Below are 71,695 nucleotides of genomic sequence, written 5' to 3'. Positions count from 1 at the left end.
GGGCACCCCCGGCCCCTCTGCCCACTCTTGCTCGTGAGACTCACCCTTGTCATTCGTGCCCTGGAGGACCCTCTGGACAGGATCTCAGAGCAGCTTCCCCCGCTCACCTGATCTCTGCAGCCCATTTTTCTAGGAGGACTGCCTTGCTTCACCAGACTCAGGCTTCCAGGGCCCTGGCCCTTTCTTTGTAATTGAAGTGTAGTTGATTTACAGTATCATGTTAGTTTCAGGTATACAGCGCAGCGCTTCAGTTATATGTTTGAAAGTGTTAGTCACTCGGTCGTGCCCAACTCTTTGCCACCCTATGGACTATAGCCCACCAGGCTCTTCTGTCCATGGGATTCTCCAGGCAAGAATACTGGAGTCGGTTGCCATGCCCTTCTCCAGGGGATCTTCCTGACCCAGGGATTGAACCAGGGTCTCCTGCACTACAGGCAGATTCTTTACAGTCTGAGCCACCACGGAAGCCCAGTTATCTGTATACACGTGTCTACTGTTTTTCAAATTCTTTTCCCATTTATGCTATTACAGAGCATTAAGCAGAGTTCCCTGTGCTCTACAGGAGGTCCTTGTTGGTTATCTGTCTCTGCACATAATATTTAAAACAATGCTAACTCCAGCTTGATTACCACCAAAAAGATCATCTCTAAAACTCAGTGACATCAAGGGTCTAGTCTGGACTTCTTAAACCAGAAACCAGAGTTAACTGGAATAGGAATAAGCATTTTTGGTTTGCAGAAGGTGAAAAAAATAAATAAATAACTTCTAGAACATGTTTCTTCACAAGATGGGGATAGGCTTCATGGGGCTCATGAAACCTAAGGGGAAGAAGAGGTTGACATCCTGATTTCAGAGCCCACAAGAGAGAGGGGAGGCCGTGTGTTCCCAGGGCAGTGACCAGGGGCCAGCCCCAAGCTGGGCTCTCGGAGGGCACGTACCTCACCGGCTCACCCAAGAGACAGGCGCCGCGGTCTCAGCCCCGCTCCACAGATGAGAGGCTCGGGGCCCAGAAGACTCCCGTCTTACGCTGAAGGCGCCACAGCTCCCAGCGGAAGAAGCAGCACGGACCCCAGGTGGACGTGCACGCACGCACTGTTTGTAAAGCAGGACGGGGCTTTGTGAAAGCTGTCCCACCCACCGTGGGGAGCTCCAACCCCAGAAAGACGTCCACACCCCTCTCCTGCCGTGCACTGCAGCCCCTGTTCATACCCGCGCTTTCCTTCTCTCCTGTCTTCTAGAAGGCTGAAGCCGACCTCCCCTCTGGGTTTGGGTATCCCGGCCTCATTCTCTTCTTGGTGACCTCCACCCTCCAAGGACACGGTGTGGCCCTCCGAGAATCTGCGTGTGCTCGCCGACCCTTCCCGGGATGCTCAGGGCTCCTCTCGGATTTTGACATTTGACAGAAAATCATGAATAAAACACACATGTAAACTTGGTCTCCGTCATCAGTGACTATACAGTTATTACTCAAAACCTTGAGCACTCAGGACTCAGCGTGATGACGAACGACACCAGCGTAATGACCACAGTGATTCACGTCCTGTTTAAAGGTATTATTTAGCAAAGCCAAGGTTAATGCCATGTCTCGGAATGAATTAAAGGGGTCCGCAAGACTTGGCACCCACCTCAACCCAGCTGCGCTGTGTCTCATACGCATCTCAAATTTTAAAATATTTTTTTTCTTTGTAACAGCCTCAATCGCAAAGAGTAAGACACGACTGAGTGACTGAACTGAACAGCCTCAAAATACTTCAGAAGAGAGTGTCAGAGCCCTCTTGAAAACTTTTTTCCGAACTGCTAGCCAATATCATCTTTTTAAAATATATTTTAAGTAATTTATGTGTCTGCAGTGGCACTGGGTCTTTCTCCAGTTGCAGCAAGGGGGGCTACTCTCTCATTGCAGGGTGCAGGGTTCCCAAGCAGCAGCTTCTCTCGTTGCCCGACTCTAGGGCGCGGGATCAGTCGCTGTGTGCATAGCTTTAGCTGCCCCGCGACACGTGGGATCCTCCCAAACCAGGGACCAAACCGTGTCCCATACTTTGGCAGGCAGATTCCTACCCGATACACCACCAGGGAAGTGCTAGCCAAAATAATCTTTTACTTTTTAAACTTACTTTCAAAACCCCTGACTATAGAGTATACTGAAGATTAGGAGAACAGGATTGCTTTTTTCATAACTGACAGCAGAGTCCCAGGAGGGTCTGGCTAGCATTATTAGCCCGATGCTGCCATGTGTGGGTAATTCACATCCATTAGGGGGGAAAGCCAACTTGGATTTTTTTTGCAAAGAAGCCCTACTTAGATGGCTCGCAGACACAAGCCTTGCCCTGAAGGAGGGCCTCTGAGCAGAAGAGAAGGCACGCGTGTGCAGACTCTCATCCCGAGGAGGCGGGGGCGCGGCTTACGCTGCCCCCTCCCAGTAACCGCCCGCGCCTGGAACGAAGGGCGAGCGGGCACCGCGGGTTTCACCTGTGGTGACGCCAGCTGTTTGCAGACCCCTGGGGGGGGGTCAGTGTCTTCAGCCCACACCCGCTGCTGACCATCCGTGCCACGGACCAGCAGCGATTTCGCCTCAATTAATGTATAACCACGGGGGTGAAAGGAGCCATTTCACAATCTGCAGGTGCCCCGAGTTTCAGATTCCTCCAGGTCAAAAGCAATCACCCGCCCGGCTTTCTCCCCACCCAGACATATTTATTCTTCCTCTTCAGATTCAAACCGTTCCCGAAGGCAAACAAAAAATACAGCGAACCCGGCCCGCTTGTCTACAGGATTTACATGCATTACATACCCTAAAAATATGTAGCTTATTAATGACTGATTTTCCAACCTCTTCAATAGCCTTTTTATTAGCGTGACACTCCTTCACTTACAAGTGTCAGACCATCTCTGCCCGTGCGAGCTCCCTTTCTGGTATTTAATGTAAAGACAGAACAGTATTTATATCCCTCACAATAGGAGAACGGATTGTTTTCAGGTTATACAGCCGCGGTGTGATAAAGAAAGAAGGAACCTTACAAAATGATAAATATTTTCATTAAAAAACTTTAAAACTAAAAGTTCAAAGATATGTTCTCCTCTCTTATTTCTTGTCAAAACATGACTTAAGACCCAAAACTAATCTACTTTCAATTTTATTCCATATTTCAGCGCTGTCATAGTACTCAGCAGAGAGTATTGGAATACGATCATTTTTTATTTTGTTGATGTTACCGACAGCTTTATTTCACAAAGCAATCTTATACCACGTCTACCAGTGGCAGGGCACAGAGGTCAGATAGTCTATCCTCACAGGTAGAGAGCTTATTAAATGGCACATCTATTAAACCCGATGGACAACATAAAGAAACATTCCTGCAAAATACTTTAAGCATAGTTCAATGAAGATATGGCTCCAAAGGGTAGTAAATAATTTAAACGGAGACCAATAAGGAATTTGTTATATTTTTTACTAGCATCTTCAAAATTATATTTCAAACAAAGTGGTTAGAATAGAGAGAACCACAAAAGCTTCAGTTAACAGGCCAGGTTCAATGGCAAATGTTCCGGAACGTGGCTACTTCAAGGCAAATCCCAACATTAATGAATCAACAGCTCCATTGCCAAGTTCGTTTTAAGAAATCCAGGCATAAATATTACATAATCATGAGCTGAGACAACCGCTTTTAAAAAATCATCTTCCTGACTGTCATTCTGATTTTTGTTTTGGAAAATAGCTAATTTTTAAATTTGGTGTAAGATAACATTTACTCATGACAAAACTTCGCTTCTAAGAGAAAAAACTGCCGAAGAGTAGCACCAAAATAATGTGGAAAACATTTGCTTAATTGTTACATATTAAAGTATCACATAATATTCTACACACACATGAAGTAGTGTATAATACCCGGTAGGGAAAATCTAAGTGTGATTACCAAGAATTAGAAAAAATTTTTGATAGTGCAGGGTTTTTTTTTCCCTGGTATCTCTGGTAACTCTTCGAAGATCAAAAAATTGAATCTTATCATCCTTTAAACCACAGTGTCTCCCCATGTATTTTATTAGCCACATTTACAAAAAAAGAAAAAAGGGAACCCATGAAAGAGAACTCAATTTCTTATCCTTGTATGCAAGCTGTGGGTTTTCTACCGAAATGACAAACTGAATCAGTACCTTTTAATAAGTTTATCATAAGTAAGAGTATTTATAATATAAATAAGAGGCAGGGTCTCTTCACCTTGATGTTGGCTACCTGGTCTCTGACCCTGGCAGTTCGGTCTGTGGCCTCTTACCAAGCATATAGACACCTTGATCAAGGATCATTAACAGATTGGCCTGGTGGGATAATTAATTAGATTGAGAAGCACGAAGCCTGAGTTGTTAGAGTGGACAATTACCTTCTCTCCCAGCATTGCTCCAAAGGCAGTGTCCTTACCTTCGGCACCCAGTAAATCATCTACCTAAATGTATTTGCACCCAATCATTTTTTAAAGTCACAATCTTTGTAGTGTCAACTTGTCAAGGGTCAAAGGGAAGAGCAGGCAAGATTCCCAAATCAATCTGCTTGTAGAAACTGTCTCATTTCATTTCAAATTACCTGCTGTGGTTGAAGCCAGCGATGGACAAACCGCCTTCCTCCATAAACCATGACAGCCCGGGTCGAACGTGGCCCATCACTCATCAGGGTTTAGTCAGGCCGCTTCTGTCATTAACTACTTTTAAACGGCTGTGTGGGGTTAAGTGATCTTGCGGGGCAGTCGCAGATATAAATACTGTTTGGACAGTTTAATGTCAAGAGACAATTCCTCTGAGATGAAAACTGTGTAACCCAACAGAACAGTTGTCGATACAAGGATTAAGGTGCCTGTGCTGCTCCTTGGAGCCCTGCCTTGACGTGGGTTTTGTGTAAGTCGCCCCAGAGGAGACTGAACGTGGGCCAGCTGCCTGACACAGCTCCTAGACAGTGTTCTGAGAAAACCCAAGACGCATTTGGAGGACCACCCCGGGGTAGGCGCTCTTAGAGTGTTTATGTGTGTCCTTGAGAAGCTGAGCGGAAAATGAGGGCGCCCGGCCGGTGTGGGCAGACTCCTGCCAGGACCTCCAGAGCCTCAAGGTCAATTGGAATCGCAAAGGTCTACAGTCGACCGTAAAACCAGGGCGGGCGGTACAGCACCTTGTGCACGGAAGAGTCACGAGATGGAAGAAACCAGGCTGAAATGATGACCCCCTCGCCCTCACAGAGCTCTTTCCTGGAGCCAAACACTGTAATATCTAACGGTGACAATGATTAATATTCACCCAGCACTTAACATATATGGGGCATGCACTGAGTGCTTTGCATGCATGACCTCATTTAAGTCTCGCAACCCGACAAGAAATCTATTTTTAGTTCCACTTTACAGGTGAGAAGGCTATGGACCAGAACTGGTAATAATTTGACCCGGTCGCACAGCTGGATGATGGACAAGCAAATAAACATTGTGTCTGGCTCCAGAACTAGTTACAATCCAGTACATGCTACAAGTACTGCACTGACCCCTTCTGCTCTACCGATGCCCCTGGCAAGACAGCCCGCTTGCTGGATTTATAAAGTATTTATAATACACGTTGGCTGACTGCCCTGTAGCGTGCTTTAGCATTGTGCAAAACCAGTCTGAATCATTGAAAGAACAGAGCTGTTAGGTTACTTGGTTCCTTAAATCCAACCAGTATGTAAACAGCACGAAGACTTTCCAGGAGGTGCGTGCGCATGAAAAGCCATTTCAAAATCCTCGGTGTCTGTATGTTTTCTTCCCAAAATTGGTCTAACTGCGTAAACATCATGCCCATTCTGTTTTTTTACCCTGTTCTCCACTGCGGTTCTCCAACCTTACTTCAAGAGGCACCCCTTCCACCCTGAGTCTTCCCTGGCCCCCAAGATGAGAATCTCTATGTCACCGAACACTATCGACCAGGTCCCTGAAGCTCCTCCCTGATTCGCCCGTGAAGAGACGCACTTCACCCAAGAGGTGTCTGTGCTTAAAACCCACCTATCGAATGTTGTAACGTATTTATGTCATTTGATCGCTTTCTAACACTACCTCAATACGGAAGGAAAATGTTAACCTTTAGAACCTTATAGTGTAGGAGTTAAAAACAAACTCAGTTTATGTGCAGAATTTTGTAGCAGAGAATTACATGACAACTAGTAAGGCTTTGGAAAGTAAGGCTGTTTCATCAGGATAAAGATCTGTGGGGATTAAGAATGGAAATACAGTTTCAGGGAGAAAAAGAAACAACATTACAGACAATGGTGATGTGCTTTTTGAGTGGATGCTGCTGAGCATAAACTCACCATGATATTCGTATTTCTTGGGGTGCATTCAAATCAGATGCTCAAATCTCAGCACTGTCGGGATTCTGCCCTGATAAGTCTTTCCTGCACGTTGCATTGTAGCATGCTGAGCAGCTTGCCTGGTCTACACACACACACACACACACACACAGACACACACGTACATGCTCTTTCACACTTGTTCAGTTCAGTTCAGTTCACTCGCTCAGTCGTGTCTGACTCTTTGCAACCCCATGAACTGCAGCACACAGAGAAGGCAATGGCAACCCACTCTAGTACTCTTGCCTGGAAAAATCCCATGGACGGAGGAGCCTGGTAGGCTGCAGTCCATGGGATCACTAAGAGTCGGGCGTGAGTGAGCGACTTTACTTTCACTTTTCACTTTCATGCATTGGAGAAGGAAATGGCAACCCACTCCAGTGTTCTTGCCTGGAGAATCCCAGGGACAGAGGAGCCTAGTGGGCTGCCGTCTATGGGGTGGCACAGAGTCGGACACGACTGAAGCGACTTAGCAGCAGCAGGCCTTCCTGTCCATCACCAACTCCCGGAGTTCACCCAAACTCTTGTCCATCGAGTCGGTGATGCCATCCAGCCATCTCAACTTCTGTCGTCCCCTTTTCCTCCTGCCCCCAATCCTTCCCAGCATCAGAGTCTTCCAATGAGTGAACTTTCACACGAGGTGGCCAGAGTACCGGAGTTTCAGCTTTAGCATCATTCCTTCCAAAGAACGCCCAGGGCTGGCCTCCTTCAGAATGGACTGGTTGGATTAGCATCATTCCTTCCAAAGAACACCCAAGGCTGGCCTCCTTCAGAATGGACTGGTTGGATTAGCATAATTCCTTCCAAAGAATGCCCAGGGCTGGCCTCCTTCAGAATGGACTGGTTGGATCTCCTCGCGTCCAAGGAGGACTTGTGTGATGTCACCTGTGTGACACCACAAATGCCTCCGGAAGTTGCCCAGATGCCTCTTGGGGGAAAACTGTCTCTGGTTGAGGCTCTTTTTTCAGAGGACCATTTCTCGTTCTGTGTTTTGGTCCCTTGGTCCCAAGGCATGCCAGGTCCTAGCTCCCCGCCCAGGGATCGCACCCATACCCCCTGCATTGGAAGGCGAAGTCATCATCACTGAACCGCCAGGGAAGTCCAGAGAATCCTTAGACAAGGAATATAACATTTCTTATAGATTTTTTCAATGTTTAATATTTAAATTTATAATGAAATATGTTAGATGTCCACTAGAAATTATGCAAGAGAGAACACGATTTTTTTTAAGAGGCACGTATGGGCAAACACATTCGAAGAACACTGAGTTCAATAGAAACATCGGTGGCCAATGAGGGGTGAGCAGAAAGAATGCCAGCCGAGCCTGGGACCCCGGGGGACCTCATGCGGGGCTTGTCCCTCTCAACCTTAACTGCTAGCTGACCCAGACCCAGAGAATTTAAAGGGTAGTTGGACCATCTAAAGGCAGGAGTGGTGTAATATTGGAATATGGCAACTTTGAATACTCAGCAGCTTAAAGAAGCATAACTAATAATGAATATGCACAATTCCTCAACAATTTTAAAGTGATATTTTTTTGAAGGATAAATTGAGCAGGTCAAGTTCAGGAGAATATGAAGGATTCCCTAGACATGTTAGGACCAAAAGGTCGTAGATGACGTGGGATTTCTTTTGACCCTGTTGTAGCCCGTGTGTCAGATTTAGCCGTGCTTACTGTGAACTTACTGATGCTGGGAAAGACTGAGGGCAGGAAAAGGGGACGACAGATGGTTAGATGGCATCGCTGACTCGATGAACATGAATTTCAGCAAGCTCCGGGAGATGCTGAAGGACAGGGAGGCCTGGCATGCTGCAGTCCATGGGGTTGCAAAGAGTGGGACACGACTGAGCAACTGAACACAAGCAAGAACTTGCACAATTGTGTCCCTGTAATTGTCTAGGTTCAAACTTGGGAGTCCAGACGGGCAGAGCCCAGAGGTCTGTAAGTCTGAGACACACACTAGAAGCCAGGCTGGAGAAGGAACCAAACCACCTATCAGATGTGGCAGGAAAACCACAGCTCCTTAAAAAAAAAAAAAATTCAACGGAGACCATTCTATTTTTTTATATAATTTTATTTATTTATCCGTCCTGTTATTTTATGTTAGTTAGGTGGTCACTGAGCTGCATCTATTGTACAATCCTGGATATTTACAGCAATGATCCCCAAATATCAACTAAATATCAGAGTGTAAGTACAACCCTCTTCTTGGATATCTTTAAAGATGTTTCTTTAAAAAAAAAATGACTCAACTAAGTCAAAAAAAAAAAAAAAAGCTGATAATAGCACAGCTAGGAAATGCAGATAGGCAAAACGGAGGAGATAAAATGACCCTGTTCTCCTCACTCAGAGATAACAAAAGCAGAATCTCGGGCGTATTCTTTTGAAACTCTATGTTGAAACTGACAACTCTGGCTCTGTTCCCACTCCTGTTTTTCGCTAAAAAAACTCTCCAGATGGCCCCTTTGATTTCCATGGTCCTCTGCGGCTATAATGCCCTTTAGACGAGTCGTCTCTACTGACCTTGTGGAGCGCATAAGTGAGGAAGCGGAGGCCCAGGAGGCTCAGCCTACACCCAGGATTGTCCTCTGAGCCCCCAGCCTCCAACACCAAGAGTAGCAGCAGACCTGGAAGCGGCCACGCGTCCACCTCCAGGTGAGCTGCCAACGTGAAAAGCTTCATGCATTCGATCCTAGTTAAGAAGGATCAGAGCAGAAACAGATTCACAGACATAGGAACAGACTTGTGGTTGCCAAGGGAGAGGGAAAGGGAGTGTGGGGCAGGCAGATGCAAAGCACGTATTACTCACAGAGCGGATGGGCAACGAGGTCCTCCTGTACAGCACAGGGAACTGTATTCAGCGTCCTGGGATGAACCATGATGAAAAGAATACAGAGAAGCACGCTAGATGTCTATACCTGAGTCACTTTGGTGTACAGCAGAAATTAACTTCATATTGAAATCGAGTATATTTCAATTGAAGAAAAAAAGCAAAACATGAACCAGCCAGTCAAGGGTGCATTTGGTACTTGAATCTTTAAAATCAAAGAAAGTCAGGACACCCCATCCTTGCATGTTCAGAACAATCTTTCTGGAAAGTGCTGCCTGAGCTCTCTCAGGCTGAAGCTTTATTGCTGCATCGGTGAACACAAGGCCATCCCGGCCATCAGGCCAGGTACAAACAAAGGCTTAGAGACAAGAAACCAAGCACTGACGAGAGGGCTGTGGTACCATATGCAGCGCCCAAAAGTGGAAAAAGGAAGCGGCAAGGGCGCTTCCCAGGCGGCACTGGTGTGAAGAATCCGCCTGCAGTACAGGAGCTGCAGGAGACATGAGTTCAATCCCTGGGTCGGGAAGATCCCCTGGAGGAGGGAATGGGCACCAGCTCCGGTATTCTGGCCCAGAGAATCTCATGGACAGAGGAGCCTGGTGGGCTACGGTCCATGGGGTCACAAAGAGTTGGACACGTCTGAAGCTACTCAGCACACTGCAGAGTGAGGCAGATGCAGACGTTCAAGCCCTCGGCCTGTGTGGCCAGCAGCATCCTGGGCTCCCGGGACATGACGATGCAGCAGCCCAGGCCGCCGGCTGCCCCGGGACCAGCCAGGCACCTGCGAGCGCAAACCCTGCCGCCCCTCCCTCGCCAACAAGGCAGACTCGTCCTCTCTGACCCTCACTCCCTCAAGGACCGAAGGAACGGAATGTGAGCCCGTTGTATGGAATCGGGTGAGATGGCTGCACTACCTCATGCACGGAGGAGAAGCACATCTGTCCTTCGTAGAAACTCACCTGGACCAAGAGCGAGTTAGGTCCGAGCGACTGTGCGGTCACGCCACGCGCTTCAGGACGTTTAACCCGGTAACTCGGGTTCGTCCTGCAGGGAGGACTTGGAGGCCTGTAAGTGGCCCAGGCATGTCAGTCACTGAGGGTCAGGTCAGATTCAAATCCAGGCCACCTCTCTCCAGAGCTGGGGCTTATGGACCCGCAAAGGACATCTGTTGTTGTGGTTGTCAGTACATTAAATGAACAGCAAATCTCTAGGGATAACAAGCTCCAAAGAGCTGGAGGTACCCACGGATCTTCAAACGAGAATGTCATCCCTACAATCGGTGAGAGCGATTTGGGACGTCCCTGGTTGTCCAGTGGTTAGAACTCTGCGTTTTCACTGCCCACGGCATGGACCCAGCCCCTGGTGGGGGATCCAAGATCCCAGGAGCCACAGGGTGCAGCACCCCGGCCCCCCAAAAAAGGAATGAAACCAATTCTATGAAACTTCTACAGAAGCAGAATTTTTTACATGGGGTTAGTACAGTATGTTTTATATAATGGATCAACACAGTAGTAATAATGCTGCTTTTATTATTACTCTGAATTCAGTGTCTGGAGGCCTGGGTTAGCACCAGTTAGCACTGGCAACCCATTCCAGCGTTCTTGCCTGGAGAATCCCAGGGACGGGGGAGCCTGGTGGGCTGCCGTCTATGGGGTCGCACAGTCGGACACGACTGAAGCGACTTAGCAGCAGCACCCTCAGCGTTAGCAGGATGCACACGACCTAGAGGTAAGGCTTGGAAGCCTGTACTCCGGCTCCTCACCCAAGGACCCGGCAGAAGCAGCTTTCAGATGGGAGGCTGGAAAGTCAATGCTGGAGACCCAGAGGAGCCCCACCCACCCTTGCCACCCGGATTCCTCACCCAGAGCAGCTGAGCCGTCCCAGTTCCCACCTGGCGGCCGTATCTGGAGAGGACACCCCCTTCGCCGCCCCCTCCCCGGATGTGACCTCTGCCCTCTTGTCCCCAGTCTCAGGGGCCTCCCCTGCTGCTTCTCAGTCCTCCTCTCCCGCCCACAGCACCCTCTCCAGACCCCACCACTGCCTCCTACATCTTCAACACGCCGTCCTTGTCTCTGAAAACAGGCGGGAGCCGGAACTCTCCACTCTAGGCTCTGCCTTCACCTCCCCGCCTTCCCCAAGGCCCTCGCCCTCTGCGGACGGGGCATCACTGCACTGTGAGGACACAGGAAGACACGCTCCAGCCTTGCAGATGATAGATCCTCCTCGCCTGGCAGGACAGCCCTGCTACTTGCTAAGGCGTTAAAATGCTTGCCTGTCAGCTGGCCCATAGTCACAACCCTGACACTCCCTCCCAGAGCCGCTGCCTCTGCATCCTAACCCAGGACCCTGAGACCAGCCGGCGTTTCCGCCACTGCCGCGTGGAGTCTGAGCCCTGGGAGGGCTCCCAGAACCTGCTGCCCCTTCCCCAGCCCACAGCCTATGCCACCTGGTTGGTGCCGTCTTGACTGTTGAGTGCTTCGGATCTTCGCCCCGGGTGACGGCGGACGCCTTTTAGAGAAGCACCTTTGAACTACATCCCCAAATCCAGGGAGCTGGAGAGGCCGGAACCCAGGGAGCTGGGTGGGAGCTGGCCTGCAGGGACGGGCTGGCCCCTCCGGTGAGCTCGCACTGTCCAAGGCAGGCAAACGCCCAGCTCTTCACTGTGTCCCCTGGAAGCTGGGACCAGGAAGTCCGCAGCCATCAGTATTATCTGAATCATGTCTCTTCTCTCCTACCTGCCCTGGGGAACCAGGACATTTAAGCAAACAAAAAGGGGAAGATGAGCGCTAACTCAGCTCCGCCCTGGGGTTACTCTGCATCCAGACAAATCAGAGATTACAGAGCTGCCGTCTGACCCAGAAAGTGGAAAACCAAAGTGGGCAGTGACCGTATAGTCCATTTATAACCATCCTCTTAAGAGACGCTGGATTGTGTAAAAGCCTGAATGTTGTAGCAAAGAGCCAACTCCGGCAGGAAGTAAATAAATCTAAGTGCTGTGTGTTTGCTTGTTTATTTAGCAAACTATGCTGAGTGCATGTGGGCTCCATAGAAACTTCTTAGATGTTTAACGCTCTGTCTAGAAATATAACCGTTCTTTAACACATCCCATAATTTATTTTGGAATAGCAATTGTGTGGTAAATTTTTAAGAGGGGCATTTAAAAGGCAAGAGAGGAACTTCGCTGGCGGTCCAGTGGCTGGACTCTGTACTCCCAATGCAGGGGGCCTGGGTTCGATCCCTGGCCAGGGAACTAGATTCCACATGCCGCAACTAAGATCTGGTGCAGCCAAATACATAAAATGAATGTTTCTTTTAAAAGGCAAGAGAAAAGACAGTTTAGTGCTTTCTCAATAAGTTGTTCTTGTTGAGGCGCTCAGTCGTGTCTGACTCTTTGCGACCCCATGGACTGTAGCCTGCCATGCCCTGCTGTCCACAGGATTTTCCAGACAAGAACACTGGAGTCCATTTCCTTCTCCAGGGGATCTTCCTGACCCAGGGATCGAACCCACATCCCCCGCATTGCAGGCTACCATGTAACCCAGTTATTCCACGTTTAGCTATACACCGGAAAGAATTAAAAACAGGTTTTCAAATAAAAACTTGCACGCAGATGTTCACAGCAGCATTATTTACAACAGACAAACGGTGGAAACAACCCCGATGTCCACTGACAGATGAATGGATGAATGAAACGTGGTCCATCCACACAATGGAACTCAGCCATAACAAGGCATGGAATCCTGACACACGCCACAGCAGTATGAGCACCAGAAACACATTCTATGCGGGAAAAGCCCCAACAAAAGGCCACATACTGTGGGATTCTGCTGTGCGAAGTGTCCAGAGGAGGTGAGTCCATACAAAGAAGGCAGGGGCCCCGGCAGGGAGAGAAGCGGACGGACTTCTCCATGGGGGCGAGTCTCCTGCTTGGGGCGGGCGATGCTCAGGAATTGGACTATGGCGATGTGCTTGACACTGGGAACATGCCAAATGCCACTGAACTGGACACTTTGGCGTGGTTGACCTGGTGAATTTCGTCATATACACTGTATCACAGTTTTTTAAAAAGGCGAGGGTTAAGAGAAGACCACGGGGGTGTGGGGTCCTGGATGCCTGGTCTGGTGCCCACAGCCCTCCCCACCAAGCAGCCCTCCCCCGCCGTCCCCCAAAGCAGCAGCTTCTTGCTCCCACAAAGAGCAGCGCTTCCTCCCGGCTGGCCTTGTTTGTTTCTTTTAACAGCTCTGATTGGGTTTTGAATCTTCAATATTTAACTTCTTCAATCACACTGCAAAGACTTTTGTGAAGTATTTATTTTCCTGATGCTTTATGTAAAGAGACTAAGGACAGACTATTTCTTCCTTTTACAAACAAGGCGTGGCTTGAGCAAACCAGAAGCAGCCAGCTCTGTTTGTGAGTGCAAGCCTGGTCAGGAGGGCCAAGCCAGAGAAGCTTCGGGTTGGAAAACCGTTTGTTGGCCCCAGATTATAACCTTAAGGCTGGCAGGCTGACCAGCTCTCAGGACGAGGGCTCGAGGAGTAAGAAGGATGGTCTCTGTACCTGGAACCCGTCACCAAAACCAACACAGAGTTCTCCTCCTTTTAATGTCAGGGCGTCTGCACACATGCGTGCAGACAACACAAACATCATCACACTGTTCACTACCAGGAATAGAAGCAGCTCATTTTTTGTCTGTGGAAAACATGGAAAATTCTCCCACATACACTCAAGTCCACACATAAAAAGGGGGAAAAAAAAGATACAATTTTAGATTTCCTATAGATTTCTGAGTCAAAAACAACATCTAAGGTTGCTATTTTAAAACCAAATTAGAGAAATTTTTATGACAGGAAACCTTCCTAACAATGACACCTTATTTCCTGAAAACGACAAGTAAATTCCACATGTTCCCACGCGGAGTGAGCCAGGCCCCCAGGCCCCCGGTCCCATGTCAGAATCGCACGAGTGCGTGTTCACGTCCATCATTTGAGATGGGACACGGTTTGTATTCTGGGGTCCTGATGTTTGAACACTTTGTTAAAGGAGAGCACAGACGAAAATGCAGAAAACATTAACACTTGACAACGGTTTACATGATGCAGTTATTTATTTGTTTGTGGCTGGGCTGGGTCTTCCTTGAGGCTCACAGGCTCAGTAGCTGGGGCTCCGGGGCTCAGCTGCCCCTCTGAATGTGGGATCCTAGTTCCCTGACCAGGGGTTGAACCCGTGTCCCCTACGTGGGAGGGCGGAGCCTTAACCACTGGGCCACCAGGGAAGCCCCCAGTTTGCTTCGCTGTAACTAAAACCCTCAGGAAACTCCAAGCTGATTTTGTGCTATTAATATCATGTCTAATGATTGATTTCTACAAAACTTTCCTAACAAGGTGTTTACAGATCCAGGAAACCTGGAGTTACCCTCGTCCCCTTCCAGCCTAGAGGCAGCAGTGAATTGACACAAGACACAGGCCTCCCTGTAGTCACTCAACTGCTTGGGACCTCTTTTTTGCTTTTCCCTTTTGAAGACTATAATTTTACTGAAGCTTAAAGAACAAAGTATTTTTTTTAAATGTGTAAAGGTGCTTCCGTGGTAGCTCAGACAGTAAAGCGTCTGCCTACAATGCGGGAGACCCAGGTTCGATCCCTGGGTCAGGAAGATCCCCTGGAGAAGGAAATGGCAAACCACTCCAGTATTGTTGCCTGGAAAATCCCATGGACTGAGGAGCCTGATAGGCTGCAGTCCATGGGGTCGCAGAGAGTCGGACACGACTGAGCGACTTCACTCACTTCACTCACATGTGTAACGGAATCACTTGGCTGTGCAGCAGCAATTAACATCGTAAATCAACTATACTTCAATAAAAAAATGAATTTTAAAAATCATTTTAATAATTCCCCTCCACACACACTGGAGAACAAGGGAATTTGCATTCTGCTGGAATTCCCTAGAGCTTGTGCATATTACTCTTTGCTTGTTTTTGAGTTGAAGTATAGTTGATTTGCAATGTCTCAGGTTTCAGTCAGTTCAATCTCTCAGTCGTGTTCGACGCTTTGTGACCCCAAGGCCTGCAGCACGCCAGGCCTCCCTGTTCATCGCCAACTCTCAGAGTTAACTCAGACTCATGTCCATTGAGTCGGTGACGCCATCCAACCATCTCATCCTCTGTCGTCCCCTTCACCTCCTGCCTTCAATCTTTCCCAGCATCAGGGTCTTTTTAAATGAGTCAGTTCTTTGCATCAGGTGGCCAAAGTATTGCAGTTTCAGATTCAAAATTAGTCCTTCCAATGAATATTCAGGACTGATTTCCTTTAGGATTGACTGTTTTAATCTTGCTGTCAAAGGGACTCTCAAGAGTCTTCTCCAACACCGCAGTTCAAAAGCATCAATTTTTCAGCGCTCAGCTTTCTTTATAGTCCAACTGTCACATCCATACATGACTACTGGAAAAACCATGGCTTTAACTAGATGGACCTCTGTTGGCAAAGTAATGTCTCTGCTTTTTAACATGCTGTCTAGGTTGGTCATAGCTTTTCTTCCAAGGAGCAAGTGTCTTTTAATTTCATGGCTGCAGTCACTATCTGCAGTGATTTTGGAGCCCAAAAAATAAAGTCTCTCATTGTTTCCACTGTTTCCCCATCTATTTGCCATGAAGTGATGGGACCAGATTCCTTGATCTTCATTTTCTGAATGGTGAGTTTTAAGTCAACTTTTTCACTCTCCTCTTTCACTTTCATCAAGAGGCCCTTTAGTTCCTCTTCACTTTCTGCCATAAGGGTGGTGTCATCTGCATATCTGAGGTTATTGATATTTCTCCGGGCAATCTTGATTCCAGCTTATGCTTCACCCAGACCAGCATTTCTCATGATGTACTCTGCATATAAGTTAAATAAGCAGAGTGACAATATACTTCAGGTATAGTGCAAAGCAATTCAGTTATACATATATAACATGTATATGGGCTTCCCTGGCGGCTCAGTGGTAAAGAATCCGCCTGCCAATGCAGGAGACAGAGGTTCAGTCCCTGGGTCAGGAAGATCCTGTGGAAGAGGAAATGGCAACCCACTCCAATTCTCTTGCCTGGAAAATCCCATGAACAGAGGAGCCTGGTGGGCTACAGTCCTTGGGGTCGAAAAGAGTCAGAGACAGCTGAGTGACTAAACAACAACAACAATATATGTATTTTTTCAACAACATATATATTTTTTCTGATTTTTTTCATATAAGTTATTACAAGATATTGACTATAATGTGTGAGTGCTCAGTCACTCAGTTGTGTCCAGCTTTTTCGACCCTGTGGACTGTAATCCGCCAGGCTCCTCTGTAATGGGATTTCCATGGACAAGAATTCTTTCCGGGCAAGAATACTAGAGTGGATTGCCATTCCTCAGTTCCTTGAGCTAAACAGTGGGTCCTTGTTTATCTATTTTTCATTTAGTGGTGTGGATCTGTTAATCTCAAGTTCCCAAGGTAGGCCTCCTGTGTGTCTGAAATGGAGCGAGCGTGGGCCCGGGCAGCCTCGCCCAGGGGCACCTGTCCTGTGCCGGCAGTGGGCAGGGCCATGCTGAGTCAGGTCACCAGTGTACACAGCCTCCCGCTCCGGGCCCGAGGGCCTGGGAGGCTTCGTCAAGAATCCTGCCTGGCCGCCACATTCCCATCCTTATCTGACCGCTCCACCTTTTCTGGGAACCTGAGTGACATTCCACGGACGCCTCGGGCACTGCCGGGTGGCTGGTCCTGCTGAAGGCCCGGCTGCTGGTATTCTGAACAACCGGCGTCCCGGGGAGAAGCACCCTGGGCTGGGGAGATGCTTTAATCTTGCCAAGGTATGGCAGCCCCAGACGACGAAAGCACGTCTCTCCATCCCTCCATCCTTCCTTCAGCGTCTGGCCTGTTAGGCCTTTCAAGTCCCTTTGGTGGAGGGTGGTCAGCCCGCGAGACCGATTTTCTCCTCGGCCTGTACCTGGAGGTGATCCTGATGCTGGGAAAGACTGAGGGCAGAAGGTGAAGGGGGCGGCAGAGGATGAGATGGTTGGATGGCATCACCGACTCAACGGACATGAGCCTGAGTAAACTCCGGGAGTTGGTGATGGACAGGGAGGCCTGGCGTGCTGCAGTCCATGGGGTTGCAAAGAGTCGGACACGACTGAGGACTGAACAACAGCAACAATGTAGCCGAGGATGTGAGCAGAGGTGCCTTCACGGAGAAAGGAGCCACGGCTGCTGCCGGCACGTCCTTCCGTCACAGAGCGCGCCGAGCGCTGGGCCTGTCCCCACAGAAGGCTGGCTCGGGACCAGACTGCCCGTCTTCAAGTTCCAGGCTCCGTGCTCCACAGCCCTGTTCCCTCTGGCCAATTCCTTCACCTCCCTGAGCCTCAGTCTTTTCATCTGCAAAATAGGAGAACAAAAATACCTCCCATTTGATGGGCTTCCCTGGTGGCTTAGATGGTAAAGCGTCTGCCTGCAATGCAGGAGACCTGGGTTCAGTCCCAGGGTTGGAAAGATCTACTGGAGAAGGAAATGGCAACCCATTCCAGTCCTCTTGCCTGGAAAATCTCATGGACGGAGGAGCCTGGTAGTCTACAGTCCATGGGGCTGCAGAGAGTCGGACAAGACTGAGCAACTTCACTGTCTTTTCTTCCCATTTAAAGAAAAGACTTGAACAATGAGATTAAAGCGGCCGTGCCTGCAGAGCACTGAGGGTGTTTGTCCTGGGAGCAGCTGATGGCTCTCCTTGTTTAGAGCTCCTCCGCAGCTAGTGCAGTTTTAACAGCTGGGACAGGGGCAGGAAGTGGAAACCGTGGCGGAAGAGGAAAGGGGGCCTCTGGGGTGTCTCAGACGCGTTTACAGCCCCAGGTGGAGGAGGCAGAGGCAAGGCGGAGATCAGAGCTTCTGAGCCCCGCAGGTGCCGGGGAGCCCAAGCTGGAAAGGAGGGGAAGCCCCTCCTGGAGGGAGCTGAGGCGGCCCGCGCGAGGGGTCAATCCCGCGGGGGCAGGGAGCTGAGGCGGCCCACTCGAGGGGTCAATCCCGCGGGGCACGCGGCTTCTTCCGCTCATTTCTTCAGCTTCGTTCATCCATTCCACTTTGGCCATGCTGAGTCTGCACTGCAGCACACGGCCTTTCTCCAGGCTTATCTGACCGCAGCGTGAGGGCTCTCAGCTCCACACCCAGGGAGGGAACCCGAGTCCCCGCGTTGGAAGGCGAGTTCTTACCTGCCGGACCACCGGGGAGTCCTGTCCCTGGTTTCTTCCTGTTGACAGCCGCCACGTACCCTTTGCTGGAGAGGAATTAACACAGATTCAGCCCCTTGCTCCCAGTGCTCCAGACACCCCTCTACTGACCTAGGGAGACTCTCAGGGCTGAGCCCCTTGACCTACTTGCAGGGAGAAGTAGATGCTCACTAAATATTTCCTGACCACATAAATGTTTGGGCAAAGTGGAGTCAAACACGCACGGGAAAAACTGAGGATCAGGAAGCAGAGAGACCAGTCTACTCGAGCAATGCCTGCTCCTTCTCGGGGTCAGGGAGGACAAATGTTTGCTGTAAGAGCCAAGAGTGAATAGTCAGGACTGGGCCGTCCAGATGGGCTCTCTTACAATGAGCCAAGGCTGAAGCCTCACAGGAAAGCGGCCGAGACAATGTGTACACGTGTGTGTGCCTGTCCTTTGTGTGCACACTCGTGTGTGCCTTCCTTTGTGCGTACACACGTGTGTGCCTGTTCTTTGCATGTACACACATGTGTGGCTGTCCTCCACATGTACGCGTGTGTGCTGTTCTTCACACGTGCGTGTGTGCCCGTCCTTCACGTGTACATGTGTGTGGCTGTCCTTCATGTGCGCCTCCTTTCATAGGTACACTTGTGTGTGCCTGTTCTTCATGCGTACGTGTGTGTGCACCTGTCCTTCACATGTACATGTCTGTGTGCCTGTCCTTCAGTAAAATTGTGTCTGGATACAGACATGGGAAGTCTGTATCATTTGCACATGTCATGAACTCTTCTTCTTTTAATTTTTTCCAACCAATTTTAAAAATGTAAACACCGCCCTGAGTTTGAAAGATCCATAAGAACAGGGGGTGTTGTGGCTCAGCCCCTGCTTCAGGAAGCTCCTGTTCCTGAGTCGGTGGGGGGCTCGGGGGGCCATGGCGGCCACACTGTCTCCCCCTGCCAAGGACATCCGTCAAGGATTCAGGGCCCACCTGAATAATCTCATCTCAAGATCCTTAATTCTATCAGCAAAGACTCCCTTTTCCAAATAAAAGATAACAGTCACAGGCGAAGATAATTCCTGAACCGTCTTTGCTGGATGCACAGTCACTGGCTGCCGACAAACAAACGTAGCTCGGCTGGAAAACCACCGTGGGAGCAGCCGACTCAGGCGAAGGCCAGCCTGCGGGCTAACGCTAAGGGGTGAAAGTTTCCTGGAAGAAAGGACGTTCACACAGACTCTGCGAATCACCCAACAGACTGCTTCTTAGTTAAAAAGGAGGCGGACGACTCGGCAGGGAAGAAGTCTGCTGAGCGCCTCTGAGCCAGGCAGTCATGTGTTGTTATTGTTGTTCGGTTGCTAAAGTCCTGTCCAGCTCTTTGCAACCCCATGGACTCCAGCACACCAGGCTCCTCTGTCCTCCACTATTTCCTAGAGATAGTGCTCAGATTCATGTCCATTGAGTCAGTGATGTTGTCCAACCATCTCATCCTCTGCCACCCTCTTCTCCTTTTGCCTTCAGTCTTTCCCAACATAAAGGTCTTTTCCTATGAGTCAGCTCTTCGCATCAGGTGGCCAAAATATTGGAGCTTCAGCTTCAGCATCAGTCCTTCCAATGAGTATCAGGACTGATTTCCTTTAGGAGTGACTGGTTGGATCTCCTTGCAGTTCCAGAGACTCTCAAGAGTCTTCTTTGGCACCACAGTTCAAAAGCATCAGCCTTTAGCACTCAGCCTTCTTTATGGTCCAACTCTCACATCTGCACATGACTACTGAAAAAAAACATAGCTTTGACTGTATAGCCCTTTGTTGGCAAAGTGATGTCTCTGCTTTTTAATATGCTGTCTAGGTTAGTCATAGCTTTTCTTCCAAGAAGCAAGCATCTTTTAATTTCATGGCTGCAGTCACCATCTGCAGTGATTTCAGAGCCCAAGAAATAAAACCTGTCACTGCTTCCACTCTTTCTCCTTCTATTTGCCATGAAGTGACGGGACTGGATGCCACGGTCTTGGTTTTTTTAATGTTGAGCTTCCAGTCACCTTGTTCACTGTCCTCTTTCACCCTCACCAGGAGGCTCTCTAGTCCTCTTACCCTGGCATTCACCTCATGGGGTGCTCTGAGAGGACCCACCTCACCTGAGTAAGACACCAGCTGTCCCTCCGACTCTGCCCAGGAGGACATGCCACAGCCAGATCAAGGCACATTCTGCAGAGTAACTTACCTGGACTTTTCAAAACTGTCAATAATGCCCAAAATGTTAACAGCTGGTCAGTCCAGGTAAAAAGAATACAGGCGTTCATTGTATTATTCATTCAATTTTTCTCTAGGTTTGAAATTTTTCAAAACAACAAGTGAGCTACAACTTAAATGAATACAATGTTGTATGTTAATTATAGCTCAACAAAACTGGGTGGAGAATAATGAAGGATATCATTATAAAAGTGATCCCAGGGCCATGTTTAAAAATCAGAAATGAACTAAAAAGAGAATCTTTGAAAACCGTTTGAATGATGGAAGCCTTGCTTGCCAAAGCTTCACATAATAAAAACTAAAGAGAGGGACTTCCCTGGCGGTCCAGTGGTAGGACTCTGTGACCCCAGTGTAAGGGGCGTGGGTTCAATCCCCGGCCAGGGAACCGATCCTGCACGCTGCTACTAAGAGCCAGCACAACCAAATAATATTTAAAAAGAGGAAGAAAACACTGAGGTCCAAATGAGAGAAGGAAGGAAGGAGGGAAGGGATTTTTAAAAACCTGAGGCTCAGCTGCAGAGCCTGCACAATTTCCTGAGCAGGGGTTTCTGGAAAGGTCGCCCATCCCTCCGTCCCAGCTCTGACTGAGCCCCGGAGGCGGGGGCGGCGGGGAGCGGGGGGCGAGTCTGGGCCCAATCCATCTGTGTGTCACAGCGGCTGCTGCGTCAGACGGAGTCGGGTGGCTGGACCCTGGCATGCAAGAGCAATAAACACTGCCCACCTGACTCCGTATTTCCGCCTCTGTTTTGTAACCCAAGTCCAGCTTGCTTATCTGTAAAATCATCGTGTTAGGCAGCTTGAACTGTGACCTGACCACTGAAATGCAAACAACTTCAGAAAAATGAAGTTATTCTAGTCGGTAGATGTTTTCCTTGGAAATGACAACGAAGCACAGAGATACGGAGTGGCTTCATGCCTGAGATATTCTTGAAATGCAAACCAAACCTCTGTAGCTTTTTATCCACCCCAGGCAGTAGCCCCAAAATATTAGACTCCAGTTATCATCTTTAATTAATTCAATTCTACACGGAATTTGGTATTCTTCAGTAACTCTCCTTTCCAAAACTGCATCTGAGGTAGTGATGCATTTTATTAGGAGCTCTGCAATAGCTGAACTCTACATAACACGAATATCAAAGATCCAAAAATAAAATGACCTGGAAAGAGAAGGTCAGTTTTTCCTACAAAAGTTTCAACTTTATCTGTGAAATAAATATAATGCACGTACACGTGTTTGTTTGGCCAAAAATTTATCCAAAAATCCAGATTTTTGTTAAGTGCCTAACAGCTGTCAGACACTGCAGAACTCCATTTCCGTGAGGTAGTTTGTAAAAGTGACCGAAATGTCTTTCCTGCACCCGTTTTCTCAGTCATAGTGAGGTTCTTCCCGTCAAAAGTCAGGTTCCCCATGCCTTGCAAATCCGTCCCGGGGCTTGTGTCGCAAATGTGATGCAAGTCGTGACTTTAACGCCGCCTCCCCCCATGTATGTGGGGGTGCTCTCTCGCTGCACCTGGGGGCCCAGCACCCCCGAGTGAACAGGCCGAGTCAGCCAGGTGGAGCAGAGACTCCAGCCACCCTCCAGGCACTGCAGCAGGGCCTCCTGGGCGTGTGGCCACCAATTAGCCCACCGCTGACTCTAGGCACACCACCCACCCAGGAGAAATCCCAGGAGCTGCCACACCCGAACCCTCTGACCGCAGAATCACAAGCTAGAGACTTGGTTGTTTGAAGCCACTAAATCTGGCAAGAGCTGGAGGGACTGTGGTCCTAGCAAGAAGCCATCTGATTAAAACGGGACAACATTTCACAATTCAGAACACTATATCAGGCTTCCCTGTGGTTCAGACGGTAAAGAAGCCACTTGCTGTGCGGGAGATGCAGGTTCAATACCTGGGTTGGGAAGATGCCCGGAGGAGGGAATGGCAGCCCACTCCAGTATTCTTGCCTGGAGAATCCCATGGACAGAGGAGCCTGGCAGGTTACAGTCCTTGGGGTCGCACAGAGTCAGACAGGACTGAGCGACTGACATGTTGAAACAAACTGTAATTCACACACTTGACATGGTTCTTTCTTATAACATCAGAGATGCAGGCTCACGTCCACTTGCTCCAGACGGCGGCGTGATGGGCAGAACTACGGTCCTGCTAAGCCCAACGAAGCTCGGGGACAACACTGTGGTTTACTCAGCTAGCGTTTCCGCAGCATCTGTTGAGTCCACAGGAACCTGGAGGTGATCAAAGGAATCAGGCTGCGTGGAGCTGCGGCTGCACTACAGACCCCTGGGGAGGCCTTCACCGAGGGGCCCTCCGGAGGCTGGAGGATGGGGACCAACCCCAAACCCGGGCACGCTGTGGGCGGGGGAGTCGGGAGGGGAAAGACGCCGTCAGGGTGACCTGTGGGCTCAGCAATGTCAGGGGGCAGGCTGGGGGTCGCCACTGACAGGTGAGGGTGGGATTCAGGCTGAGCTGGGTATCCATGGAAACCCCGGGTGGAAAGGGATGTGAAGCTGCCCCTGAGCCAGGTGGAGGGAAGCCACAGACCTGGGGACACACACCCAGGGATGTGCCCTCGGAAGAGCAGCTTCCGCCCTGAGCACCCACATCTGTGCAGGAGAGAGATGAACCCTTATGCAACGGGGGTGTGGTGAACATTACGTGTGATATTGTTCAATACGGTGCTGGGTGCATGACAGGCGCTTGACATGGGCTGCCTTATCATCAAGCGAGATCAGGAAGAGAATAGGTCAGTGTGCAAGGCCAAGAGAGGTGGGGAGCAGGAGCTCCAGAGTTTGAGAAACAGGCTAAGGAGCAGACACAGGACACGGAGGGGGAAACGGCAAGAAAGTCAAATCCGCGGAAGAAAATCCGACAGCAGGCAGCCAGCCCTCTGCTCAATCCCTGGTCGGGGAACTAAGATTCCAGATGCAGTGCATCTCGGCCAGAAGACAAAAAAGATAAAACTATCAGCTATTAATAGAGATCAGATTATATTATATAAGAATTGTTTATTTTTGTCACCATCTTTAATTTCTGACAATAAATACGCATTATTCACCTATATACATCCCCAAAACCCCACATTAAAAAAAATAATAAAATAAAAGGAGTTACAGAATATTTCAGCGGGTGATGGTGGGGAGGAGCGCGTTCCTCGGTTCCAGTATCGCTCACAATATGACCCCTCACGATCCTTCTATGGGGCTTCCCAGGTGGCCAGCAGTTAGGAAGCCGCCCGCAATGCAGGAGACCCAGGTTCTGTCCCAAGTGGGGAAGACCCCTGGAGAAGGGAATGGCAGTCCACTCCAGTATTGTTTCCTGGAGAATCCCACGGACAGAGGAGGCTGGCGGGATGCAGTCCTCAGGGGTCACAGGGTCTGACGCAGCGAGTGACTAACACTTCCACTTTGACTTTTCTGAGGTTGTTTCCAGCGAGTCCATAATCTTTCTCCATCCAGACTGGACTCCACTCTCCCCTCTCAGACTCTTCGCTCTGCCTGGAGCACCGCCTCCCAGAGACTAACACCCACCCTGCCCGGGGTACTGGCTGGGGTGGGGTGTTAGTCCTCTCTGATAGATAGGCCTGTCCATCAAGATACCGCCGACCGCACCACCCCAACCCGGCCCCCATCTCTGACCTTTCTCATCAGTGACTCTGAAGGCAAGACTACTTCATTCAGTGCCCGAAACACTCAGCCTGAGGTCATTCTTACAGACCAGCTGCAGGAGTCTCTGAACTCTGAAATCATTGCAGAACAGTGTGTGTGCACATCTGTGTGCTTTCTGGGAAAGAGGACCCATGATTTCACCAGATCCTCAAACCTCCTGTGACCTGGGAGGGGTCAGAACACCACTGAACTCTCATTCAGTCCACCTGCCCCACCCACTCCAGGGTTACCGCCAGGACTGACCCAGCCCGGCGACTCCGGGTGACTGTGCTCCACACGGCACTGGACTCGCATCCCCCTGGCCCACACGGCACCCGGCCCGCGTCCCCCTGGCCCTCATGGCACAGGCCCGCGTGACCCTGGCCCTCAGGACACTGGGCTATGAACCCTTGATAAATGCTGGCCCAGACCCAGTGGAAAGAGGACAGTGTTGAGAAGTAAGCCTTAGCTCCTCCAGTTTAAAGATCCTTTCACAACCCACGTAACAGCAAAAGTGAAAGTGAAAGCATTGCCTTTTCTCCTAAACGGGAGCCAGGCAGGGGCCCGGCCGCAGGCAGCCACATCTGTCCCCGACACTTCTGTCTTGAGTAACCATCCTCACAGCTCGCTGCACCCCGCTTCCTCTCTGTGCAAGGCGGGACGCTGTGCTTGCCCGGTGGCGTCTGAAGCAGGAGGCTGGGACGACCCAGAGGCCGCCGGCCGTGCCCCGTCGCGCAGCGTCCTCCCCAGTCCTCCCACCAGAGCGCCCGTGCGCGCAGACGCAGATGCTTGGGTTCGAGTCCTGGGGGGCTGCCTCCTGCGGGTCTAAAACATTCCAAACGGGTTCAGATTTGACAATGCTGGTAAGAGAAGCCAGGGCGGGAATGCACTCTGACCACACGTCTTAACCCACATTCCCATTTGATAAGGATTAGGAACTTCATTCCCTTTACAAATTTTGTTATGAAAATAAAGGTCTGGGCTTTTCCCCTTTTTAAAGTACCCGACTCGGGACTTCCCTGGTGGCCCAGTGGTTAAGGCTCCTCGCTTCCGCTGCAGAGGACTCAGGCTCCATTTCTGGCTGGGGAACTAAGAACCAAGATCCCACATGCCTCGTGGCACAGCCAAACGTAAATACGTACATGATTCTACAGTAAATACAACTCGACCGTAAGAAGGGAGGAACTAGTGACTGTAAGAGCCCAGCTGAATCTCAAACGTGCTACCCTGGAAGAAGCCAGACCAGGAGAGGACGTGGCCTGTGGGTCTCCCCAAGGGCCAGAGATGGGCAGGAGCTGGGGATGGAGGCAGGAGGGGCTACGGACCCTCTGCGGGGCGGGGGGGGGGGGGGGGCGGGAAATGGAGAGACTCCTTACCGTGACTATGATGCTTTCACAGTGTGTGTGTGTCTATGTGTGTGTGCGCGCGTGCGTGCTCAGTCGCCCAGTCGTGTCTGACTCTGTGACCCCATGGACTGTAGCCTGCCAGGCCCCTTGCCCATGGGATTCTCCAGGCAAGAATGCTGGAGTGGGTTGCCATGCCCTCCTCCAGGGGCCCTTCCCAATCCAGGGATTGAACCCCGGTGTCCCGCGTTGCAGGCGGATTCTTTACCATCTGAGCCAGCAGGGTGGCTACAAATGTCAAAACGCGGCACATGTGTGCACTGACTGGATGTGAATCACACATCGATGACGCCGCTTTGAAAAATTCTATTATGTCACTGAATTTCTTTAAGAAAAGTGAGCATTGTCCACCCTGTCCGCCTCTAAAGGCGAGCTCACTGGCCCCCCGGCTGTCTGTGAATCAGTCTGGAGCCCCGGGGACTCAGCCCAGCCAGCCCTTGGCCTCGGCGCTCCCCCTCCCCCAGGGCCCCGCACAGACTCACCCCACGCCCCTGCCTCTCTCCTCCTCCTCAGTCCTGCAGACGCAGCTCAGGGGTCTCCAGAGGGGCCCCTCCCCAGGGCTCCGGGGCCCCAGGGCATCTTTCTCACCTCCTCTCTCCACTTAGTACTGACTCTATCTGTTCAGGCTTCTGGTTCGGCTCCCATCACCCCCTCACCCCAGACTACACCTAAAGGGGTTCTTAACCTGTTTGGTGCCTTGGTTTCCTTTGGCGGCTGTGTGAAACCTCCCCAGAATCAGGCAAAATACACAGACATATGCAGAAAGCTAATTATGGAATTAAAAATTATGAATTAGAAAGCTAATTAGAGTTGTGGTCCTGGAGAAGACTCTTTAGCATCTCTTGGGGATCCAGCCAGTCCATCCTAAAGGAAATCCATCCCGAATATTAATCGAAAGGACTGATGCTGAAGCTGAAGCTCTAATACTTTGGCTACCTGATACAAAGACCTGACTTATTTGAAAAGACCCTGATGCTGGGAAAGATTGAAGGCAGGAGGAGAAGGGGACAACAGAGGATGAGATGGTTGGATGGCATCACCGACTCAATGGCTGTGAGTTTGAGCAAACTGTAGGAGTTGGTGATGGACAGGGAGGCCTGGTGTGCTGCAGTCCATGGGGTTGCAAAGAGTCAGGCATGACTTAGCAACTAAACAACAATTATGAAATAGTTAAATATTAAAATATACATTTGATGTACACAGTAACATGGGTGTCTAGGTCAGGTGAAGTGAAGTCGCTCAGTTGTGTCCGACTCTTTGCAACCCCATGGACTGTAGCCTACCAGGCTCCTCTGTCCATGGGATTTTCCAGGCAATAGTCCTGGAGTGGATTGCCATTTCCTTCTCCAGGGGATCTTCCCAACCCAGGCATCGAACCCGGGTCTACCGCACTGTAGACAGAGGCTTTCCCGTCTGAGCCACCAGAGACGTCCTAGGTCTGGTAACTACCATTATTTCAAAGTAGTGTTACAAGTGCACTGCATGTCACGAGAGCTGCCGAGAGCTGTGACGCGCCCGACAGTCACAGGGACCGCTCTGCCCCCGGGCTTCCATCGCTGCTCATCTCTGAAGGAAACGCTGCCTTGCAGTTGGAGGTTACTGAAAATGGACCTTCTTTTCCATCCACGTTCACAAAGCCCCTGAATTCCACCCAAGGACAAGGATCCGTGGCCGCCTGGGTAAGAACTGCTATTCAGGCCATGTACGATTTATCTTTGTGTTCTCAAAGCTCCTAGCACGCAAGGGGAATGTAATATCCAGATACCACACACTGTAAAAACAACGACAGCACTAAGTATGAATTCAAAGACAAAGGTTAATAATTTCTCCTGCTATAAACTGTTACCATTACTACTAGGGTGCTCACAGCCAAGTGTAGCCTGGGAAACTTCACGGACGGCCAAGGGGCTTCAGATACATCTACCTGGGACCGCTCTATTCCCTGGCCTCCTTAGAGGAGGCTCCGGTTCTCTCAGCATTGACGTAGAAGCATGGAAAGAGTACTGAGAAGGTTCAGGGGATGTGGGGGTTGGGCGGGGGAGTCAGCGCCCTTGCCATGACCTTGCCACGCGCAATGTGACCTCAAGTGGCCGTGAAGGTCCAGACACACAGCCACAAGAACTTGCCTTTGCTCAGGCTTCTTTTCCACCTGTTGCCATGGAGACTAAAGCAAGATGCTTCGTCCCAACCGCACCTCTCTCTTCCTATTTCTAAACACCTCTTCTCCTCTCTCTTGCTGGTGCAGAGATTGTTGAGAGCGTTTTCTACGAGCATAAGCATGCTGAAATGGGCTCACGTGAGCCGGAGGGACAGCGGAGCACTGAGGGGGCCGCCCGGTCCCCGGCGAGTGTTCACAGGATCTCTGGTCACTGGGCTGTGGTTCCTGCCCCCAGAGGGTCAGGGCGACGTAGGGGTGTGGCCAGGCTCGGAGGAGGCAGCTCCACCCTCCGACCCACCGTTTCCTCTAGCCCTGGAGGTGTCTAACATCCAGCGTCTTTCAAATTACTGAGGTGAGTAAACCTGAGCACCCCTTTCCTCTCCTACCCAAGATACTGGGAGTCAGTCTTACCCTCAACCAAGTTCAAGACTGCTGCCAGGTGAGGTGCGCACCCACCCCCTCCCCCGACGCTGTCATAGCCTAGACGCCTCGACGTTGTCGGTGGGCCGCTGGGAGACAGGCGGACTCCCTAGGGCCACGGCGTCCTGGCTGCTGGGGGTCCTGGGGTCACAGGAGGCTCCCCTCACCCTGGCTCCTCTGAGGACACCGGGCGCCCTGCAGGGATGGGCGTCTGCCCCCCACGCTCAGTCTCGCTCACCAGCCTCTCACCTTCATCCGCAAACATGCTCACAGCGATTGCATCCGCAGAGTAGCAGCTACCTTTACACCACTCCTGCCAAAGTTACCACATTTCCGCCCCACTATCTGTTCCAGCTTCCGAGGCCGGTGTCTTCACTTCCTCCTCCCTGTCACCCCCTCCTATGACCTCCCAGAACTCTGCTTCCAGCCACCAACTCTGCACCGCGCTGCAACAAGGTCATTAAAATGCATGGAACCAAGTCGAGGAGCTCATCATTGCCCCATCATGGTCCCCAAAGACGGCTCTGCGCCCTCCAAGGGCAAAGTCGCGGGGACGCCAGCCAGTCCCTGCACCTGGAAGCTGTCCCCACACCCTCCCTTCCTCCCTCTGAGGCTGCTGCTAGTGTGGCTTTTGAGATCTTAGTCCCCCGACCAGGGACAGAACCCGGGCTCCACAGGGAATGCGATGAGTCCGAGCCGCGGATTCCCAAGGCTGCTGTTTCCAATTCTCCTTCCTCAGCCTCTGGTCTCCCTCAACCTAAGCACTGCCTTTAGGAGATCTAATTCACTGGGCTTCAAACTCTTCTCCTCATGAATATCCTAAAATGAAAACTGCATGCCCCTGGGCAATGTTCAATTTGACATCCACATTTTTTAACCCGAGTTTAAATGGCTGCAAAGCAACTCATTGACAGTGTTGTGAGTGCACAAATCTTTAATAAAGCCAGAAATGGCACATCATTCTTTTTTTCTTTCTTTTTCCATTCCACTTACCCCACAGATTTAATTGCTTTATTGACATATAAGTCACATCATCACGCAGTTCATCCATTTGAAGTGTACAAATTTCGTGGTTTTTAGCATAGTCACAGATTTGTGCGACCATCAACACAATCAATTTTCTTTATTTTGCTTATTTTTTGGCCAGGCCACACAGCTAGCAGGATCTTAGCTCCCCAAGCAGCGACAGACCCAGGGGGCTGCGTCCTAACCACTGGACCACGGGGGAATTTCCCCCACACACACCCCCCGACCCTTTTTTCCCTCTTTTCCTATTTTTCCGCCCACAATGAGTTTTAAAACACTTTCATCTCCTTAAAAGAAACCCATGGCTATTGGCAATCACGCCCATCCCCCACTCCCGTAGCACAGCCCAGAGCCACCCCAGTGGGTCTGTAGGTTCACTTCCTCGGGACGTTTCAAACACGGGCCGTCGCACAGCGTGTGGTCTCTCGTGAGGGCCTCTTTCAGGCAGCACCACGTTTCCGTGATCCAGGCTCTGTCCTTCCTACTGTCCAAAGCCGCTCCACTGGACGCATGGACCACACTTCACTCGGTCGCTCCTCAGTGGTGGACAGCTGGCTTGTTCCTACATGTGGGCTGTCTTGAACACTGCTGCTGTAGACATCCACGTAGAAGCTTTTATGTTGCTCACCGATTTTAAGCCACATTTACCTTTAAGCTTCAAAGTATTTTACTGACAACCTTTCCATGTAACTCATCCACAAGCTATGTACATAATTCAAAATTAAAATTTTCAAAGTTGCTGTGACCATAATTTAAGCACACAAAAAAACTTCTGGATTGAGAAGCAGTAAATCCCAATTATTAACAGTACAGAGTTAGTCGAAGCATCAGAAGCATATCATAAACTTTGACGATGATTCAACATAAAAGATAAAATCTTAATGGAAATACATCCCTTAACCAGAGGAACTGGGTTAATATCCCAGTGGTTAGTGCATGGGTCTGTGGACGCCTCATTATTACAACGAAACATTCTGGCATAACTTGGCATCACTGCTTTCCTTTTTTTTTGGTCATGCTACATACAAGGCACGTGGGATCTGAGTCCAGGGATCAAGCCTGTGCCCCCTGCAGTGGGAAGTCTGAGTGCTAATCGCCCAGACCAACAGGGAAGTCTCTGCTTTTCTTTTTATAGACGCAGTCCCTGAGGAACTCTTCTCACGTAAGTGAAGAAACACAAGCTTTCTACTCAGAGCAACATTACTCAAATCTTGGAAATCTGTGCAAATCACAGCCCCAGGATCACTTTGGCATCTCCATCAAAAACCGCATTTCGGTCCCCCAACGAGGTGGAAGCAAATATCTCGAAACGCCTGACGGTGTGGGGGAGCATCCCGGGAACCTCGAGCACCACCCCAGCCCCCTGAATCTCCCTCTGTCTGGAGCCCAGGGGTGGGGACACACGCCCCGGAACGCAGGAGGGCGGGAGATGCGCCTTTCTCCTGCCACATGGGAGGGGGACGCGCTTGTTCTCAGAAAGGGGTGTCATCACCCAGACCGCAGGCTCCTTCTTCTCCCCAGCCTGGTTCCCTGCTCTATGCCTTTCTCCGGCTGCCACGTGGCTGGTCAGCCCTCAAGCCCCCCCAAGAGCCCCACGCCCAGCCGAGCTCCCCCAGATCGCCCTCCTGCCCCGCACTGCCACCAGACCAGTATGTGCAGCAGCACATCCTTCCCTCTGCTGCAGAGTGCCTCCTCTGGGAGACAGAGGGAAGCCCGCAGTCTCCAAGGGAAGGACCCTCTGACCGCGGCCGAGAAGGACCTGACACAGAAGGCAGGCTGGTGGTTAAGGGGATGGACCTGAGACAGGAAGATAACCCGCAGTGGCCGCAGTGGCCTCCCTGAGCCAGCTTCCTCGCCTGCAGATAAGGACACTCCCTTTCCTACAGGGCAGGCATCAGGATGAAGGGATTAAAGGTGTGTCACGAGCTGGGGCCTCCTGGTGGTCCAAGGTTAAGGCTCCGGGCTCCCAGGGCAGGGGGCCCAGGTCGGGGAACTAAGATTCCACAGGCCGCAAGAAGACCCGGCACGGCCAAAGAAACAAGCCAAAGGGCTGTGTCACTCTCAGCACAGGGCCCGGCACACGGCACACGGGGGCGAGGCCTCGGACCGCACCTGACTGACTGCACTGAACTGAGGCTGAAAATTTGCAAATGTGTCACCAGACACACCCCTCTTCCCACCTGGGCACCCAGCAAAAGGGACTCAGCGTGGACAAAGATGACGTCTTGGTCGTCCCCTCAGCTCTGTTTCATTTGCCTTTCCTCCCCGATCCCACATGTTGGCAAACTCCTTCTGCCAAGGATTCATGCCGAACACATCCGTGCATAGTCCTTGACAGATCCTGCTGGGCCCACCTTCGAAATGTACCCGGGATCTGATCCCTCCCCCCACCTCCATGAGCAGTGGTCGATGCTCTCCTCCCCTCTCCTGTCTGGATCAAGGCCGTGGCCCCTCACTGGCCTCCCTGCCTCAAACCTGCCTCCAGGAGTCTGATCTCAACCCAGCCATCGGAGCGATCTTAAGACCTCAGTCACAGCACCTCCTCAGCTCAACACCCAGCAATGACTCCGTAGCTCTCTCCTAGTAAAGCCCAAGGCCCGTCTCATCTCAGCGCCCCTCACTCTCCTCCAGCCACACTGAGTTCCTTGTTCGTCTTAAGTCTTGCCTGCAGGCAACTTCCCATTTCACCTCCGCTGTTTCCTCTGCCTGAAACCGCTCCCTCTGAAACCCCCCACCGGGTTAACTCACTTACCGACCTCAGATCTTTGCTCAAAGCCCATCTTTGCGATGGCACCCGACTCCAGTACTCTTGCCTGGAAAATCCCATGTACAGAGGAGCCTGGTAGGCTGCAGTCCATGGGGTCGCTAAGAGTCGGACACGACTGAGCGACTTCACTTTCACTTTACACTTTCATGCACTGGAGAAGGAAATGGCAACCCACTCCAGTGTTCTTGCCTAGAGAATCCCAGGGACGGGGGAGCCTGGTGGGCTGCCGTCTATGGGGACGCACAGAGTCGGACACGACTGAAGTGACTCAGCAGCAGCAGCATCTTCACGAGGACACTCAGACACCCCCCCCCCGCCCCCGCCCTGAGGGACTCTGGGCTGCTGTGCTGCGGACCAGTCACGCTTGGGCCTCTGAGGACATGAGGGGAGAAGCTCCCACTTATTTCGTGTCTCCTCCGGCCCACGCTGGGACCTGTGAAGAAACTGTCCAACTTCACCACGATCAAAGCAACTGTCCCTGCTCGCCAGGCTCGTGACAGCTGAGACAGAGCCATGCCTGTCTGCACCTGGTCTTCAGGCCGAGCCAACCGCTGGAGCCCACGCCCTCGTCTGGCAAACACGTGCCCTGTTCCCCGCTCCAGTTCTGCAGAGTTGAGTGAAAGGCAGGTAGCTGAGGGGTTTAATTTGTTCTTTTAACGCCAAGTCACCGTATCATGGCCATCAATCTAGGCTGGGAAAACACACAATCGATACTGAATACAGTTCACGTTTTCACCTGCGTGGGTCCCACAACAGCCCTGAGTACAGAGCGCAGCAAGCTAGACTCTTTCTCAGAGCCCGTCTGGCCACCCAGCTTTTCTGCCCTCTCCCCCTGAACCACTCACTGAGGGAAGCACGCGCTCCAAGCTGCTGATGACGTTCCTGCCCGTGAGTCGTCAGGTTCACGACCTTCCCTGCTCTCTGCAGGGACACCAGGTGGCTCACTCAGCCACGGTGAGGAGGGCGGTGGGCACGATGTAGCCCCTGAGTTTCCATACACTCGGCCTGAAGGTATTTAAAATACAAGTCACAGGACTTCGCTGGTGGTCCAGTGGTCAAGACTCTGCCTGCCATTGCAGGGGACACAGGTTCCATCCCTGGCCTGGGAACTTGGATCGCACGTGCCTCGGACAACTAACCCATGGGCCACAACCACTAAGCCTGCGCTTTCGAGGCCACGTGCTGGAACGACTGAAGCCTGCGCTCCTAGAGCCTGAGCTCGGGAACAAGAGACGCCACTGCCATGGGAAGCCCGAGCTCCATGCCGGGAGCAGCCTCCGCTCCCCACAGCTGGAGAAAACCTACGCACAGCAGCAAAGACCCAGCATGGCCATCAGTTGGTCATTAAAAAAAAAAAAAAATGTAGCTTGTTTCTCTGTAGATGGCTGAGGCTGGCCTGGAGAAGACAGTGGAGGCTCCTGACACCGTGGTGGGTGTGGGCAGCACTCACGCAGGGCAGCGGGCCAGTGCTCCGTCCCAGATGGGCCCAGGGGCGCCATGCCCAAGGCTCGGCCACAGAGGGCCCCGAAGTGGCTCCCCACTCGGGACGCGAACCTGCTGGAGGCCAAGCACCGTAACTGGCCCCGTAGTAAATTCCCACCTTGTGAAATGACCCAGGATGTTTGTTAATACTGGTAAACAGACATTTCTGACTTCCTGGAGTGTTTGCATTCTCTCTAGTCCCAGATACTGACTTTAGAGGAACCACTTTTATAGGATAAAAATAAAGCAGCAGTTCTCGGTACAAATTACTCTGACTTTCATCTTCATCTGTAGCCTGCATTCCCATCAAGAGTTCTGTAAACTTTCTGATTCGAAGGAAACTCTAGCTTCCTGCCACTTCCTCTATTAACAGTCACAGCCATACCTCCTCAGGGTCTATTCAACTCCGCAATCAAAATAGGAAAACAGACTTCCAGAAAGTTCAACTGAAGGTGGACATCACCTCTCAAGATCTGGTTCATTACTGTATGTGGTTTATTTGCCAGTTATTAGGTCTTTCCAAGAAAACTAACTCAAGAAACATAATTATGCAAAACCTCAGAATAATGGTCAAGATTAAGTTTCTCTTTTTTGTAAACCATGCAAGACCAGGGCTTTTCCATTTATGTTCATTTTCACTTTTCTAAGAATGGGAAGAAACATTTACAAAATTTCACCAACGTATGACCATCAGGAAAAGGACTTATCAGATAAGAAATCTCCAGGGACTTCCTTGGTCCAGTGGCGGAGACTCCAAACTACCAGGGCAAGGGGCCTGGGCTGGATCCCTGGTCAGGGAACTAGACCCCGCATCCTGCCACGAAAGATGCTCCGTGCTGCAACTAAGACCAAAGACCCCGAGTGCAGCAAAGACCCAGGGCAGCCAAACAAACAAACGAAAAGAAACCTCCAGAAATAAGCTCTAAAATTAATACTAAGTCACTCTGCATCAGCACGTGAGCGTCTTCCAGTCTTATTCGTACTTAAAATAACGGCAGACCAGCTCACGGTTTGATTTTTCTGCTGCACTTTCCCCGGGCTCAGAATGGGTTGACCCAGCAAAGACCAGGTGACTCAGCATACTGAAACTGCAGACCTCAGGTTTACAGGGTGGATATCTTCCTCTCCGCTAGAAGATACTGCTGAGACGATATCAGGATGGGGTTTTTTTTTTTTTAATTCAAGGTTTAAAAGGTCAACGAATCTAAACATATGCCTCTGTAGCAAAAATAATAACAAAAAGACAAATATAGAACAGAGAAAAGAGAAATAAGATTCTCATAAAAACAATTCTAATCTGATTGCTAAAAAGACTGCTGGACTTCAGTGCATTAGCATTTAAATTACCCCAGTAGGATGCGGGGGAAATACCCCACTGGTGCTAAAAGGACAGGGAAGCTGGGGAGGTTTGCACCTTTCCTTCTCCCATTGTTTAAGCAGAGCCAGTTTTTTTCCACTGGCAGATAAACAGACCACAGTGAAGATAAAAACAGGCCTAGAGAAAGCAAATCCCTGACAAAACGGCAAATAAACTAGTTTTTTCTTTTATTTACAGAGGCTATAAAGCTGAGAATTTTGAGCAGTAGGCTTTTCTGCTGGTGTATGTGCTGGCGGTTCCCAAACCCAGCAGATTACCAAAACCACAAGGGAGGTTCTTAAATGCAGACTGTGGGTCCCCTTCCTGCCCCTATTCTGATTCAGTAGGCGTGGGACGAGGCCTCGGAATCTAAGACGCTCCCCCAGTGATCCCGACACCCACTGGGCCCAGGATCAGACAGAGCTTGTAAAACACACAAGTGCAGCAGAACACGCTGTGCGTATCACGCACCCCCAGCCCCTCTGTGACCTGTGTGAGAAAACGCAAAGAGAACTTAAAATTTAGCTGGAGGCATCTTCTTAGGTGAAAGCTGCGATAGACATTAGTGACATACTTAACTGTCCTAACTTCTAAAATTCCCAGTGAAATTCTAACTTTATGCAGTTATTTTAGGACGTGACCTTGCCTCCCAGTTCCTGTTTAGAATGATTAGCTACACATATCTTTGTATGCGACAGAGACTTCCCAGCCAGGGCCTGGGCTGGATAATTTCCTTCCATTCCCGCCTATAATCTCAGCCACCCCTGGAGGCAGTTAAAAGCAGCCCCATTTCACAGATGAGGAAGTGGAGGCTCAGAGAAGCGGACTGTTCTGGTGATGGAGCCAAGATTCCCACCGATGGCTTTTACTGGTCTGCTGTGGGGAGCTTGGCTGCTTGGAGGAATCTACCCCTGAGGTCTTGAGCTCTCCAACCTGGTGTCATTTTCACGTGCTCTGGAAATACTGGCTGTGCTGAGGCATCAGGTCAGCCTCTGGGTGGATCCAGAGAAGGCCAATGGCTCCCTGCCCGGGAAGGGCCCTCACAGGGAAGAGAGGGCCAAAAGGGAATGGTCTCAGGGGGTCCTCGGGGTCTTGGTCCAATCCTCTGTCTCCGGGAGCGCCCTTGGGGCTGTGGGAGCTGCCCTTCTTCAGAAACAGAGGGTGCCTAGGTGGGAGGGGCCTCGGGGGCCTCTCTGAAAGGCTTCGCAGAGGATGTGGCTTGTGAGCTGAAGGATGATAAGGTGTCACTAGGCAAGGAGGAGGCAGGGTGTTCTGGGCCCTGAGCAGCACGTGCCAAGCCCACCTCGTGCCCTAGTCTAGCCACCGGCAGGAGAGGGGACACGGCAGGAGAGAGGGACTTGATGCCACGTGGGGCGTGGTTGGTACTGAAAGAGCCAACAGAGGTTCCTAGGAGCAGAGTCATATTTCAGAAAGATGCTGACGCTCGTTGCAGGGTGGGCGGGGGCTGCACGGCAGGCGCAGGGTCTGGGGGCAGGTGGGAGGCTGCTGCACTCACCAGGGCCAGACCAGCCCACAGGGGGCCGTGACCCTGAGGCTGGAACAGGGGCCTCGCACGCCAGACCCCCACGTGAACCGGGTGCCCCTGCTGGCTGACGGACTGAGTGCAGAGAGGGAGGCACTGAGCCCAGGTCTTCTCCCAGGCCTCTCCACGGAGGGGAGGCCTACGTGGTCGGCCGGGGGGACACAGAGCAAAGGGCCAGCCTGAACGAGAAGGCGGGGGGCCTTGGTTTTGAACAGGGTGAGCTCGGGCTTGGGGCGTGATGGGGTTTTGCTCCATTTGTGACTGGTTGGGAATACAGACGGAGCGAGGGGCAGGGGCAGGAGACCGGGTTTGTGAGTCACTCAGGGTCATCGCTGAAGCTTCGGGAGTGGCGTTCATGGACCAGGGATCCCGAGGGCACGCTGATGGGGACCAAAGCAGCAGGCAGAGAGCCACTCGGCAGGCCGTCCCTGATGGCCCAATGGTTAGGACTCTGCCTTCCAATGCAGGGGCCGCAGGTTTGATTCTTGGTCGGGAAGTTAAGATCCCACATGCTTTGAGGCCAAAAACCCAAAACAAAATAGACACGTTGTAACCAATTCAATACAGACTTTTTAAAAAATAATCATCAAAACAAAAAAATCTTTAAAAAAAAAAAGAGAGAGAGAAAGCCACTCAACAAACACGTAGCAGGGGCCAGCTACACAAGACGGCCTGCCCTGGAGCCCAGGAAGCGAGGCAGAGACAAGTCCCAGGAGCAGGGTCCAGGAGTGGGGGACGCTTCTGCACCAGGTGGGGTGTGGACAGGCCAGCTGAGACCTGAGATACAGAAACATCACCTGAGCGCTCCCCAAATTCAGGCTCCTTCCAAGCCTGCTAAGGACAGAACGTATCATCCCATTCAATCCTTAGAATCACCCAAGGAACGTCGATACCATAGTATCCCTGCCTCAAGAATAAGGAAACCGAGCCCCGTCTCCAGACGTGGTGAGGAGCCTGCCCACACTGCAGTAAGCTGGTTCGGAAAGAACACCCTGACCCCAGCAGGGGCGCCCCAGACCGAGTCCCTGCTCAGCACCAGCTCCTGCAGAAAGTGCCACTCGCCGTCTGACAAACGCTCGGAGGAGAGGAGAGTTAAAGAAGGAAGGGTGATCAAGACTGCAGCTCAGTGCTTACGTGAGGCTGTCTAGAAATAGCAGTGGTGGGTTGATGTTTGTTCTATTATTATTTAAAGCAGGCGGCCTCACAGAGCTGTGGTCAGTAGCCCCAAATTTAAACACTCCTGCTCGCCCACTTGACTGCTGCAACCTGGGGACAAAGGAGGACCTCTATGAAGCTCAGGATTTGCATCTGTGAAAGAACTCTAACACACAACTCAAAGATGGTCCCGAAGGTGCAGTGACGGGACTCACAGCAGAACACTTTCCACTTTCCCTGCGCGGTGGTACCTTCACAGCTGGCATTGCCAGAGGAAGTTCCCCACTGCAGATAACACAGCATCCCTTCAGGAGAACAAGCCAAAGCCCAGAGTGGGTGCAGCATTAGCAAGATGGTTTACACTATTGCGTATTAATAACTGACTGCTATTCTGAGAAAAGAAGCTGGGTGGGGTGAAAAGCGTCCCGTTGAGATCTACAACTGTGGTTAACAATCACTAAGGAAAATGAGATTTCTTTCATTTGAAAGTTAGCTTGGACACACCGAAGGAATGTTGGTTTCACTGAGACCCGGCTCATTCCAAAGTGACGCCGCGAGAAGGGACAGGACCCCTCTTCCTGCGCCTTTTTCCCCTCTCTTCTCCTCATTCCAGAAGCAGAAGACAGTCCCTTAGAAGGAAAAAAGCAGAACGGCAACAGGAAAGAAAATTAGCTCTTGGGACGAATGGTCACCAAGATCCCAAAGCACTTTGCAACGTGCCGTGAGGGGCACCACCCTGGGCTGTGGACATGTGGACATCGGGAAAGAGCCTCTGAGCAGGTGGCTCGGGGACGGCTGTGCAGAGAGGGCGCGATCTCAGCTCTAAAGGGCACTGCTTCCCCTCGAGTCTGCCAGCCTCCTGGCCCACCTGCCATGGAGCCCTGAGAGCAGCCTGGGGCTTGGGGGCACCCGGGCAGGCTTGGCAGCACCCAGGCCTGTGAGTGAGCCTCACGCCACATCTCAGGAGGAAGTCTCCCTGGGCACCTGGATGGACATGCCCAAGGCCCCGGACACACCCCGTGCAGCGCGCACACAGAGTCACTGCGACTGTCTCCCATCGTGCTCGCTTCACGGCACTGGCAGCTGTGAAAGGCCACCTTGTTCCTGTTTTCCCTCGTTTCCCTTCTGCCCCTCCTCCTCCACCCTCCACACCAGCAGAGCCTAGATGTTGTCTTTCGTGTTCGTCCTCATGCCCCCCCCACACCTGGCAGGAAGCAAGGGACTCAATAAATATTTATTGAATCAATAAAGAAAGTCAGAAGAGCAGGATCAAGTTGCAGAGGCAGAAAGGAAAAGCTGGGATTGGGAAGGTGGCGACTCGCCTGGCGCAGCTGCCCAGGGGCCTGCAGGGGAGCAGATGGAAGTGAAGCTGGAAAACCCAAGTGGGACCCACGTCCCCCCGCAGTCAGCAACGAGGAAGGAACCTGCTAGGGAGGTGACACGACAACACGGTCCTCCTGTTTGCAGGGCTTCCCGGGCGCCTCGGCGGGAAAGACTCCGCCTGTGATGCAGAAGACACGGGTTCCGTCCTGGGTCAGGAAGATGCCCTGGGGAAGCAAACGGCAACCCACTCCAGTTTGCTCGCCTGGGAAAGCCCATGGACAGAGAGGCCTCGAAGGCTACAGCCCATGGGGTCGCAAAGAGTCGGACATGGGTGAGCAACTAAAAAGACAGTAGAGCTTGAACTCCATATTGGCTGGCACCAAGACATATTCTGTGAATGTCATTACTTTGAATTAAGAATTAATGTCCAATATTCCTAGATTAATGGCACCCCACTCCAGTACTCTTGCCTGGAAAATCCCATGGACGGAGGAGCCTGGTAGGCTGCAGTCCATGGGGTCGCTAAGAGTCGGGCAGGACTGAGCAACTTCACTTTCGTTCTTCACTTTCATGCATTGGAGAAGGAAATGGCAACCCACTCCAGTGTTCTTGCCTGGAGAATCCCAGGGTCGCGGGAGCCTGATGGGCTGCTGTCTCTGGGGTCACACAGAGTCGGACACGACTGAAGTGACTTAGCATAGCATAGCATAGCATAGAGCTTGAAAGCTATCATCACACAGAAGAAAAAACTTTATTTTAATCAATAAAAAGAAGTTGACCAGTGTTGGAGAATATTTGGGGAAACAGTTGAAAATCAATTTGGTAGTATCTCTTAAAAGTGAAACTGGGCATGTTCACCATGTAGCCATTCTGCTTCTAGACATCTGCCACAGAAAACAGTCCCTACCCTAGGATTCTCCAGCTTAGGGAAAAGTAATCCAAGCATTATCTCTATTAGTGAAAAGTTTTTATTAATCTGTACATCCACTACTGGACGAATTAATAAAATGTGGTATTATTCATACCATGATGTGATGGGATGAATGGCAATATTAATAAACAATAGGTGTGTGTGTGTGTATATCATATATGCCTGGTGGCTCAGCTGGTAAAGAATCCGCCCGCAATGCAGGAGACCTGGGTTCAGTCCCTGGGTTGGGAAGATCCCCTGGAGAAGGGAATGGCTACTCACTCCAGTATCCTGGTCTGGAGAATCCCATGGACAGAGGAGCCTGACAGGCTAGAGTCCACAGGGTTGAAAAGAGCCAGACACGACTGAAGCGACTTAGCAGCAGCAGCAGGAATGGATTTCAAAACCACAGTTCAGTGAGCGTAAGCAAACTGTAGAACAATGGGCGTGTGTGGATCCATATATGCATGTACATGTGTGCACTCATAGAACAACACATGCGTACATAAAACAGCACTGCACACTAATTATGAGCGATGTAAATGTACGTAAAGTGTTTTAAAGGCACATATCAAACTGAACATGGGCTCTGCGAGACAGAAGGTAGAAGGAAGGAATGGAATTCATAGTCAAAGGGAACTCGACCTTGTCTCCAATAGCTCATCCATGTAAAGAACTGAAACAGGTGTGGGGACAACGATAGTGTTCCTGTTGGCAGTTCAGTGGTGTCTGACTCTGTGACCCCAAGGACGGTAGGCTCTTTGGTCCATGGGATGGATTCTCCAGGCAAGAGTACTGGAGCGGGTTGCCATTTCCCTCTCCAGGGGATCTTCCCGACACAGGCACTGAAGCAGGTGGGTTCTTTACCACTGAGCCGCCAGGGGAGCCAACAGAAATAGTTATAATATTTATATAGTTGTTATATTGATAATAGCTGTTAGTTACGGATGACGGGAACACAGTACTTTCTACTGGGAGTCAGAACAGAGCCGCTAGACACAGACGGAAAAACTAAGAGGCTCTCAGGACAGGCTGGACTAGAGAGAAAGAAGGCCGAGAGAACAGGGGTCACAAATTACACTCTTCACGAGCACCAAGCCGAGCTCCGTGCTGCACGGCAGCTCCGCACTAGCTGTGTGTGGCACACGTGGTCGTGTAGACGTGGCGATGCTACTTTCTCGAATGATCCCACCTCATCCCCCCGGTGTCTACACGCTCATCCTCTACATCTCTGCCTCGATTCCTGGTGCTCTGTGCTGACCTAGAGGGGTGGCGTCGGTTGCGGGGGCGGGGGAGGCTCGAGAAAGAAGGGATGTATGTAGACTTAGAGCTTATTCCTGTTGTGCAGCAGAAACTAACACAGCACTGTAAAGCGGTTATCCTCCAATTTAAAAACACATTAATTTTAAAAATAAAATTTTAATTATACTTTTTTTTAATTGACAAGAGGCTGGCTGTACCATTGAAAGAACTAAAAAACATTCAGCTCCATGTTAGAAAGGCTTGCCATATAAATGAGACATCCAGGTGACGTCCAAGAAGTCAGAATTCAAAACTCCAACCTGCGCTGAACAGCGGTCCCAGGAAAGTGAGGGCTAAAGTGGGTGCCTCAGTTTCCTTAACACACACACAGACATACACACACACAGACACACACACACACACACACACACACGTCCGTAAGGTCCCTAGAGCAACCTAAGGGCAGTGCCCAGTAGACTACCAGTGTTAGCGTCCCTTTCGTAAAGTCAGGTTCCTAAATTTTAATGTACTTTTCTAAATCGGCCTGAGGGTCTGATCTCTGATAACCAATTAACCACTCCAGGAAGGCAACTTGGTAACAGTTTCCTTTCAGTAAGCAACACAATTAGTAGAACTGTGACCCAAGTTCCCACTGTCCAAATAAAAAATTTCAAGCATAAAAACTATTTTGGAACCAAACTCCCAATTATGCAAGGAATGCGTTTATCTTGATTCAAGTGTGCCCTTCCAGTGCCTCGTATTTACGTGTTTGCACAGTGACTGTCTACCCTTCAGCAGTGTGTTTTGCAACCCCTGAAAAGTCAACAGTCTCAGCCCTTCTGTAAAGAGGGAAACGCACAGGATGGCGCTGACTGGTCAGGGTGACTCACGGGCGGGTCAGCACGGGAGCCCACAAGCCCGGGCCTGGCGTGCCCAGTTCCTCGAGCCACTGGCTTCTGGTAAGCCCAAACAATCCACTCCTTCACAGGACCGGGCTTCCTGGAGGCCTTGGGGACGGGAGTGTGCGTTTCCAAAGCTTTCTCCTAGAAAAGGAGGCAGCAGTCAGAAATAGGAGCTGGCCTGCTGGTGGGGCCCCTACTCATTTAAGAACATCTCAGTGGAAGGGACTCCACTCTTTGGCCCCTGCTCTTTACCAAGGTGTGACTGAACTCTACAAGGGCTTCCCTGAGGGCTCAGTGCTAAGAATCTGCCTGCCAGTGCAGGAGACACGGGTCCCATCCCTGGGTCGGGAAGATCCCCTGGAGAAGGAAATGGCACCCTGCTCCAGTATTCGTGCCCGGAGAAATCTCATGGACAGAGGAGCCTAGAGGGCTACGGTCCGTGGGGTCACAAAAGAGTCGGACACCACTTAGCAACTAAACAACAAAAACTCCACAACACAACAGTCTCCATAACTCACACACCCTCGCCAGTGAGTTTCTTTTTTTGAGTCCTCTGTTCAGACTGGGTTACTTTGGAATTCCCAGGTACCGGTTAAACTCATGTGGTGTGGGGTGTGTGTGTGCACGCGCGCGTGTGTGTGTTGCTGCTACGCTGGATTTGTCCAGCTCCTGACAGCCACAGGGCGGGTCTGCTAGGACTGACTTTATAAAGCCAACACTTAGGGGCTGTGTATATAAAGACTTCAGGGATTATTTAACAGAATAAAGTTGCTATGTAGCCATCCTGTGTAAATGGCATTTCTTTCCATTAACAAACTGAAGAGTTCATAAAGCACCTGAAATTAAATGACAGCTTAAAAAAATAAACTAAGTGATACTCAAATTGAGGTTTACTGACAAGATCAGATATTTTCAGTTTTAAAAAACCAACCCAGCAGTGGTTTCTGATTGTGCTTTTCTCAGGGGACTTTAAAACATTTTCTTCCATATTTCTCATTCCAATTTTATTAAAAAAAAAAAAAAAAGCTAAATAACTTACCCAAAGTTACCCACAGCTAGAGGACAGCAGAAATCAACTAAAAGCCCAATTAATTTAGCCATTAAGAATCTGACAAAGTGTATTCTTTTTGCTAGGCTGCATTGCCTCCTTATTTTATTTCCCTTAAAATAATTGTTGCATATCAGTGAGTAGCAACATTAAAATAGAAAAGGGAGCCACCATTAACTATCAGCAAAAACAATAAAAAAAAATCAGCTATAAAAATAACACTTTGTCATAATTTTACCTACAAGTTCAAGCCCTCGTCGTTGTCATTAGTTAAAACGCCATAAACCTTCCTTTCCTTTTGCTAAGATATTCTCAAACTGGCGTACAAAGCACCAAAACGCACGTCAGCCACAACACACACAAATCCATCACTCAGTCTCGGTCCATTAGTCTTGCCAAGGTCAGTATCCAGTATTCCTGAAATTTTCACTTGTAGAATGAATAGATGTTTTGTAAGGATTATCTATTCAGGCAGGGAAAAAAAGGGGGGGAGGGGGAGGGAACGAAAACAAGAAACAATTATCCATTCAACTGGCACTGGCAGATCCCAAGTATGAACTCCCTTGTTTGTTTTTGTTTTGTTTTCGTTTTTCTTACCTACCTTGGGGCTCCAGTGCGTGAAAAGAAATACATCTTGTGAGATTTTTCTAGAGCCCTTCCCCAGACCTCTGTGGGGACGGTGCTGTCAGCTTTGGCTCCGTGCTGCAGCCTCGCCACCGGGACTGGAACCGGAGCGGTCTATTTGCATTTCAACACCCTGCTTTTGTTTTCCGTCCCTCCAGAGGCGCGCCCCGTTTAAAAGCAGGTGAGGCGGTTAGATCATCCTAATGACCCTAGAAAACTCCAAGGGGAAAACTTGTGCAAACACTGTGGTTATTTTAGCGAAAAACCACCTCTTACTTCAGTCGCGCCTACAAAGCCCACGCCAGACCATCTTGTTAAAGATTTACCTTGGATTATTCTCAATTCTCTCTCTGCCCCAGAGCAGGAAGAATGATGGAGGGCTGGGGGTGGGGGAGCCTCCTGGAATCGCTCCTCAATAAATATCAATGAAACGCTCAGATGTTCACAGGGATTCACAGGTCACCATATCGCATCTGCTTGTGAGAGGGACAGCCTCTATCATTTCTGCTGCAGGAGCTCCCCTATGGAGCTCTAACAAGAGTAACAGAGAAACCCCTGTTAGGTGAGGGAGTTATAGAGAAAATCAGGGAAAGGGGCCCAGCACCTAGGACCCGAAGGACACTAAGTCCAGATGCTGGTGGGCGAGAGTTCCCCCACACCCTCTCATGTGGCCACACGGTCACGAGATCCGAAGGCAGCTTTCCAAAAGTTCACTGATCCAGGAGGTGGTGGCGGCAGATAAATATTTCCCAAATTGCACACTTTAACAGGCAAATGTCTCAGAGTCCACGTGGAAGGTCAGTGTTTGGGGAAAGACTGTAATTATAATGAGGTCACAGAGTCCCAGATTAGAGTCAGAAGGGCCAGCAAAGTCTGTTCCTCGAGGCCTGTAGGGACAGGCCAGTTGATGATGGGCCTGGGAGCAGGGGGCGGGTCTCTGGGCTCTGGTCGCAGGCTCTCTGGAGTCTGGGTACCAAACCTGCCGAGGCAGGATCCGAAGACTTAGCAGAGTCCTCGGATCCCAGGACTCAGCAAGTCAGCCTAGGATGGAGACGTATCTGCCTGCGTTTCGGAGGCCTGACCCGCTGCCAGCACCCGTGAGCCGACCAGCCATTGGCTCCTGGACAAGCACCCGCTTCTCCCACCTGCCTGCTCTCCCGCTCCGCCTGCTCTCAGGAACCTGCCCCACCACCGCCCCCCAGCCCCCAGCCTGCTCCCTCCTCTTCATCAACCCTCTGCTTCTTGCCCTTCTCTCCTTCCTCAGTTTCGACTCCGGGATCTGTTATCACCTCGCTGTGGCCAATCCCTTTGTATTTCCTATGAAGTGGAGCCAGAAGCCATCAGCCCTAGAGGGACACGAGCACCTCTTCCCCCCCAACCTGCAGGTGAGCAGTTCAAATCCTGCCAGAGAACCTCAAAAGGGAGACTGGGCGGGGTGGCGGCGGGGGGTGGGTGGGGCTTCACCCGGTGGCTCAGTGGGTAGAGTCCGCCTGCCCGTGCAGAGGACACGGGTTTGAGCCCTGGTCCAGGAAGATGCCACACGCCGCAGAGCGGCTCAGCCCATGTGCCCCAGCTACCGCAGCCTGCGCTCCCCAGAGCCCCACTCAACGACGAGGGCAGCCTCCACGGCGAGAAGCCACAACCAGAGAGGAGCCCCACCGGCCACAGCTAAAGAAAGCCGCGCCCAGCACAGCCAAGACACAGACCCAGCACAGCCAAGACAAAACAGTTCTTATTTAAGGGAGACGTGTTCCTGAGCACCAGGGTCAACAGGCCCCACCGCTGCCGGAGCCCGTGCTCCGAATGTCCCTTCAGCTCGCTCTGCACCACCCGTCTCCAGGCTCACCCCTCCCGAGGGGACGGCTCTCAGGCCTCCCTCCAGCCACGGTCCTGCCTTCCCCCCGGGCCCAGGAGGCCTGCAACCCTCCCCTGCCTGCCGCCTCCGCCGCCAGCTTGGCAGTCTCTCCTCACCACCACCCAAGGCACGTCTAGCGCCTTCATCTCCAATCACGCAGCAACTGCACCAAAGAGACTATCGGTCCTGCCTCTAGAGAACCTTTGAACCAACCGCGTCTCCCCTCCACGCCAGGACGTTTCATCCAAGACACAGTCATCGCTCGTCCGACCGGTTAACGGCCCCCTGCTCCCCCAATTGCTGGGTTACAGTCTGTTCTCCACACGGCGGCCTGGTGACCACAGCCTGGAGCGAAATCCTCCTCTGCCTGAAACCTTCGGGCGGGCCCCAGAGGCCAACAGGTCAGCGCTGTCCGACGGAAATGTCTGTGGTCGTGGACGTGATCCAGGCGTGTTTTTGGCCTCGCCATGTGGGGTCTTCGTCCCCCGACAAGTGGTGGAACCAGAGCCCCTGGCAGTGCAAGCATGCGGTCTTAACCCCTGGGCCGCCGGGGAGACCCCGTGGACGTGATCCCACTGCTAACACAGGAGACACCATCAGTGTTACGTGTGGGAGGTGAGCGCTGAAAACACGGGTATGACAATTACACTTTTTTTTTTTTTTTGGCTGCACAGCTTACGGGATTTTAGTTCCCCAACCAGCGATTGAACCTGGGCCCTTGAGAGTGAAAGTCCTGACCGCTGGGCCGGCAGGTAATTCCTGAGTTATAAACTTTTAATGAAAACACTTCTGTTCCCTCACATGAAAACAGCCGCCTATGGCTAGAGGCCACCAGCCTGGAAAGCGCAGCTCTGTGCACCTCACCCCACCCCCGCGCCCGGGTGCCCCCTCCCGAGTCTGCCCACCACAAACACTGCCCTGGAGGCAGGCACAGCCGTGCCTCTGCTCAGAGTCCCTATGGCTTCCCTTCTGACTCAAAACAAAAGCCAAAGAATGTCCTTATTGTCACCTGCAGCTCGCTCTCCAAGGCCTGGCCGCCCCGCCCAGCGCCCCAGCCAGTCCCCGCCACCCCCCTTGTCCACTCCGGTCACCGGCAACTGCGGCCTCTGCCGGGGCCACTACCGAGGGCCTTGTCGTTGCCGAGCCGCTCAGTCACGCCCGACTTTGTGATCCCACGGGCAGCAGCACGCCAGGTTCCGTCCTTCACCACCTTCCGGAGCTCACTCAAACTCATGCCCATTGCGTCAGTGATGCCATCCGACCATCTTGTCCTGCCAAGGGCCTTTAACTCACGCTGCTGTCACCGTATTTCTGCCACAAGCTCAGAGCCCCTGCACTTCCTGCAGGACACGCCCAGTGTCTTCCCAGGAGGGCAGGTGGATCCACCCTTATTCGCCCGGAAAGTCCTGTCCCAAACCCGCTGTCTCCAGCCTTTCCTTTAGAGCACTTATCTCCATCTGATAAACCCTGTTTGTTTACTTGTTCATGGTCTATCGCCTCCAGCAGGGCAGGGCCTTGTCAGTTTTGCTCACAGCACTATTCCTAATGCCTGAGACAGTGCCTGGCACTCGGGGCGGGGGGCGGGGGGGGGGGGTGGGGGAGGGCGGGGGGCAGTGGGAGAGAAAGAGCTGAATTGGAGGAAAGAATGTGGATGGCATGATGGTGCTAAAAACTATTGCGAAGCATCTCAACCCGTCTGCAGATATCCCCCGGGGAGCGCTGGGGCCTGCAGTCAGTCACTCAGTAGTGTCCGACTCCTTGCGGCCCCCTGGACTGTAGCCCACCAGGCTCCTCTGTCCGTGGGATTCTCCAGGCCAGAATACCGGAGGGCATCTCCTTTCCCTTCTCCAGGGCATCTTCCCGACCCCAGGATCGAACCCAGGTCTCCTGCGTGGCAGGCAGACTCTTTTCCTCTCTAAACTCTGCCTCCTCACTTGCAGAGGGCGGGTGCGTGCTCTCCCTGCTCTGGTCCTGAGTACACAGCCACACACTGTCCAGTGCGGACGCAGCGGTGAGCAAAGCTGCCCAGGGTCTCTCTGCCTCGCAAGGGGGGTTTCCGTCACCAGCAGAAAATCCTTCGTGTAGGGCCACACGGTGACAATGCAGCCTCCTGATTAAATCTCTTCTGACTCTATGCCTGCTTAGGAGGAAATGAGAATCGTTACTTTGATGACAGACCAAATGAAAAATAATTCAGTCCTGCTCACAGGAAGTGAGCCCTACGCCCGACTTTCACCCTTTATCCTCTCCCCTAACTGGCCTGTCTCTCTCATCAAATTGCTTCTAGGTTCTCCAAATGCTATGCTCCAACACTTCGGCCACGTGATGCCAAGAGCTGACTCATTGGAAGAGACCCTGATGCTGGGAAAGATTGAAGGCGGGAGGAGAAGGGGACGACGGACGATGAGATGGCTGGACGGCATCACTGAATCCACGGACATGAGTTTCAGCAAGCTCTGGGAGTTGGTGATGGACAGGGAGGCCTGGTGCGCTGGAGTCCATGGGGTCGCAAGGAGTCGGACACAACTGAGTGACTGACAACATGCTAAATAAAATACAGTTGGCCTTCATGTCTGAAGGTGTTGCTGCTGAGAGTGCTAGTTTTATGCTAAAATGTTTGCCGTCAGCAAACAGTCATGGCCAGTGAATCCCAGGCTAGCCCCTAAGCCTTGGCCAGCTTCCTCTTCACCCACTGGACAGGGGTGAAGGCTCTTTTTCCTTTTCCCCTCGGTTTTGCATTTAGCATATTTATGAGGAGCGAGGATGGCCTTTGTAATTCGAGCCACAGGTAGCTAAAAGGCCTTAATTCTACAGGCCGGAAATAGTTTTTGCCCTGAGTCCTAACTCTACGGGCTGTGAAGCCTTTTGGTGGAAGGGGAAGACTTTCTGTCTCACATCCTGTTCTCCGCTGCTGCCTGACTGCGGCACCAGTGAAGGGGAAACTTGTATCTTTGGCTACAAAAATGCAGATGTGCCTGGTGTCACCCGGCGGACAGAAAACCTGAAAACTCCCAGGGACTCTGGGACTACTATTTCCAACATCCCTGCTCGTCAGAGGGGGAACCCAGGTCAAGCAGTCTGCTGCAAAGCTCAGGTGCTGTGATGCATGCAAGCATCCTGACGTCCCTGCCATCCCGATGCTTTCACGGAAACATGATTATCCTCTGAGTGGTGCAGGGGGCAGGGAGGGAGACAGAGAAAGAGAAAGAATTTCCACGGAAGGCCTGCATATGACTCTTCTGATGCTATTCGCAGTTATGATTTGCAAATTACTTTTCAAAATTACTTCTCTCAAAATACCCAGACACCTGGCCACAGGCTGCCAAGCAAATGCTAAAATAGGCCCTTGACCAGCTCACCCCAGGACTTCACCACTCAGCTGCCTTTGACCACAGATGATCTCTGCCAAAAGAAATACGAACAGCTCTGGGAAATGATTACTAAAGTTGGGATGGGTCCAAGCTTTTGAAAAGTGATGGTCAGTTGTTTGGAATATCCCATGGCCAGGACGTTTTTCTCAACAAGTCAGCTCTGTGTAATGAAAGCAATTAGGAGAAATTCAGATGGGCCCACAACTCTATCTCTGCCTAATATGGGAATAATAATTAACTGCCCTGAATCGGACTGCTGGCTCACAGCTGATGATTCACCTTTCAAGTTGTGCAAAGAAAAGGTCAGACCTTTTGTAAAGCAATTTAATGGTGTGTATCAAGAGTCATAAAAATGTCTGTTCCCTTTGACACAGGAAGCTTACTGCTGGAAACCGGCCTGCAGAGATGAGCCAAAAGAAAAAGATGTTCCCTACAAAATCTGAAACAATCTAAGTGTCCAATAACAGGAAATCTAATTATGGTGCCCTTTTCTTATGAAACATTACAGAGCCATTAACGGGAATTAAGAAGAGTGTCATGATATGGGGATGATGCCGGGGTCAACATGACGGTCGGACACGGTAAGATCATTCGGGCACCCGGCTCGAGGCAGGAAGTGCAGGCCCTTGGATGGGGAATCCGTATGCAGGCCCCTCCCACTTCCAAAGAGGCCTGGTCTGTGAAAGTCTCTGGGCCCGCCCCCTACAGCCACTGCACGCTCTGGGAGGCCAGTAAGCCCTGCCTAGTCTCGACTTTGGATCCTGGACCCAAAGGGAGGAAAGTCCACAGCGGTGAGACCAGTTTTGACGTTTGTTTCTCAAAAGCAGACTTTTCACCCCCCGGGGAAGAGCAGCTTCCTCTGGGACCCATCAACCGCTCTCCTCGGGGAGGTGCAGAGGAGGGGATGCAGAGAGCGGATTCATCGTCTGTATGGACAGGGCAGGAAGGAGGCAGTGCAGGGAGGGGCCCTGACACTACAGTGGCGTCCACACAGAGGCCGGTCACCAATGTTTCCACATGAAGTGTGACCGTGCACATCTGCTACAAAAAGCACTAAGGGTGGGGGATCTACTAAATTCTGTAGGTTTGTCTTAGTGTCTTGAGCTCTTTGAACTCAGGTATCTTAGAAGAACACCTATGGCTCAGCCAAGGCTTAGGAAGCCCAGACACAGTCATCCTGCTGTGTCAGTATGAGTCCCTATTGACAATCATTGATGGATGTGACTTACACGGTTTCAAATGAGTGTTTTTCCACTAGTTCTTCCAAGGGAAAACTTAAAATTCTCCTGGATCTCTTCTTATCCGTGGAGCTCTTCCTGAGCCGTCCTGCCTCTGTTGCTCAAAAACTGCTGTGACCTTGGGTCAAGGAGACACTGGTGCTGGCACTGCTCAGAAAATGTGCTTCTCGCACTAAAACAGCCACTTACGCAAGAATGTGGAAATGATTTATCTCGCGATGTTTACAGCTGATCTTCCTGCTATGTCAGGACCGCACAGTCCGTCAGGGACAAGTGGTTACACGCTCCCAAACAAAGAAGGACGCTCGAATGGCCCAAGTGTTGAGTATCCAACACACCCGAACCACCTTAATAAAAGTTACATTACCCACACCCCAAAGAACACAACCACCAACAATAAAAATACAAAAACAAAATTTGTTTTTGTCCACACGGCATTCGGGACCTTGGTGGCGCTAGTGGTAAAGAACCCGCCTGCCAACGCAGGAGATGTAAGAGACACGGGTTCGATCCCTGGATTTGGAAGATCCCCTGCAGAAGGGAATGGTAACCCTTCAGTGTTCTTGCCTGGAGAATCCCACAGACAGAGGAGCCTGGCAGGCTACGGTCCCTGGGGTCGAAGAGTTAGACACGACTGAAGCGACTGAGCACGCACACATGCGTGATCTTAGTTCCCAGACCAGGGACGAAACCCGAGCACCTGCAGTGGGAGCTCCAAGTCCTACCCGCTGGGCCACCAGGGAATGCCGAAAAACGTTTAAGTGCTAAGAGCAACAGAACATAAAATACATCCATTTACGTCACATACAGACTGTCTTCCACATATGATGTTAAGCAGTGGCACTGCAGGATATGAGGATAAAATCAGAAAGGAAAAGAAAAGGAATCAAGTGTCATAATCAGAGGCTGCTTATTTTGTTCACTGTGGTATTTCCAGGAGCAATGGCACCCCACTCCAGTACTGTTGCCTGGAAAATCCCGTGGACGGAGGAGCCTGGTAGGCTGCAGCCCATGGGGTCGCAAACAGTCAGACATGACTGAGCGATTTCACTTTCACTTTTCACTTTCAAGCATTGGAGAAGGAAATGGCAACCCACTCAGTGTTCTTGCCTGGAGAATCCCAGGGACAGGGGAGCCTGGCGGGCTGCCGTCTGTGGGGTCGCACAGAGTCGGACACGGCTGAAGCGACTTAGCAGCAGCAGGTTTACTATAAATGTGTGCAATAACGAATGGATAAATGCACAGATAATAGAAACACGGTTTGCAATGTGAGGCTGTGGAAGCACGCGGACCTGCCTTCACAAGTCGGAAGACAGACCCCACCCGAGAGAGGACTCTGCGTACACACCGTATTCAAAACCTGGGTGTTAAAATTCAGGTGCAGATGCTGCCTTTAAAAGGCAGAGACAATATTAGGGGCTAAGCAGGCCATCTCTGTAGACTGGGTCACGTTCGAGTTTCACAAGGCTCTCGGTCACAGCGACCACCAGGCCTTGAGCGCACGCCCAGCCCCCGGCCAGTCCCACCTAAACCTGCTGCGCCCCTAATTCACCGTCTCCCCTCTGAGCAGTGGGCTCCAAGGCTGCTCGAGGACGCCACAGTCACTCCTCCTGGGGTCCCGTGTAAAGCGCCCCGAACCCCCGCCCGGCTCAGGTCCCGGGCCCCTCCTCCCAGCACTCATCACAGTCCGGTTATCTCGTTTGCTGTTCTCCATCTGTTACTCCCACCGGAACGTCGCTCCCCGGAGAGCAGACCCTTGCCGTCCTACTTTATCAGCGTCTTCCAGCACCTGACACAGTGCCTGGGACCTGGCAGATATTCAAACTCTTAAGAATGAATGAATGACTAAAAGAATATGGACCCAAGGGTGAGGCAAACAGCTTATCAGGAGCTCCAGGAAGAGCTGTGCAAACATGCTCTCAGACCGCTTACTCTCCCCTGCTATCTGTTTTTAAGTGAGATTTAGAAAGAGGCTAAATAATTTACTTTATTCTCCATGGAGGAACCATCCAAGTCTTCCCACTGAAGGCAGATTCTAAGAAAGACCCAAACAGTTCAAAGTGCTCTCAAATTTAAGTTATGGCCTACATTCCTATAAGTGTATATATTTTTTAAAATTAATGTATTAAAACCTGCAAGATTCCAGCTATAGCATCGCCTCCAAGTCTATTCAACTTACCAAGTGAGTATAAAGGTCCTGTCCTGCTTCTCATTATCATGGCTATAGTGAGCATAACCCAACCCACTAACTCGACAGTGAATCTGTAGAAACCCAAGATTTCTTCTTTTTGCCCTGAGTGACTTTAGGGTACTCTAATTTTTCATTATGTCTGGATTCTCAGGAAAGGATGTTACCTAACGGGACCTTTTCTTAGAAATGGGAGCTTCGACGTCAGCCTAACTTCACTCTGTTCTGGTGACACTGAGCGCAGTGCACTCACCCTGCCTTTCCTGAGCTGTGGACTGAAAGAAGGAAAAAAGCATTTAGGGGGAGATATGGGCATCGCACCAGACTAAGTGCATCACTCCAGCTAAAAAAGATTTTTTTTTTTTTTTGGCCACACAGCTTGTGGGTTTAGCTCCCTGACCAGGGACTGAACCTGGGCCACCACAGTGAAAACCCCAAGTCCTAACCACTGGACTGTATAGATGTATGGATGTGAGAGCTGGACCATAAAGAAAGCTGAGCACAGAAGTGATGCTTTTGAACTGTGGTGTTGGAGAAGACTCTTGAGAGTCCCTTGGACTGAAAGGAGATCCAACCAGTCCATTCTGAAGGAGATCAGTCCTGAATGTTCATTGGAAGGACTGATGCTGAAGCTGAAGCTCCAACACTTTGGCCACATGATGCGAAGAGCTGACTCACTGGAAAAGACCCTGATGCTGGGAAAGATTGAAGGCAGGAGGAGAAGGGGACGACAGAGGATGAGATGGTTGGATGGCATCACCCACTCCATGGACATGAGTTTGAGTAAGCTCTGGGAGTTGGTGACGGATGGGGAAGCCTGGTGTGCTGCAGTCCATGGGGTTGCAAAGAATCAGACACGACTGAGCGATTGAACTGAACTGAACCAGTGGACTGAGGGAATTCCCAAACATAATTTTAAATTGCATGCATAGTACACATTCTACTGGAGGTTTTGTCCTTTACGCTTTACCTCTTCCATGTTGCCAGATACTTCACATTTATACTTTTCAGTGGTGGATATTTCATGACAAATCCCATAATTTTTTCTTTTTAATGCTCCTTCTGTGGGACACGAGGTATGACTTATGTGTAGGGAGATCATCAAAAGGAACACCACACACATCTGTCAGATTCTAAAGCAAATTCTTGGACTGAGGGATCCAATCAGAGAACACGAACATTTTCACATCTAGATCACATTTCAACCCAGACTTCGGCTTTGTTCTCAGAAGCATGAGTAATCTGGGTGTTCCTCGAAATGCAGAATGAGTATAAAAACACTATGGTTTTTGTTTATGTCAAGAAAAGCAGTGGAGAAACAGGAAAGGGGTCAGCCGTATGCAGTGGCTGGTCCACCCAGCCGGGCGTTTCTGGGGAGTCGAGGCGCTCTGGGACGGCTTACGAGCTACGCCCTCCTTAGCGCCATTCTGCAGTAATTATTCACAAAACTATCCCGTATACCTTCTCTTCGGAAACCGGCTGAGAGGTGCTGGCTGTACCCCCTGACGGCCGGGACATTACCACCCTCATCCCTGCGGCCCCGGGCTCTGCCGTACACGTGCCGACCCGCTCCGCTTCCTGAATGCTAACAACAATGAACGAGGTCTGAACTCACCACACACGTGTAAGTCAGACACAATCCTTGCTTTTGCACTCAGCGAATCTTCACTTACCTACTGATCTGGTCTTTGACAGATCTCTTAGTCAGAACACATTTCAAAGAATGTCAAGAGGTGAGCCCTCCGGGAAGGTCAAGTTCAGATCCTTCCCCTCCCTGAGGTCCAGCCACATTCAACTTGATGGAGCCTGCCCCGCCCAGCCCGATACCCTGACACACGGCCACACTCCTTGCTGAATGTTTGGTATGTTTCTATTCCCTAAAGGACCAATCTCTACACAGGAATATTAAAGATAAATTTAACTGGAAGAAATAAAGTAAGAAACAGCCGTGGTGCGCATCACAAATAGCTCCCTTTGAAGGAGGTGGAGGAAGGGAGTCACGGCGTGAGACGACCGGACTACCATCCCGGAGGAAACACCAGGCCCGTGAGCGCCTCTCCACAAGAGACGTGCGAGCCAAACACGGCTCATCGCGGGAGCCACACAGCGACCCGGGGTGATCAGGCAGCCAGCGCTCGGGGAGAGCGGGAAAGAAAGCCCAACAGAGGAGCTGACACGACAAACAGAAAGCTTTGTCCAGTTGCTTTACAGTCTGTGGCTTCTAGTTCCTACAAGTAGGTCGGTAGTGGAATTCCGCATAAACCATATTTAAAAGAGTGCACTGAGATTCCCTAGGAAGGTTTCTAACGCAAGAGCCCTTGGGGATTTCAGCAAACTTTACACTTTTCTCCAGTCCGTGGATGACTCCACCCAGTTACACATCACCAAGTTCGGGGCAACCTGTCTCCAGCCACGCAGCGTGTTCCGCATACGCGATACCCCCACGTGGCTCTGGGTAACTAGTGCATGCTGACAGCGTGTGAAAAATAAAACCAAGGTGACGCTGCAGCTCCAGCGAGGACAGAAACTAGAGCAGGACTCCAGCTACGTTGCACAAGAGTGTTAAAGAACGTAACACATCACCTCTACTACAGACAGAGGCTGTACACAAGTACGAGTTTCCATCACATTCTTTAATACTCATGTGGTTAGAGAGAAATCCCATTCAATATCACGTGACAACCCTCAATGGGAAAAGAATTTGAAAAAGAATAGATGCGTGTGCATGGAGGGTTGGATCACACTGCTCTACACCTAAAGTAACACAACATTGTGAATCAAATGTGCTCCATACAAATAAAACATTTAAAAAGGACAAACTTAAAAAAAAAGAGAGAAAACCATGTTGGTTCACTCTCTTTAATAATTTTTTTTTCCTTCAAAAAGGTACAGGATTCATTGCCATACACAGAACCATCCCACAACTATTCTAGAATTTAGAAAAACTCTGAAGATAGCCTAAGCACCCTGTAATATGTTGTCTCTGTGCATCTCAGAGGAACGAGCACACATGTCTGACAAAGACCAGAAGTTGCTGGGTTAGCATATTAACAAAGATCTACCAACAATCACAAAGGTGAATTTATATTCCACACTAGCTCCAGATGGAACAAATACTATTCCAACTAAATCGTGAGGGTTAAGTTTAAAGAAACTTTATATTAGCTTATTTTTAAGCAGATAGTAATATTCCAACTAGAGCGACCATGTAGCAGTTTCTCTGTAACTTAAGGTCGAAGCTGCTTCTGTTTCTGACAACACGGACACTTCAGGAGGCTCTGGCCACTTCCTTTCTGTTGTCTTTTGCAGAGCTTAAATCTCTACATGTGCATGTATCGATGCAGACACATTAGAATGCACAAGTACACACAGACTTGGGCAGAAAACCACCCACAATCCCATCACCCAGACATAACACAGCCAGCCCTTCTAGACTTTTCTTTACGTGCTCGTTCTTAGAAAAAGAAAAAGGAATGATCCTACACTTTATTTTACAGCTCCTTGCTTCTTTTTTTAAGAAACTGAATCAATATCGAGCATTCTCCCATTTCTATGAAATCACTTTTTTAAGCACTGGGCGGCTTACGGGATCTCAGTTCCTTGACCAGGGACTGAACCCAGGTCACGGCAGTGAAAGCTCAGAATCCCAGCCAGAAGGCCACCAGGAACTCCTCCCAAAAGCATTTCTAACGAGCGCACTCTAGAAATAGAGAGGGCTGGTCGACTCATCTGCACATCTAGAACGCTTCCACCTCCCACTTACAGGCCGTGCTGGGACGAGCATCACTGTCACATCCACAGTGCTCCCACGGAACTCACCCCAGGATGGTAACTGGTAGCTCAAATGCTCTATGAATATTGTAAGACTTTTGACATAATTGACCTCCAGCAAAATTATACTAATTCAAACAACTGGCTGTATGGGACAGGTTAGTCCATTTCAAAGGGATGGGACATTAACGGTGTGTTTAACTTGCATGATGTCTTAAATCAAAACGCAGGAAAAACCCATTAACAAAAAATGCCAATAAACCTTCAAAATAATCATGAAAATGCAGAGGAAAAGGACTGAATTTCCCCTTAATCAAAATGGCAACGCTTCTCAGAAAGAACTATCTGGAGTTGGTGAGACCGGGCATAACCTGGGCACTTTCTGACAGTGAAGCTGAGAGAGCACGCGCACACGTTTCTGGAGGCGAACTTAGCGGTGTCAGAACCTTGAGAATCTTCCAACTCTAACCTACACTTACGGACTCAGTGCAGTAACAGAGAGAGGCACAAACAACTACACACAAAGGCATCACAGCTTTATATATTTCATCATCACAACAGTGAAAAATTACCAACAACCAGTAACAGGGAAGCAACAAACCAGATTTTTTAAAATACACAGAAAAATCATAAAAAGGACAAAAACTAGGGAAAACTGAAAGGAAATATGACAAAATGTTAATTAAAAAGTTTTCTAAATGTTGAATGTTTTTTTTTTTTTATATATCTTCCTTCTTCTTAGCAATGAACATTTGTTATCTTGATAACCAGAAAAAGCAAAAGAAACTTACATATAAACTTTTTTCTTTTGGTAAGGTAAAAATGCTCCCAAATCCCCTTTCTGTTCTAGAGTTTTATCTTCTGCATCTTGGCTCATACTGTTAATGGACTCTGTGCACCTACAGGGTTATAACTTAAAATATGTTTGCTTCTAAATGCTGTCCTATGATCTCTAGAGGGTTCATGAAAGTATTTAAAATTTGTTTTTCTTTAGGATGAGATGATTTATATGAGCTTTTAACAGCATAGTAACTTAGCAATTAAGGCCCACCTATGGCACGTGTAGCAATAAAAGATGTTTTCCTTGAACAAGGACAATCAAGTGTGACAGAAGGCTGGACACAAGGAAGAGAATTGGTTACTTATTCTCCAGCTCACTGCCCTGTGCAGCAGGCATCTGCAAACAGAGCAAGGAAAGGGGACTGGGAAGAGGCCTTTGGGGTTATTTGTTCATTCGTTAGAAACATTAAGAAGCTGCCCTGAGATGCTGGCGTAAAACCTAGAGTCGCAAACGCCCGTTTCTCTCCCTCATTCCCGCTAAGGGATAAGATCCAGGCAGACACATAAGACAACTCCATCATTCAGGGAAGGCATGCTCCTCACTTTCCAGAACACAGTTTTCAAGTTATCAGTTGGGTTTTAGTGGGTCCCCTCCAGCACCTTTTAAAAGATGAAATAAAATATATCAGAGGGCGATAACAAAGATGTGTGTGTGTGCACACTCAGTCATGCCCAACTCTTTGTGACCCCGTGGACTGTCACCCACCAGGCTCCTCGGTCCATGAGATTCACCAGTCAAGAATACTGGAGTAGGTGCCATTTCCTCCTCCAGGGCATCTTCCTGACCCAGGGATCGACGCCAGGTCTGCATTGCAGGCAGATTCTTTACCACTGAGCCACTTGGGAAGCCCAATACTGAAGACATGTTGTATGAAAACTGTATCTGCCATCTGATTTGTATTAGGTGATGGACGGTGCCGTCACGGGGAGAGTTTGAAGGCTTCTTCTATTCTAATGTAGTGAAGAAACAGTGAAACCAACATTCTCCCCCACCCCTGATCAGACTGAAACCCCAAATCAAGTATTCCTGGAAAGTATGAAAAAGTAACGTGGGGCAGAAGGATCCCGTAGTTATGCCCTAACCTAACCTGAACCCCAAACCACAGGAAGTGTTGGCAGCGCGGCCACACGGAGCCCTGGTCTGTTTGTTGACGCTTGGTTCCCCTGTGACACCGTAATTACACAGACTGCGGTGCTGCAAACCCCAGGCTCTCTGTGCCCTACTCCTGGCCAGACTGCTCCTTCAAAGCCTCCCTTTGTGAACTGGACGCACAGCCCAGATGAAACTCTCCAACCCAACCTCCTGCGTTCACTGCAACCTCTCTCCCCGCGGCCTTTCAAGAGGAGGCTTTTCTCCACTCACTTAACACTCACAGGGCACCTGCCACAGGCCCGGCCCCGAGGCAGGGACAGAGTGACCGGCAGGGCCCGTCAGCCTGTGCTGGGCTCCCGCAGGGACATACACCTGCCTGTCGTGGGGTAGGGGCGGACTCTGAGAGAGGCGACCACCGCGGGCCGAGGGCCCTGCAGGAAGTTTGGGGTTTACCTTAGCCGAGGAGCAACACTGAGCCCTTCTAGATGAGACAGACTGCACGGTGGCAAAACGGAGGCTGGGAGGAGAGGAAGGCAGTTAGTGGAGAGACCAAGGGACTTTTCTTGGGGTGACTGAGAACCCAGCCACCTGCTGAAACGGGGAGAATTCGGAAGGATCGGGTTTGGGGGCTGGGGAGGTCTCACCCTTCTGCTTTCTAAAAGCTTTCTGAAAGCTCCCCTCCTCAAAGGCTGCTTTGGGCCCCAGGGCGTCTGGCTCCGGCCCTGCCCACGTGTCTCTTGGTGGACGTCTCCCAAGCATCTACAGGCCCCAAAGGGAATGCTCTAGAAAGGGCTCCTCTCCTCGCCAAGTCCTGCCATGCTCCTGGAAACCCTCTGGATCCGAGGGGCTGCCACCCATGCCCTCACCCCTCCGAGTTCCTAACACCCCGCTCGGCACCGTCCGACCGGCCCCCACAGCAAGGTCGGCCTCTGGACTAAACCCCGCTGCCTCGGCCTCCACCTCCCGTTCCATCCCACCCACACCCGCGGCTCTCCTGCCCCAGGGCTCTCTCCTCTCCCTGCCCGTCTGACATCCTTCCCCACGGCAGTTCCGTCCTGCCGCCTGGCCAGGGGGTGCCACCTGCCCCGCGGTCACGGTGGTGCCCAGGCCTGGCCTCCTTTCCTCGAGGCCACGCTGCCTGCCTGACGTCCCCAGCCCCTCCCCCGGAAACTCCCAATCCCCCCTCATCACTCCGGGCTGCTGCCCTCTGTCACTTGATTTTAACTAAGGTCAAGAGGAAGGGCCACGTCTGAGTCTTAGCTTCTCCATCAGCTAGTGGAGCCTGGCACGCAGTCCGACTGTTACAGGTGATACCCTACCTTGAACATGGACATACTGAAAGGGAAGTGATTCTTGAGTTGAAGAGTGACGTCATCATTTTAGCTCTTTCACCAAATTCACCTAGTCTGTTACGTTTGACTGGAAACACCACCCACCATGAAAGGGACATAAAACTGGCTTCTCACTTGCGGGGACTGGCTTCACGTGGATCTACTTTTGCTCCCCCTGCAACCAGGGGCGTAAATCTGCAGCATCCCTGGCTGGTTAGGATCCACTTGGCAGCACAGAATACTGAATCATCGATTTGTTAGAAACGTTAAGGTATGTTTCCCTTTTTTGGGCAATTTTAAAATAAAAAGCTAATATTGAAAATTATTAAAAGTGTGTGGCATTAAACCTGCTAGAAAAGACTGATGTCTGTGTTATCAGCATGTTAAAGTGGGAAGTCTCAAAAGTGAGGCCAACCTGTTACACGTAACTATGATATTACTATTCATCTTATACAGGTATCTTAAGCAATTTGTTTTGCTAGAAATTCTCAACTGTCCTAGTTGAACTAAATCCTTAAGCAATAAAAAGTATGAGCTGCCTCTTAATGAGATAATGATGACAAGGTGCTGGTTTGCATTGAGAAGCATCTATATCCTCCAAGATGAGGTGTTTTATGCCTGACATCCACTCATGTGGAATACTGAAGTCAGACCCCAAATACTAGCAACAAGTTTTGTTTTCCTTTCTACTATTTGTGGGGAAAGATTGAGTGGGAGAGCTGACTATATAATGAGAAGTCCCAGAAAAACCAGTCATCAGATTATCATCACAAGCAGCAAAAAACCACGTGACATTTTTGTTTTTAAAAATATTCTCTATCTTCAATTTCCCAGTTCATCCTCTAAGCAAGTCTTAAACAGCTTCAGAAAGATTCAATAGACGACAAATCAAAAAATACAGTTAATGTGTAATAAACACTAGTTTCTACTCTTGACTATGTCATTTTCTATTTTCTCTCTAAATTAGTTATTCTGAAAACAAACTGCTTGGTATTATAAACAACCCTGATACCATTATACAACTCCCTTTTCTAAGAAAATTGTATTTTCTCTTATCTACTTATTAGTATTTATTAAGAATGCTGTGATGAATAACAAGAAGACAAATTTCTCTATAAACTGTTATATTTTGGGGAAACAAAATGCGGAAGGTGGTCATAATTATACTAAATTTCCTTTATATTCATCATGCCAATGGAAACCACAAAAATAATCCAACATTGTAGAGATAGAAAACAATTTACTTTCTCATGTTCTAAAATGTCCTTTCCTCAAAAAACCTTTTCCAGTGTACAAACTGCAACATTAGCACTATCCGCTATACACACTGCGAACTGCCCACACGGCTGAGCACAGCGGCACCAACACCGCCGCAGGCTGGGATCACAACAGGGATGGGCAGAGTCTAAGAAAGAAAGGGTGAAAACAGAAACCTTCACTCCCATACATCCACTCAGCACACTTCTGCCAAGTCAACCTCTTTCAAGTAAGGCCACAGGCCTTACCTGTCACAGAGCAATTTCCTGTCCCCGCTCTGACAGTCACAGCAGTCCCGAGACCCAGGCAGGCACCCATTTTATACTTACGGGGAGAAGTCATCCAGAACAGCTTAGCAGAGGCTCGAAGCCCTGCTGCCAGGAGCTGCTCAAAGAACTCACGCCTCTGGGACCTGGGGCTCGAGCTCTGTCTGTCCATTTCCTGGAAGCCCGGCACCAGCTGGGCAGGGAGCCCCATGGAAGGTGGAGGGGGTCTGGGCTGGGCTACACTCACACGGCCGCTCTGCCCTTTCCACCATCTCTGTTCACCAGTAAGATGAGGGGATTATGATCCTGCCTTCCAGGCTTGTCGGGAGAACTAAATGAGGCGAAGTATGCCAGCTCTTATACAAAGTAGGTGTTCGGTAATTGGTAACGGCCCACCACCACAAAAGCCAGCGGAACCTCAGGAACGGGGTTCTTCACCCAGTTCAGGACACGTGCTTGGGGTGACAGGGCACACATCAATCGGGCTCCTGGGGGTTCACGCAGCTCCAAAATCAGACATTCGGGCCGATGGAGCACAGTTCCAGGTCACCTGTAATAACCTGCTCCTCCCAAGATGACAGGCCCCCTCCCTGCTCCATGCATGTCCAGAACTGCTGATCTGAAGCAGTGATTTGCACGCCACACGTGAAGGGGTTATCAGACAACACACACAGCTGAAGGCTGGTCTTTAAGGGACATTTCCTTTTTAAAGAGAAGAGAGTCTTGGAACAAAAGGGAGATTAGTTATCTCTTCCTTCACTAGTTTGTGTTTTGATGCTTTCAATATAAACATGAAATTAATATAAATAAGGAATTTTAGCTAACTACAAGTAGATTTATTCTCATTAAAGAAACTAGGCTGATCCCAAACTCTGAATATCACATAATAATCCTAAACCCATCACCATGGTGAGCCAGAAATTGTCCAGCATGCACCAGAATCGTTATAGTGCTGAGTCAAATCTCCAGATGCCTCTAATACTCCATCAGCGATTTTAATTTAAAATTTAAGAAGCAGGAAGTTCCTTCAATTAACTAGTATCACTGTCAGATAAAACAATGAGAGTAACTGGCTTTAAAACAAGCTTAAAAATGAAATCACTGCATCAGGTAGGCCCAAAGGCTTTTGAGCAAAGCTTCTGGGTAAAAATCACCCCGTCTTTGACCACACACAGCCCTGTACGCATCTCTTACACAGAGACTGGTCAGGTCATCTACATATTCCAGGAGCTCCCCTGGCCTGCTCCCTGGTCACCTCAATAGAGGCAGCCTGAGAGACACCTTCTGTGCTGGGAAACCTTTGCTGTGGGGGATGTCTAGCGACATCCCTGGTCTCTTTCCACAAGACGCCAGGAGCAGACAGCCTGGCTCCAAGCTGTGACAACTGCACCTGTCTCCAGAAACCCCCCATCATCCCCCAGAGGGCAGAACAGCTCCGGGCTGGGAACCATTGCCTCTCCTGTCTCTCCTTGGGCGTCGCAGTGCATGGGGCGCGACCTGGCAGGTTAAGGAAGGTCATCAGCTCCAGCCCCTGGGCTGGAGCTCCGTGCGCCGTTTCACAGACAGGAAACTCAGGTTCAGACGATGAAGTCACTTCACTCCCATCCAACGCAGAGCCTCACTGCTAAGTCACGTCCAGCTGTAAAGTTTTCTATCTGGACCTTTCCATAAGGCCAGAAGACCCCTGATGAGAGAAGGCACAGTGCGGCGGGGTAGAGTTCCAAACAAAACAAGCCCCACCAGACTTAGAATCACCAAGGGGTTTCACCACTTCTACCCAACGTGCGGCCTCCCCCGGGTCTCTATGCCTCACCAGGGATGTGGAAACGTTGGGCCCACCCCCAGCACAAGGCACGCGTGCGGACACCCGGGTGTGTCAGCCCTGCGGTCTTACACCCCCACGCGGGACAGCAGCCCCTGCGGGCCTTCCTCCCCCAGGGCCCCCTCCCACCTCCCACACCCCCCGCCAGGCCTCCCTGACTCCCTGCAAGCACACACCCCAGCCCGCAGCCTGCGACGCGCCCGGCCGCCCCGCTCCCCTACTGGGGTGCAGGGCACTCTGTCCTTCATCTCTAACCGCCCAGGACGCTGCCTGGCACCCAGGCGTTTGACTGGTGGATTGACTTTAAAAGCTAAGCCGGCTGTAACAGTGGTGGCGACGGACGTCACCGTGTACCGCGTGTACCGAGTCACCACGCTGCACACCAAAAGCGAGGACAAAGTGACATGTCAACTAGGCTCAGTTTATTTAAAAGGTGAACAGAGGAAACCAGAGAAATTCCAATTAAGGCCCTGCGGGGTCGGGATGGAGTTTGATTCTCCCATCGAAGGGAAGCCAAGGAGAAAGTGTGGGAGCCTCAGTGGAAGTCTTAGGGCAGCGCTCCGCAGACATCCCGGAGGCTCTGGCTCCGCTGCATCTTCGACTCGCAGGCCCAGGTGGGCAGGGCTGAGACGCTGCAGGTCTCACATGCCCAGGTGATGCCCACGGCGCAGGTCCACCTTGCACAGCCCGCCCCGGGACAACCACACAGGGCACCTGGGCAGGGTCTTATCAATGCTGCTCCGAAAGGAGACTCGGGGCCACGGAAGACTAACCAGAGTGGCCTGCCCGTGGAAAGCACACTCGTGTGTAACTCTGTACCGCCTGCCTTCTAGCTTCAAAGGCCAAGGAGGTGCACAGAGAGCCTGCGCATCCCAGACTAAACAATCCCAGGTTTACACGACATCTTGTCCACAATGTGATGACCATCTATATACATTTTGGTCTTGTTTGGGCAGTAATATACTGGAATCTGTAATATTTAAAAATATTAAGCTTAATTCCTGATTACCATACAATAAATACTGATGATGAATGTGTCTCATTCAGTGAGGGATAGCAAACGCTCTTTTCCACAGTCACTGAATGCCGCAGGACTGCTTCAGCATCACCTACGGAGCAGGGGACACGGCAGGCCCAAGAGCAGGCGGCCGGCCTCAGTCTGAGGTGGCAACAATGTAACTGTGACTAAAATTAAGAGCAGCACTGAGCATCACCATCTCCAACTTACAAAAGCAGGTTTGCCTCTGAGAGCCTCTGTAACAGGAGAACGCTCCCTTTAGTTTTATTACAAAAGGCAACTTTAAGTAAGCAATGCGCAACTATCAAAATGTCTTTAAAAAAAATTACCCCTAATTTAAAGTCAAGTGATGCTATATTTCTAACAGAAAAAAATGACTAAAACTTATATTATTTACGGATTAATAAGTTTCAGCTAACCAAGATGTTTGATAGAAAAAAAATGACAGGAAAATCACAGAATTTTTAAGATACCCACTTCCAAAGTGCAAACCAAGTTTATGATTTCTTGGTTCTAATCAAATACCCAATAGTGATTATTCCTAAAAGATAATTCGCTTCACATGTTACTCTCTTCGGTGTTTAACTTTTACCTTCCAACAGAAATTTCTAGAAATGCACTGCAATTTTATCAAGTGAGAACTTTCAGTTTTCTTCAAGATCTTTAACTCACATTTTACCATCAGCCTGACTGGTGCCACCCAACACCTGTGGGTCCCCTGAAAGGTCTCAAGTGGATGTTCTTGAAACACAGGCAGAAACTGTACGTGAACAAAGAATTTCAAACACAGGTGAAGCTCAATTTTCTAGGCATGTTGATCAGAAATGGGTTTTTTCCAAAGCCCAAGTCAAGCTGGGTTCAGGTAGGCAGTGGTTGCTCCCTCTTGACAAGCTAAACTTTCTTCCCCTGTCTTCAGAATCTCAAGAGCTCTGAGTATATTAATCTTATTTATTGCTGAGCTACGTACCCACCATCTGTTCTTACTGGTATTTCATCAGAAAATTCTTTCTTTAAGGAATATATTCAGCCCTAGTAATTTGTGTCCTGAATATTTTGTTGGGCAAGGAGTACTGAGGATAAATTTGAGTACCTAAATAACTGTTTACACCTGACTTTTAAACAAAATCATTAACTGAAACATGAAAGAAAATTCTACAAATATTTTAAATTTCTTTTCTCACATTCAGTTGCCAAGATTCCAACTGATATTTCAGTACTGAACGTTTTTAACGAACAGTACTTTCAGGCCATTCAAAATGTTTTTGTATTTTAGTTCCAGATGGAGTACTGGTTCAGCTGGGTGGACTGACTGAATATAATCCAGAGGGATCATTGCTTGTTAAATTATAAAACACGCATACAACCTGTCCTCCTTTTCACACGTCATTTACACCAGCATCATCGGCAAAAATACTATTATGTCATTAATAGTCCTCTCCTCTTCTTGCCAAACACCAATTTCAGAGGTTTAGTAAAACTCAGAGTGAACAAAATGAAAGGCTGTGATTTTCTTATTCATTCTATCAGTCTTCTATAGAAAATTTCCCCCAATCTTATTTTGTCTCCACCGTGCACTCCTGTGTCTCCCTGGCAGGAACCCACAGGAACCCACGTCAGCTTGGCACCACTGCCAGTCTTCCCAAGCTGTCTCACTCAGCCCTTCAGGACCCTTCAACGATACGACCAGAGGAAACGCCCTTTAATACCAACCTCCCGGATCCCTCTTCCCTCTACACCTACAGTCCTTCCTTCCTTTTCAAAGACGAATCTGCCATAACAGTTCTAATACTCTGAACATGTTCTGTTCAACATTTATAGGTTTTTTATATTCACATAAATCCTTATGTTTATGTGAATATAAAATAGGTTTTTTATATTCACATAAATTCTGAGTAAACTATGTTAAATCTAGTCATAGCCTGATTATTTTCCTTACTAATTAAGTAATTTAAAACGTTAGCGAGAAATGGGCTCAGATTTTTCTAAACCTTAAAAGATCAGCTAAATTACCAACACCTCTAAGAAAAACACACAGCTAACTATTCCAAATGTGACTGAGTATAGAAACACCTACAATATCTTAGTGGACTTCATTAAAAACAAGCTAAATGTCTATAACTTCTGCAGGACTGTCTCCCGAATCCAGAGAAATAAAATTCCACAGTAACTTACCCCACAAACACAACCCTCAACAGTATTAACCCCATTTAAAGATGTTCACTGAAGGTCTACTTACAGCAAAAGTGGAAAGTACTGCAAGATCAAGGTTTTTTTTAATGTAATCACTAACAGGCACTTTTATTGTTTGGGCCCCTAAGTAAGAGAGGGCACCTTCAGAAAGGATTTTTCCAGTCCTGCTCTCAAGGTCAAGGCTGTCTACCAGAGTCCCAGAAGGATACCCATTTACAGCTCTCACCACCCTCCATAAAGAAGGAACTCTCAAATGTTTGCACTTGGCTTTCTTGTAGGAAGAGCCTAGTTTATGCACAACCAAACATAAAACAGTTATACTGCTGATCCTGTCACTCAATTTTGCAATCCACTCCTTAAAGAAAAAAAAAACAATCTAAAGTATCACTTTCAGACTTAAAAAATCTGCATCCCCAAAATCAAAACTTGAGTTCCCAACTAAAATTAACTTTCCAATAGATAATGCTTTAAAACAAGATTCTTATTCAAATTAGAAAGAACGGATGAGCCATCACAAGTTAAAATTAAACATTTTGCAATGCAAACCTTAAAAAATAATTAGGGAGTTCCCAACTTTTTACAATCACACTTTTCCACTGTCATAACCAAGTACGCCTTTATATACTGTACTTGTCATTTTTTCTTTCTTTTGTGGGTTGGGAAGGGCAACTCAAGAGCTTTTGTCTTAATCCCTAAATTCTGTGCATATTCACTTCATCACATGTAACAGTAATTTTGACTCTAATCGTTTTGATGAGAAAGTCACTTAAAATTCTCACCAACCAATGGAAGCTATGTGACTTTGAGTTACTAAAGCAAAGATAACAATATATAAACACAAAGATTAGCCATCTTTTTCCTAGTTGGGAATGTAAACACAAGTTCACCATGGTTGTCTGTTATTTATTAATTGCTCCACAATGAACTACAGTTCATACCAAAGTACCCAAGGAAGCCTAAACTGAAAAATCACAAAAGAACTGTTTTCCCATCACAGAGCTCCTTTACCCTCTGATCACTTACCCTCCAGGACCCCCAACAGTACTGGGCTGTTTTACAGTCCCTACTTCCCCTTCAAATCCTGTTCCCTCTGGCCTCCATTCTAAGAGATCCCTACCTCTCTCCCTGAACACACCACCTCTCCCCACTTCTCCGAAACAGGCAGCACATTTTCCCCTGTGGAGTGTAAGGTCCAAATCATTACATTTTTCTGTGGCTATTCATCTACATTTCCCAAGAAGATACGTATTTCAACACAAAACATGCTTTATTTACAAGGCTTTTATCTTGCACAGTGTATTTCAACCCAGCTAGTCACTCAGGCTACCTGAGGTACAGGCTTCGTGTTATTAAAAACTCACAATTATTCCTTCCAGACAAATAGGCTGTGGGCTTTCATTCTGGCCAATACACTTATGCAGGAAGCTACTTCCGTGCAAGTGAAGAACCACAGTAGTTGACTGTAGTTATTATGCACTGTTAACACATTTCTTTGTTGATGGAAAAGACTGAACTATTGTCTAGCCTAGCATCTCGACAGTACTTATTATCAGATGAGAAACTGCAAAGAATTATCAATTCTATTCATTATTTGACCAGCTTACCATAAAACTCTATAGCTTTATGTAACCTGAATGTATTCCATAAATGCTAACAGATAAAAGAAATTTTAATACTGAAAACCACTGTTCCATGCTTTTTAAGTATTGCCTATGTTATTTATACAACAAAAGTTCAATGTTTAAACAGCCTTCTAAAGGACGGACCCTTAACCTGAATTTTTTTCACCATTACCAGGTTTTGGTGGGGGGAGTTCTTGTGAGCCTATGTGATGGGCTTGTAAATTTTCACGTGCAAATATACTTCTGCTAATGCAGGGGGCGGGGAGACATCCACTCCATAATGAGCTGCCCAGAGTCCATGACCCTAGAAATGCAATGCAACTCTTCCCAAAGGTTCACAAAGAATTCAAATAGAATCTGCTTATGTTACACTCACACAGTCAATACTTTTTGAAAAAGGAAGAGAGGTAAAAACAAAGCAGAAATAATCTGAAAAATGCATGCCCTCTTTACGGTAACGATCTCCTTTAAAACCATATAATCTCAGAGAATCTGGGGGCTTTTGTAGATCTTTTTTTTTTGATCAAGGGTTAAGGACATAAGAATTCCCAGATGCTGTCTTCATGCTAATGTGCATTTTAAGGAATAAATTATTAAGGAGGTAGAGAAATAACAAGTGGAAACTGAAACAACACCGTTGCTCAAAATCTATCAGAAACCGTCTATCGCACTTAGAAGGCACAGCAGGCTGGAGGAGCCCCTCAGAACTGTCCTCGTGAACACCAGACGGCCAACATCCGTGGGCCAGAGCCACGCCGCCTCCCGCGACAACGCGAGGCTGGCAGCAGAGCGCTGACGGAGGAGCCTCGCGTCACATCCCAGAGACGAGCTCCTGTCGTCGCGTCTCAGAGCACACAGAGACCGTGGCACTGTGAAACGGCAGTCTTCAGGCGCAGCTCACTAAAAATGGAGCTCTTTAGTCCAGCAGTCAATTCTTTTCTGAGGGAAATTCTCCAGTTCAGCAAGAACTTAGGAATTCGGAAGCTAAGAACTGTGTGGCCTCAGGAGGCTGGACTGCTCAAACTCACGCAGTTCAGGCTTGAATGCTACTAATGACAAATGACTACAAAACCAGACACCAGAGGTGAACCAAAAGTTATGCCTCTCTCGTCTGATGAGTGTAATACAGAAAAACTATCTGAGGTAGAAATATTTGTAAACTGCAATTTTAAAAAAAACTTGTACAGATTTTTCCCCCACATTTTTTTTGTTTTCATTATTGAATAAGATTACCTTACAAATCACCAACAGGCAACTGCCAAATTATGGTAGACCTTATCTTGAATTCACAGCAGCGAAGTCCAAATTCAAAGCATATTTCCCTACTTCATACCCTAATATGTGAGAAGTAAAATCTTAACTTTAAAATTATCATATTCAGATACAGACATTCCATGCAAAGGATAAAAAGGGGGGAGGGTCAGTAGATGAACAAAATTAATGCTAAGGTTAATTAATGTTACGGTTAATCTAGAACAGAGAAATAAGTCACCGGTGCAGAAGACATCATGAGTTGGATTTTAACGCAGCATCAGTGAGATTTCACTTAGTGCTCTTGTTCAAGAAAACGACCAAATCTAGGGAATAATCTTGGCAAAGAGAAAACAAATTTACTTTCCCTAATTAAATGGCTCCATGAGTAGACAGCCTCTCTACAGAGAAATCCACGTTTACGCTTAACATGAATGTATCATGTGTCTACATAGTATGATATACGAAAAAAGCAAAGCCTCAAACACCTATTCTACCCTCTAAATTTCAAAGCATAATTTTTCTCACAGATTTTACACACACATACAATTCTTCCCCTTTATCTTTAAAACTTAACATACATACTAACTTTCAAACCTTTTCTGCATCCTCAGTATTTACATGTCTTGGCTCTCTCCCTCTAATATCTATACTCACAACTTCTTGAAACACTGTTAAACTATGATTTAAAAATGTTTTCTTCCCTACTAAAAATGCTCAGGGCCACCTTCGTATCATACTGTTCTTTCATTACAATCTTCTGGGGTTAAAAAGGATGCACCTAGAACCCAGAGATACTGGAATCTGATTTAAAATGAAACCTCAATAAGTAATCTCTCTGGAATAATATTTGGGATGGCTAACCGCATTTCCATGTTCTAACTTCCATACTATTAAGTTTCTATTGTTGCATACGCCTCAATTTGAAGAAAATATTCAACCAATTTTCAAGTAAAATAAAACCTAGAAACATAAAACACTCAAGTTAAAAACACAGACATAAAATCCCAGTCCCTAAACTGCAGGTTGTATTACTGCCGTAAGTATTTTATGAAATGTATTTAAAATAAAAACCTGAAAAATGTGGCTGGATATTAAGTGATATCTCCTTTCTTCGATTTTGTGATTAACAGGTCTTTTATTGGTAGTAAACTAGAGCAAACAATCAGAATAGTACATATGCAGTATTCAGTACACACAATAAAAGTTAAAGGAATTCAAAACCTGTATAAAACAAAACACTGGAGAAAAAAATCATACAGCTCAAGAGATACAGTGGGAAAGGTCCTCTCCATCCTGACTGCAGCTTGTACTCTGCGCCCAACAGGACTGACAGCACTCACCAAGATAACACAGACTTTTAGTGCTGAGTGTATTTAAGAGGATTAAACACGTTTTCTAAGAATCTTGCAATGACAAATAAGTGACACTTTCGCTGGTAAAGCAGACCTTTAAAAGAGGAAAGTGGGGATAGGAAATTAACTATTTTGTAACCATTTTAAATAATTTCTCATTTTCCAAACACTGCTTTCATAACAGAAGTGTTTTACACTTGCACAATATTAATTACTTTATTATACATGGAAGCCTGTGTTAGGCTCATTACACAATAAGACTGCAAACAGCCAGTGGTACTTTTCTGACGTCAGAAGAGTACATAAGACTGAAACATCACGAAAAGTACATAAAAAACTCATCAGCATAAACATCAAAGTACATTAAAAATATAATCAGGAAAAAAATACAATTGCTAAAAAGTGGTTTAGAGCAGAGCCACTGTCTACCAGTGGCCTCAAATGGCAATTAGCGTTCAAAGCAAGTTTGGATGACTTTACAGGACCCTTCTACAATACTGACTAACGCACCCTTTTAACATGTACATTACACAGGCTGCAATTTCACAAAGAGGTGCTGATGTCATTACTTACTAAAGGAGATACTTTAACCCTCACACTGGCTCTGTCACCAGCTGGAATTACCACCTTATTAATATCCACAGCTCCGAGTTTGTGGGGCTTTATTATACATGGACATCTGTGTGGGCTGTTTTTTAAAAAGGGGGAGGGGGATGTTTGACCTATCGTTTGGTGTTTGGATGCCATAGGCATAGGAAATGCACGACGAATCATGCATTGGAATGTGAATCATTCTAGAATTAAAACTGTTCAGACAGGGAGCAGAGGGAACCAGGAAGGCCTAGAACTCTTAAGAGAGGACAGGTTAAGAACCAAAATAACAAACTCCCCCAGAGTGTGGGTGACATGTAATAACAGAGACAGAGAACAATGTTTTTAGGCCATGTATAAATACCACACACCCCAAACCTCAAAGAATTATGTAATTCCAACTTGGGTTCTAATACTGGAACCAACCAACCACGTGGGTTTTAACACTGTGCCCATCAGCTCTGGATGGAGTCACAGTCTTCTTACTGTGACTGGGATAAGGAGAGGGTGCTTTTTCTTTTCCTTCTCTTATTAAAGCTATCATTCCAGGCTTTGATCAAAGATCCAAGAATATTTGTTCTACCAGGCTGGAATGAATGTGGTTTGGAAGATCAGAGTACATTTAAAAGCTGCAACAAAATATAGGTAGCCAACATCTCAGAATTTTGGATCAGCCCAGATGGAGACAGCAAATTGAAATGTTTTCGATCCCTTAAATGATGAAACGTGTATCACATCAGCCCAGATAGAGCAATCTGAAATGTTTTCGATCCCTTACTTATGTGATGAAATGTATTATCATACTATCTGTAAATTGGATATTCCATTACAGTGATAACGTACAGAATTCCCATGCGTTATTACACTTTCCTGAGAGTAAAGCAATTAGAATAACCTTAATCCTAGCAACAAAGTTTTTTTTTTGTGGTTTTTTGTTTTGTTTTGTTTTTTTGTATGATTTTTTTTTTTTTTTTGCATTTAAAACTTTTGGGCTATTCCC

General features: G+C 49.1%; 1 protein-coding gene and 2 long non-coding RNA genes across 7 annotated transcripts in view; 1 reads left to right on the top strand and 2 right to left on the bottom strand.

Annotated features, from left to right (window-relative positions):
• Positions 1 to 17,153: 17,153 nt before the first annotated feature.
• Positions 17,154 to 43,729, bottom strand: LOC147356031 (uncharacterized). 3 transcript variants are annotated; one of them, XR_015142971.1, is made up of 3 exons: positions 43,614 to 43,729; positions 18,388 to 18,452; positions 17,154 to 17,563 (listed from the first exon to the last, which is right to left on the bottom strand). It is a non-coding gene; the product is annotated as an uncharacterized LOC147356031 (long non-coding RNA). The 3 variants fall into 3 exon arrangements; XR_015142972.1 differs by lacking the exon at positions 43,614 to 43,729 and adding an exon at positions 41,953 to 42,085; XR_015142973.1 differs by lacking the exon at positions 43,614 to 43,729 and adding an exon at positions 22,524 to 22,658.
• LOC147356030 (uncharacterized) lies at positions 43,617 to 48,078 on the top strand. 2 transcript variants are annotated; one of them, XR_015142975.1, is made up of 4 exons: positions 43,617 to 43,817; positions 44,901 to 45,021; positions 46,166 to 46,243; positions 47,779 to 48,078. It is a non-coding gene; the product is annotated as an uncharacterized LOC147356030 (long non-coding RNA). The 2 variants fall into 2 exon arrangements; XR_015142974.1 differs by lacking the exon at positions 43,617 to 43,817 and adding an exon at positions 44,402 to 44,733.
• Positions 48,079 to 69,867: 21,789 nt separating this feature from the next.
• The window catches only part of ZNF281 (zinc finger protein 281), a 5,013-nt gene continuing 3,185 nt past the window's right edge, over positions 69,868 to 71,695 (bottom strand). For both annotated transcript variants that reach the window (XM_086343159.1, XM_086343162.1), the window contains exon 2: positions 69,868 to 71,695. This exon is cut by the window's right edge. The gene's annotated coding sequence lies outside the window, so the exon portion shown is untranslated.

Source organism: Bos grunniens, chromosome 16 (assembly GCF_055505025.1).
Source record: "Bos grunniens cultivar Pamir isolate PY7600 chromosome 16, Bosgru_T2T1.0, whole genome shotgun sequence".
Classification (NCBI taxonomy): Eukaryota; Metazoa; Chordata; class Mammalia; order Artiodactyla; family Bovidae; genus Bos; species Bos grunniens.
The sequence above is the reverse complement of the archived record's forward strand: the minus strand, read 5'-3'. Positions and strand labels throughout refer to the sequence as shown.